At 36.9% G+C, this 72,089-nt stretch overlaps 1 protein-coding gene across 2 annotated transcripts; it reads right to left on the bottom strand.

The window, feature by feature from the left end:
* Window positions 1-17,005: 17,005 nt before the first annotated feature.
* Window positions 17,006-63,959, bottom strand: LOC131066679 (uncharacterized). Of its 2 annotated transcripts, XM_058001506.2 has the most exons (7): window positions 63,204-63,952; window positions 61,947-62,956; window positions 58,444-59,601; window positions 58,165-58,347; window positions 57,872-58,026; window positions 56,039-56,149; window positions 17,006-17,531 (listed from the first exon to the last, which is right to left on the bottom strand). In XM_058001506.2, the coding sequence occupies exons 2-7, from the start codon at window positions 62,082-62,084 to the stop codon at window positions 17,465-17,467; spliced, it is 1,812 nt and encodes a 603-aa protein (XP_057857489.1). In that variant the 5' UTR covers window positions 62,085-62,956; window positions 63,204-63,952; the 3' UTR covers window positions 17,006-17,464. The 2 variants fall into 2 exon arrangements, with proteins under 2 accessions (XP_057857489.1, XP_057857490.1); XM_058001507.2 differs by having other exon boundaries at window positions 58,444-59,586; window positions 61,947-63,959.
* Between the last annotated feature and the right edge of the window lie 8,130 nt (window positions 63,960-72,089).

Genomic DNA, 72,089 nt, shown 5'->3' with positions numbered 1-72,089 from the left:
ATTTTCATTGTGAGGCTGGATTGGAGGAGTAGACTCTAGCAGCATTGCTCACCAAGGTTTTTCCCATCTTGGTTTTTCCTCGTATATATTGGTGTTATGTGATGTCCCTTGTGTGATTGCATTTGTGTTGGTCTCTCCACTAACCGGTAAGTCTGCATAGAGTTAGATCTATTAACCGATATGCTCACATAGGATAGCTATAGGGAAAAGATTGAGAACCACTGATTCACCCCCTCCCCCTCTCAATGGTGCATTGTGTCTAACAAAAATATTTATGATTAGAGTGATTTACACTCAATTTTTCATTTATTGAACCACATGGTTTGTGTAAGAGAGAGTGTGTGAGAGTGTTAATATAGTCTATTTTATTAGTATACTTTCTCATGTTTACATTAAAAATTTTCTTATAAAATCACATATATAATTTAAACATCACAATGCAAATTGATATACCTTAAATGAATTTAATATTTCAATTAATTTTAAAGAGCCAAACTTGAAAGGAAAATCACATTATTTTTAATGTAAACTAACCAAATCTATTTTATTCATATTCCTTCTCAATTTTAAATTAAAATTTGTTCTTATGGAATCTCACATATCTAATTTGGAAATTGCAATACAAATTGATTTACCTTGAACGAATTTAATATTTTAATTGGTTTTAAAGAACCAAACTAAAAACAAAACATGGTATGTAAACTAACCAAATCCATTTTATTCATATTTCTTAATGAATAACTACAAACCTTAAATATATTTATAAAACTACCTTTTTAATCATAAAGTAAATTAATTATAAGATAAAATTTTGTATATTTCTTTAAAAAATATCATGATGATCACTAAATTTATGCTTTCTATATATTTATGAAAAGATGAGTTGTGAAAGTGTTCAATTTTTGTGTCAAGAAGTTGATTGTAAATTGTTATATTGAAATTTTAGTTGTATCACATTAGATGTGAAAAATGTTCCAATAATAAAATGTATCATGTTACTTCAAATGGTTTTTGGTCAATTTTTTTTAAAGTCATTATTTAAAACTAATCGTCCTATTGCCTTGCTTGCTCAAAGTGGAAAATAATAAAATGGGGCTCAAAAGCAAGTGGAGTTATAGGCCTTGCTTGCATAAATGGGGGAAATAAGAAACACAAGTGAGATAACTTGTAATCTAAAATATTCTTAATTTAATTTCATGAATTATTAGAGGACAATAACAATCTTTCATATTTTTCAAAATAAATCCTTATAAACTTCCTTCAGATACTAATTTCTTAATTGTGAATTACTATGCCTCCCATTTACATGTTTCAATCTATTGGGAAAAAAATACATCTACACTATATTGGTAGAGTTTTTGTGCATAAAATTGCCTAAAAGTAAACAATTGTTATATTGAAGGTCAAAGGAGATTTGATCTCTAAAATACCAAACAGGTCGAATATTTAATCTCTACTCATCAAATTGGTGATAATTTTGGTTGCATTTTTTCCCTATCTGGATAGATGTCAAAATTCATTTATCATAGAATTATACTACTTTCATAAGTACAATTATAAAAATGTAAACAAGTAAACTAGATTTATCTTCACATCCATGCATTACAAAAGGTTGTGTAGGTACATTGAAAATGAGCATAATTTGGGGGTCATGCTATTATGGAGCAAGAAAGAAATAATATTGTATTGGTAATGTCTAGTAGAGTATATTTAATTAGGAGAAATAAGAAAACAAGGAGGTGTAGAAAGTGTTTAGTTAGGTGTTAAGAACATGTGATAATCATCCCACCCATATCATCATAATTATTGTCGCCTCAGACTTTCCATATGCTAGGAAACACATAATATAATCCCTATTTACAATTGGAATAGTGAAAATTACATACCCATGCCCTCTTCCCATTTGTTTTGAGCTCAATTTGACTAATTCATTTTTTATGCAATAATGTAAGCTCCATGCTACTTGTTTTTTATTTTGATATCGAGTATTGTATTTACTTGTGATATTTTGTATTTCCATTTAGATGTTCAACTAATTTTTTTTTATGTAAGAGACTCCCCTTACACACCGAAACACATACTTTATTACACTAGATGAAGGGTTACTCCACTTAACATTTACATGTTGCATAACAAAGAAAATAATGCAAAGATTGCAAGAATAGAAATAACTAATGTTTTTTTGCTTCAATAGATGAAATACAATACTCAATAATTACAAATCATTAGACATTTTGGCTTTACAAGACCTATAAGCTGGAACTACTACTTGACTCTCAAATAAAGGAGATTTTTTGTCAACTTTGAATGATCACTCAACTCTGAGTGATCCACTCCATTCTAGACAATCCACTCAATTTTTGATGATTAAACAACTAGCCCAAGCCCCAATTTATAGTTCTCTTATTCCTCCTAGAAATCCCACACCCCCTCTTGATGAACAACAGACCATCATCAAGAAAAACAACACAGCCAATAAATGTCTCTTGAACTCTCCCAAATGGGCACCTAAAGTGGTCTCTTCAATTTTCCAAAGTAGGTGTCTAAGGAGGTTTCTTTTCCCATTCTTTCTTGCAACCACCAAGACGTGCATGTATGACCCTTCCCCTTCCTCAAGTCAATACCCAGATGAATAATTTATCCATTTTGCCTTATAATTAATGCTAAAATATGTCTCATCGTGAAAATTACAATTACCATTTTCTATAGCCACAAATAAAATAATTTCAACCCCTTATGTCCCTTAGAAAATTTCTTAGTTGCATAGAGACCTGTAGTAACTTGCATTTAATTTCATTTTCTTAACCTTAACACCCTAGATGTTCCTGTGTTAGACACTTGATGTAGGAAACTTTTGTGAGCTTGATCTCACAAATTGGAGTTAGATGGTACAATCATCCTTTCAAGTTGTAAACAACCTTCTACAGATCCCATCACTAAAGCAAGTACCTCCAATTGGTTCTTCTTTCTCCTATTGCAACACTTAGTTGAAACAAGCATCCTCCTCTAACAACTTTTCTCTTTACTCCTCTTCCTTAATGTGGAATCAGCTCCACCATAACTTGACCTCATCCAAATGTTTCCCCACTCAACTTCTTCTCATTTCACTACTCAACATGCCACTTCTCTTCTTTGTGGGTTTTAACCCACCCAAGTCTAGCTCCCTTCGCCAAATATATTTTGCAATCTCCTCTGCCCTTACCACCTCAACATGCACCTCTCTAGCATCCTCTTTCTTTACAACCAACCTCTCTATGCACAGCTACTCCTCACTCTCCATCATCCTTGTGCCCTCCAAAGGATATTTCATAACTTCTGCTACATCTTTCTCTACTCCAACACCACCTACAACTACAACCTCATTATTTTCTTCTTTCATGTCTTCCCAAAGACATGCTCCTTTATCTTTAATCGATGCAATCCATTTTGCTTCTATTGTTGCAATCGCATGCCTTGTTGCGGCTCTTTCTTCACCTTTCTCTTCTATTGTCATCATTTTTAAGCCTTCGCAAAGACTTGCCTCCACTGCAATCTCCTCATTTTTGTCTTCCAAGAAGGTATGGATTCTATTGATATCCTCATCTTCATTGATTTACACATCAAACAAGCGACCCTCAAAGTCAATCATATTCATCTCTACTACAACCTCATTGATCTCATTTTTCATGCCTTCTGATAGACATGTCTCTGCGACAAACTCTTCTTCATCTGCATCAAATAATAGACCTAGCAAGTCCTCAACCATAGCCTCTTTTTTTGTGCCACATGCAAGGCACTCTATTGCATCTTCCTTCTTTCCTACAATCAAAACATCATTGAAAGGAAAATTATCCACACCACTTTTCTTCTCTAGGATCTTTTCAATCTCTACTTCTATATCTTTTCTTTTTTATGCATCTCTATCATCTTATCTCTTAATCTTCTCTCTCTTCTCACAAGCACAAGAATCCTCAAAATTCATCTAATGACCAATGTAATTTTCTTCTTCCTCTTTTCCATCTTCAACTTCTCAAATTTTCAACATTCTCAAGTCCTAGTGTAAAGTTCCTCACGTTTGGTGCTCTAAATACTCTCTGGAAAACCTGCTCCACAACTTCTCTATGTATCTCCTCTTGCTATTTTCTCATACATACACTCTATCATAGATCTTGGTGCAAGACTACCTCACATTCAATGCTCATTCTACACACTCAGAAACATTGCTATACAACAACTCAAACACTCCACCAACAAATCCTAGTATAAGACTATCTTGCATTTGGCATTTTGTCTCCACGCTCAAGAACATTGATTTATAACAACTTATGCAATCCACAAATCCTAATGTAAGATTGTCTCATTTTTTATTCTCTATCTGGACACTCAAATTATTTTCTTTGATACCATGATGTAGGGAATTTCATTACACACCCAAACACATGCTCTATTACACTAGATGAAGGGTTACTCCAACCAACATTTACACATCACATAATAAAGAAAATAATGCAAAGATTCACTCAACTTCAAATAATTATATAATGAAATAAAGAAGAATTCTCAACTTCAAACGATCACTCAACTATAAATTATTCACTCCACTTTGGATGATTAAGCAACTATGCCAAACCCTAATTTAGCCTCTTGGAAATCCCATGCCCCTACTTGATGAGCAACACGTGGACATAAAGAAAAAAAACACATAGCCAATAGATGTCTCTTGAACTTCTCTTTCCAAAATGGGCATTTAAGGTGTATTTTTCCATTCCTCTTTGCAACCACTAAGACATGTATGCATGACTCTTCCCCTTCCTCGAGTGGACACCAAGAACGATAATTTTTCCATTTTGCCTTATAATTAATGCTAAAATGTAGCCCCTCATGGAAATATACAATCACCATTTGACATAGGCCACAAATCTTAAATAATTTCAACCCCTATGTCCTCTTGGACACTTTTCTAGGTACATGGAGACCTATAGTATCTTGTTGTCACATCCTTACATTCAACATCTAAATACCGGATGAAAGGTTGTTGGCAATGTCATTAAGGGCATGGTGTCCATATGTGGGAAGGAACACAAGCCTCAAAATAATTAATTTTGACTAATCCATGTTTAGTGGGGCATGTCAAGTAAAGGTATGGTCGTCCATCAAAGCATATAGAATAATAAAAACATGTTAGGAAAAAGGGGATGGTGCCAATATGGGAACCACGTGAAGGTATGGGACTACACAACTTTTGTCAACATTCCTCTATCTTGTTCCACAATGAGAGCTCTCGAAAAGGTTATGGATTGTGATCCAAACCTAAAGAGAAGGGAGAATGTAAAATAGGAAAAAGAGGATGAAACAGGAGGAGGAAGTAGCTTAAAGGCAAGAAGTACATAGAGAAATGGGAGAATGGAGGTGCTTCCCTTGGACATTGGGAAAAGCATAAATAAGAGAGGAATTTCAAAAAAAATGTGGTAGTTGTAGCCGCTCTAGTAGATCTATATGCAAAATGTGGGAGCATAGTTAAAAGCACATGAATTGTTTGACAGAATGTCTAAAAGAAATGTGATCTCATGGAATGTAATGATTGTAGGATATGCACAAGATTATATTTGTTGAAAATTCTTTAGAAACTTTCAGGCAAACACAATTGGCAATGTAAAGACAAATTCCATAGTCGTTGTCGATTTTGCCCAGGCTTGCACCATAATGGGAGCTCATGGATGGACTATAGACATCCATCAAAATAGAATAGAGGGTGAGCCTTTAAACAAGTGATAGACTCCCATTAAGCTCAAAGGAAAGAGAAAGAGAGCTCGAGGCATAGGGAAGTCAAAGGGAGGTAATTCTGGAGCAAGTGATAAACTCTCGTTAATCTTAAAGGAAAGAGAAAGAGAGCTCGAATCATAGGGAAGTCAAAGGGAGGTGATTTAGGAGAAATTGAAGCCAAGGAAAACAAAAGGTGATGCAGAAAATATCATCAAAGAGTTCGAAGAGGCGCTTCCCAAAGAGAGAAAGCATGAAGGAGAAGAAGAAATGGATGAAAAATGATTATTTTCACAAATTGATTTGTTGAAAGTCTTAGAAACTTTCAAGCAAAACCAATTGATGGGTGTGAAGCCATAATGGACAGTTCTATAGTTTATCATCCCTACTTGTGCCACCAGTTAGCTTGGAACAGGGTATGGACATCCATCAAAGTAGAAGGTAGAGGGATTTTGATGACACAAGAGAGCAGATTTTGAGTAGCAGTTACAAGGACATGGGAAAGAGGAAATTGTGGAAGTATGCAGTGGTATTGGAAGAAGAAACATAGTGATAGAGGCACAAGAAGAAACATTAGATTTCAGCAATTGAGTCGGGAATAATTTAAACTTCATCTCAAAACCTAAGTATAAACATCTTTCAAATACTAGTGGGTTTCAAAGGAGAAGAAGAAATGGATGAGAAATGATTACTAAAGGAATGTTATTGCAATTTATTTAAGGATTCTTGGTATTTATGGGAACAAATATGGTACGAAAAGCAAATGATAACTAAAGTAATGTTATTGCGTAATTTTGTCATGTATTCTTAGACTTGTCAATTGCTAAGGTTTATTTGGTAATTGATTTTAATTTTGTCATGTAAGTTATATTTATGTTCTCATGCGGGATGCAAGATGTTGAATAATAGAACTATTTTCTATGGCCTCCACCTAGTTGTAAAATATGAAGAATGCTAAGGAACTTGTGATTCTCTTTTTAATCACTATCAATTACTAATGCTATTTATTTTGATAATGACAAACCAACTTGAAAGCAATGGTATTGGATCTATCAATAGATAGAAGTGTACTATGTGATTCTCCCTCACTTAAGCAATTATAAAATACAATCACTTCGACATAGGAGTACACAACCTATGAACTAATGAGTATAAAATAATATTATTTGATTCCATTTAGGATGAAAGGAAACCAAGAAATAGCATTATAATCCTCACAAAAGTAATCTCATATATGCTCTCTTTAAATTTTAGATACTTATAGATTTTTTTTAAAAAAAAATTAACTAAGGATCTTGGCCTTGGTGAATATGCATCCACAACCACACTCATGCATATCATTACTTTAATAAATTATTTGTTGATAACCATATTTCATAATATTGGGCACTTAGTATATTGGGTCTTAATCAACTCAAAATATTATAGCCAATAGTGGCTTAAGATGTTTGTGTAAAATAATTATCTTATTGGTCCATGCCTAAGAAAGTGTGTTGAACCTTACCCTCTATAATGAAATTAGATTGTCATATTATGAAGAGATCCTAGTTGACTTGGCCTTAATAGAAATACTATTTAAAGGATTATGATGCCCTTATCTTATAAATAATATCAATTCCAAATAGCTATTATTTATCTTTCCTAAGGTTGATATCAATGTATCCTTTAATTTAGTAAAACTATGAGTTTTTTAATACTTTTAATATTGGAAATACTAAATGTAGAGTTGTATTGAGAAGATATCAAATGCATGTTATGATGCGAGTATTTGGGAATAGGTTTGTCTTTCCTTGCATAGTGTCAAATGCTATTAACAATTGAGAATCAGTAAAGGGAATACTATAGTGTAACAAGGAAACTTGACTTTTATTTGAAAAGAATGGTTATGAAATGGATATTAATATAAGTTGAGATAAATGTATATATGATCCTCTATCTCATTGACCTCATTATAAGATGATACAATGATTGTCTATGTGTTGGGATTAATAAATGTAGCATCACATCCCTTGTGAAGAACTCTAAATGATAGAGTACTCCGACATTAGGATATATGTGATTGGAAAATCATTCAAATTGGGAAATTAGTAGACATAATAATATTGGTGTCAATAAGCATGGGAAATTGGGCATGTTTCCTTAAGTATATTATATCCTTGATTACTATAGTGTGTTAGAATTTGGACAAAGGTAAGTTATACTTAACCCTCAATTGGAAGTCTTTTATGTCACAAGTGGGTAATTAGGTTCATAGAGTTTAATATGTATGCATTAATAAAATACAACTTTTTAATGTTGTTGTAGTATGATAGAATAACAATCATTTACATTGGCCTAAATAATATGTTACCCTTTAGAAATATGCTTAGGGTGAAAGGAAATCGTCCAACTCTTCATTTTACCTAATGGGTTCACCTGAACCAATATAGTTTTTCTATTAGTCTACCAAATCCCATTGTATACATGTCTTCACATTCTAAACCTAAATAGGGACCTATGTTATTGATACAGCCATAACTGGTAAAACCCTCAAAGGGAATCAATTGGCTTATGTAGCAAGAGTAACACAATGAAAGCAACAAGAGAACATAGCAAGATTACAGAAACAAATCATATTATTGTCTTAGAACTTCCGACGACCAACCGGTTATCATCAGACAATCATCATAGAACATCTGGTAGTTAACTGGTTACATGTAGGCTTCAAGCTAGATACAATTCAACTGAGACTCTAAGAATCAACCAGATCACAAAATGCGAATCTCAATTCTACTTCCTCTCCCCCTACAAATGATTACATAATGACATATTTATACCCACCAGAACATATCCAGGTCGGTCATAAAAGATTACATTTACTAATGCAGGAAAATCAAACGTGTAACTAGGTCGGCCCTAAGAATTAAAGAAATCTTTCCAGAAAATAACAACCAAGAAGTGTGGTTCAGCAGGAAGGTCGGCCACACGCCAAAGAACATCGGACAAAACCCAAAATAGATCCAAACACCAAGAACAGGTCTGGTAATGAAGGAAAATCAACCAGTAAGCACAAGAACTATCCCTAAACCCAGATCAGTCAACTGGGAGCTATAACTGAGTGGAAAAGAGTCCAAATGATAGAATTAAGCACATGAACCAGCCTAGAAACCAAAAATAGGATCTGGAATGAAAAGCAATCAACTATCGGTACCAACTGGTGAGAACATAGAAAATTGCACACTGAACTAAGAAATTATGAAAGGATATGACCCTTGTGTAATTGTGCATGTTTGCACACTACTTGATGACAATTAGTTATTAGACTAAGTTTAATAAATAGCCTTGGTTTAAAGATATATCAAAGATATCATATGAGAGTACAGAATTAACTCCCTCTAACCTTCAAGCGTGAACTGCAAAGCCTCTAATTATCTTTTTTTTTTAATTTATATGTGATTATGATTATATTATCTAGTTCAATATTGTGGATTATTGATTATACATCTTTGATATCTAGATCATGTTAGTTGTAGATGATTTTTAGTTAGATTTAGTTATTTCCATACTATTTTATGGATTATATCATGTTGGTTTCTTATATCTTATACTTTAATGATCCTTGTATTGAGAAAATATCCCTAGTGTTGTAACTAAGTGTGTAGTCACAAGTTTCCTCGATGATGATTAATTTGGAGATAATTAACTTTGGTAAATGTGTTTTTGATTAAACAAGAAACAAACTAGGGTGTTGAATCTAATACAACCAAAAGCCCAAAGGGCGGAGTTACATTACACAACTTATTAACAAACTACCTATAGCATACAAACATCACTACAAAAAATATCACATCAAGAGTGGGTTGAACTTTCACCCACAACTCAAGGATGAGTTTGGGAAGAGAAGGAAGAAAGACCTTTCCTTCATCGACTAACAATAGTCCAAGAAATACTATCATCTACAAACCCATACAAGGGGAAGTAAGGGGAGAAACCCCATGGAGGGCTTGTCAGCACAAAGAGCCAATAGGCTGATGAAGCAAAAGGCAAACATCCTCCACCATAGGTTGGAGCTAAACAGGAGCAACTGGAAAAGAAGGTTACAAGCACTAGGCAAGAGGCTCCCCAACAAGGTCCATTGGGTATGAGAAGGCCACACCAACACCAGCAGCAAGAGGCTTGTCTTTATCCTGGGAGGATGTTGGCATTATGTGAACCGGTATGTGGACCTAATGACATTGTATGTTGTCATTGATGTCAATATGTTGAAGAGGTATGAACTAGCATGTGAACCGGCATTTGTGCCAAAGTGAAGCGGTGTGCTTGTTCAAGGTGAACCAGCATATGGAAGCGTTGTATGACTATCGGTTGGTAGTCTCAACTTCAGGGTTTCCGGTTGAAGTGCTTCAAACTTGTATGGCTCAACCGGTGACATTGTGTGATGAGTTAGCATTGTAATGAAGAACAGATCATGTTGCCACATCAGCCTTGTGCGCGTGAAGGATCTTGCATAAAGGAGATTGTTCCTATCTACCTCGGGAATGTGCGAAGTTTGTAAGCGATGAAAACGCATGATGGATTAGCAACCGCCATGAAATCGGTGGATAATGAACGATGGAGAATGTTTTGAGATTTATTCAAGATTTGTTGATTTAATACAGTATGATCAACGATCAGGATTGAATTGTTTGAATTCCTTAACCTAACAGGTCTAGGGTTTAGGGTTTAGGGTTTATGCTACCGACCTGTCTGTTGTCCTATAAGGTCGATGTTGTGATTCTTTCAGAGGTTGTTGGCAAAAGTTGTGTGTGTGTATCCAAGAGAAGGGATACGAGATTCTTGTCAGACCAGAGGAGAGAAGTGATACCTGCAGAGTGTAAGTGCAGAAGGTGAAGAGGAGCTTAAGTGGATCTGCATTGGCATTGAGTGTTGTTACCAGATCATTGTAATACCTGTTGATCTCTAACCACTTCAACACTTGGAAAATCCCATAACAAGGTAGCCTTAATCGGCTTGTTGTAAATCCCTTAACAGGGTAACTCAAAGTTATTGAGATCTGGAAAGCTAGAGAGCTCTGGAAATCCTTTAGCTATTGAGTTCTTGAAATCCTCTAACAAGGTACCCTTAACAGGGTTTAACCCTTAACCAGGTGATCTCTAACAGGATCAGTTCCTAGCAGAACCTTTTGTAATGTCTTTAACCGGACAAGGCTTCTAACACAGCGGACTTCCAAAGAGTTCAACAACAAGCTTGTGGGTATTCATCCCCGCCGTAGTTTTTCCCAGTTGGGTTTCCACGTGAAAAATATGTGTGTCATGTGTGATGCTTTGTTATTGCCTGTTAAGCATATGATGGTTTTGTGTTTTATGCCTGTCAATAAAACATGTTGAACTAGCTATTGTGAAGATATGATGATAGATTACATGTTCATGCATAAGGGTGAAATGGTAGTGTAGTTTTGAGTTGAGTGGAAAACTCAGTGAGTAACTGGTTTATGATCGTTTTAGTTATTCTGAGTTTTACCGATTGCACTCTGTTTCAAACCGATGTCACTGTTTGCCAGTCATTTGGAGTAATTGTTGCTGAACCGGTTTAGGTCTGTATTTTGTTTGTACTGATTCACCCCCCCCCCCCCCCCTCTCTCAGTACCGGTTTGGTACTATTCGTTCATCATTGAGTTATCAGAGGAGTCATCAAAAGAACTAGAAGCTTGGAAATCAAGTGATCACCATTAGCATCCTTCCACCAAGTAGCAGCGCCTTTATGACACAAGAGAGAACAATTTGTGGTCAAGTGATTAGTAGAGAAGCAACAACAACGTCAAAAAAAGAGGCCCTCATTATCCAACGACTAAGTCCATGGCCTATCCCTAACCATTCAAAACCACATCCCCATGAAGAGGTTTGGAGATGTCAATATCTACCAAAATGTGAGCAAAAGTAGAATATCCCATGAAGGAAGTGGAAACATCAACCTTCAGGAAGTGACCGATAGAGTTCTCAATGTCCTCGTAACAAGAAACCTCCCAAAATTGGAGGGGAATATTAAGAAGTCAAAACTACACCAAACGCACATTGAGTGATACGATAAGAGGGTTAAAGGAAGTTGTACTAGGTTTGATTGAGAGTGTACTCCCTAAGCTAGTACTTATTCAACATAAAGCTTCTATCTTCAAAAGAAGCAATTAAGGAACCTTTACTGCAAGGGGAGAGATCAATCTTACCAAACACTAAGGGCTTCCAAGAATCCAACACCCAACTATGAAGATCCAAAAGAAAAGGCCAAAAACCGAAGAACCTACACACCAAACCACACTATTGGTAAAAGTACTCATTTTCTATCACATATTGGTCGCACACCAAAAGGGAGGTTTTGGCGCAAACAAGAGGGTGAAGTTTCCCTATAGGAAGATAAACAACAACAGAATCAGCAACACAAGCAAATCTTCAACCGCCAACAATAGTAACAAGTCTTAGAGGGGAGACAAAATCACTTGCAACCCCAATGTCAGAAAAAGGGGGCAATGAAGCACCCAGAGGGGCAAATACCCTATGGGATTTCTCTTCCCAAATTTTTACAATAAGCCAAATAAAAAATACTAAACGAAAAAATTAAAAAACACCTTTCGTGGATACCCTATGTGTCATTGCCTCCTTGTGGTTGCTTAACTCTTCTCAATCATTGCCTCTCACAACTTGCACAATGGAAACACAACTTTTTTTGACACAATGAAATATGTTAACAAGGTGATAATGTTAAAGATAGTAATGATGAATGGGACCCTATTGTGGACATTTTGAACCTCCCTAATGTATAAGGTAAATCAAATGACTAGGACCTACCTCTTTCCTATTTGCTCTCGCTCTCGCTACTTAGTGACTTGTTTTTATTGTTATGTTATCTATTTCAAATTGCATTCCTATGCGAATTTGACAGGTGTGACTATTTACACCCACATTTTTTGTAAATATGTCCATTTTTTATAAATACATTATTTATCAAAAAAATAGAAGTGAGAATTCAAAAGAATATAGTTTAATAATAAAATACTTTTCATTTAAATGCATTCCCTAACATAGTTTCACGATGATTATTATATCACAATAGAATAATAAGTGTGGGTCCTAATTAGATAGTTTTTTTTTTAAATAGAACATTGTGATATACCATAAATAATAATATGAAGGTGACATTATTATATGCAATATATAATAAAAGATATGTGTATTAAGACATAATATAATATTGTATTCAAAATAATAATTACATATTATTAGTATATATATCTTAAATATACTTTCCAAAAAATATTAAGAGATAATTTTGAGATTTTTTTTTTAATTCACTCTAGAGATAATTTAGTTTATGATGTAACATTTGCATATCACTAATATAGATATAGATATCATAAGTGTATCTTTTAATACATACAATCTTGAATTATTTTATTTTATTTATTTGAGCGATTTTATAATTTAAATTTTTCAAATATGTATAGATTTTGTTTTAGTCACGTGTAATTAAAATTAATATATGACATTAAAATTATATTTTGAAATATACTCATCTCACCTTTTATTTTATAGTATAAAAGTAAGATTTGCATTAATTAAGAAATATAATGTATATAAGTAGTAAAATAATTGCCATGTAAATACATTTTAAATGGAAACATTCTCTAATTATCTAATATAGTGTATTAGGGGAATGGACCCAATTGTTGCCCATGTTCGAATAACCATTTCCGAATACATGTTAATTAAAAGTCCACAAAAGAAATTCCTATGTACCAATAGTTGCTCACTTGTATACCTAATAGTTTTGTTTTGTTTTTGAAGTATTTAATTTGAGTTCTCAAATTTAGTGGTACCCATAGTGCACAATGACTAGGGCATTTGTGTTAGGTATAGGTCCAAACATTTACTAGAGGACTATGTATTGGAATAGTTGTGCAAATTTATTGGTACCCATAGTGCACAGTTACTAAGGCATTTGTTTTAGGTATTGGTCAAAACATTTATTAGAGGACTATGTATTGGATTGGTGGTGCAAATTTGTGATGATCAAAGTGAACGATTAACAAAGAAAGAGAGAATATGCATCGAACATCCCCCAAAATGTATAATAAATCCTCATGTGTTTGTCAAAACTACCCGGTGGCTACTTACATGAATAGTAAAATCCATTATCCTTTGTGCTAAGCTAATGTGGAAAATATATAGAAATTCATATCGACTATGGTGCAGAATCATGAGGAAGAAATACATTGATTCAGAGGAACCAAAAAGAATTCTCACAATGGCCAATACAAAGGCATTTCTATGAGAAAGTAGAAACATCATTATAGAAAATTTGACTTTGAAGATTGGAAATGGTAGGAAGGTAAAATTTTGGAGAGACTCGTTGAATGGAGAAATGGTCATTGAAGATGTATTTGAAGATAATGATTGGATAGAAGAATTGGAAAACAGGGTTGGTATGTATCAGACTACATAATATCATCAGGGGATGGGCACTCACGGACAAGATGGCATCAAGATGAAGATAATTGGATCATTGAAGAGAATAGGGATAAACTACACGAAATGCTTATTTGATGTAGTTTAATAATATCACTTTGATGACTTGTAAATATGTTATTATTTACATACAAATATACATTTATATATGTGTTGACAAGACAAAATTATATATTATCATGTGATTTACTTCTAGAAAATATATTAAAAAAACAAGCAAAAGCTCTAAACTATCTTCTTCTTAATCATTTCAATAAATATTGTGGTAGGTGGATTCCCTTAGATCAATAGAGTAGATCAAATTGAGATATATTCTAAAGACAATATTATTTACATGTTAATGACAAATAATAAAAGAATGGTGTAGGATTCTGTCTTGTTACATCAGATTACCAATTGAGATGATTTGACTAACACATATTTTAGCTTCTCTTGAATATAATGCTCTCTTTGGGTTTGCTTGTGCCCTTTACTCACACTCTTAGGACTTGGAGGAGCGGTTATCTTTAAGAATGCCACTCTCGTGTGGCATTAAATACATTAATATCCTATCATCTTATTAGTGCCTCCATTGTCGCAAGGCATACATTGTATTCAATGGTTGATCACGTATTCATATTCCTTCTTTTTCTTATGCGGTGTCAATATTTAACTTCTTCATTTGTCCATCATCTTGTGGCATCACACAAGCATGTGAACGTATTTGGGCCCATTTTGTAATGTGGGCATAATAGATGCTCCTAGATATCGTGGTGTTGCAATTGGATTTTAGATGACTTGAGCTGATCAATAGTATACCTAATTTTGCTCGAAAAATTCGGCTGAACTTAAAAATCTCTTGGGTATCGACGAAATATTGGAACAAGGAGTCTCTTGACATGGTTTCAGAAAAAAATACGAAGAAACCTACATAGAATAACATTTGACTGTAAAAGCCATGTAAATTTGATCTAATGTCTTGAGACACTCCAAATTGTAGTGGTAATTGTATGAAAGGTGTGTAACATTGATCCTATCCCTCATGGTTGGAAAGTAGATATGAAGAGAGACAACCTCAATTGCTTATTTTTATTAGTAAAACTGAACGTGGGTATTTTCAGACATGAAGACAATAATTTCACTTTGTTCAAACCTATTATCATTCAAGAAAGAAAAATAATCTATATAGAATGTGCCTACAATTAAACTACTACTTGATAAAAATAGATAAGTTCTTCAAATTGCTTCTTTCTATTAGTGAAATTGAATGTAGTTATTTTCAGACATCATGATGACAATAATTTTTTCCTTGTTCAGCCTTGTTACCATTAGAAAAAAAATGTCTATGTAAAATGCTCCTACAATGTAACTTGTGTTTTACAAAAATAACTCGCCATTTGAGTAGGTTGAATGTAAGGTAAGTTCTTCAAATCCATCAAAGTCGGTAACATCGGACTTATCCCTATTAGACAATCTACCATCTTAATTGCAAACTACCTCACTAGTTTTGGTGTTGACCTAACTCATTTGCTTGGAATGTATTCTTATTGTACCACTTGTGGGGCATGTATTCTCACTTCATAACATAAAAATTTTGTATGCTTATGATGGTCTTTACCTTAATTTTCATTGTGAAGGTCTTCCTTTCATTGATCCATCAAACTTTGTACTTGCTTATCAAGCTGCCATGGCACATCAATTTTAACCATTAATTTTTCTATAGCTGTGGAACAAAAGGTTGAGGCATCAAAATTGCAGGTTTATGTATAAGAGCAGACAAAAATCAGAATTCTATAGGGTGTATAAGCATTGTTGCACAAATATTAAAAGACAATGGGCGCTAAGGAAGAACCACCAACCCTCATCAAGCATTGCAAAAACTACTTTTCTACCAAATCTTAAGGAAACTCCTGAGAACCCATGGCAAGCATGCATTGTAGATTCATCTAGCCACTCGTTATGTGTTTCTAGCAACAAGATTCTGTAAGTAGTTTATAGTAGCTTGTGAATTGTATGTGTAATCGATACTCTCCCTGCCAAACTGCAATGGATGAAAAGAAAGATGTGATACTCTTGCAGTTCAAAACTAGGGTACACCTTCAACCGAGATTTAAAGACCGAGATTGAAGAGTCACAAAGTCATTCACCATGAGCTGGCAGCTATCAATGAAACCAGGGAGTGGAGATTCAGCAAGGATTCAATAAGTTTCACGTTTGCAGCATTGATGTTTTCCATTATGACGGTTGTGAATTGGATCTAAAAGTTATTTTTTATGTTGAGTAGCTACTTATTAATCAGCTATCTCTAGATGTTATGGATTCTTTTTCCACTTTCTGGTCACAAGTATTTAAGTGTAAGGGCAATCCTTGCATAATGAAGTTCATGTATCTCTAAATGGCATTTTCCATGAATTACTATAATTTATTGTTATTTAATAAAACTTAACAAAAACTCAGAAGTTAAAGATACAAGGAATTGAGACTAAATGCAGCATTCAAATCCTCCACATATAACAAGTTAGATAGCATTATCTTTTCCTTAAGACGAGGGCACACACACAAAGTTGGCATTCAAATAGCTGCAATCCACATTCACGTCAAAATATTCTATACTCGTAAAGTCGTAATGATACAAAAATAAGTACATTTATATATACCATGAGATACTGCAAGCCAGAGCCTACTCATTTTTTTCTTGCTTTGTTCTCTGTTGTTGGCGAGTTCTTGCATGTCTTGCATTAGAATAATGTGAAAATTGTCACAATGACTTCCATCAATGACAAAGAACGATGTCTAACATAATTATTTTGCAATTATAAATAACTCAAAAATATAAATGTTTTCAAATGCAGGCCCACAACAACAGGTATATTTCTTCACAGGAATGTGAGGCAGCAAATGATAATTTCACTCAACTAAAGAGCAATAGAGTTCAAAGATTTCGCATTGTGAATATAAACAATATGCAAAGGCTAAAGACTACACCTGCCTCACAACCCCAGGTTACTTAAATTCTAAAATAGTACTAGGGATCTCAAAAGATTTTCACTGCAGGCTCTGAACATAATTTAGTGCAACCTGGCAAAAATAGATGCAATTATATAACCAATAAATACTGCTACCTTCTTCACAGAACAAATACCAGCAAAGTAATAGATATTCTGATTATCCGACTCATTCTGATTGCATAATATCAACAAGGGTGGATATTGATCAGCTTAATGAATGCAAATTAGCCTTCTGTTAGACCTTTATGGATCTCTACTGAGATTTGTCAAGCCAACATCACAAACATTACCACGACAAAGTGGACATACCCTGCACAAGCAAGAAAACTTCATCAGTTCCATTTCATCTGAGGGAATGTGGTATTTTATACTGCATTTATATATGTATGATATCTTGATCATTTAGTCTGTTGATATTTTGTATTTCCTACACAATCATTTTTATCTATAAAGCTCAGCAACAAGTGAGGAGCCAGCAAATGAGTTGACAAAGGCTGTGTGAGCAATTTCTCAAAGTCAGCACTTGAAAATCAAATGCCTGCGTGGTATTTTAAAGGTCATAAATATAATTGTTAAGGGGCAAATGAAGCAGCCTTTATGAAAACTTAAAACCTGCATAAAGACTCAAGAGCATAACAACTATAAAAAAAGGCCTAGGGAATGGAACATGTGCTGCAATGTTTGCCCTAGAAATAATCCAAGTCCAATGTGGCAAGAAAAGATACCTATGCAGCACGTTAATAATCAGCAATTGGTCAAGAAAGCAACGTAGCACTACCATGTAAAGCAAATAAAGCTTTTGATGGAGATGAATGATAATGCCAGCAATCATGGTGTGAAGCTGGAAAGAACAGAGTTGAAGATCTAAGATAAGCCTCCACCTATGATAGCTGCCAGCTTGGAGAGGTTTTTAACACCAATGTGGGATATAATCCATAATTCTTGCAAAGCAATAAAAACAAGAAGCACATGTGGCATTATAGCCGGCATGGCATGTGTGGCACAGCACATGCAGTCAATTTAAACCTTGCGCAGGTGTGTATAAATATTTAGCTGACACCTAGGTTACTAGTCCTGACATTGGTTTGGGTTTGGGTTCGGGTTCGGGGGTTCAGTTCATGGGTTCGATCAAAAAATATTTGGGGATTGGGTTCGTTTTGGATTCATCAATACTATAACATATAAAAAGAAAACATATATACATATTTTAATATACAATAATACTTACGAGTCTTATACAAAATTAATAGTTCATATATAATATCATAATATAATAATAAAATTATAACAATCATAGTCAATACCATAACAAACCTTATTTTTCCTCTGTAAATATTATATACCAATTCCAAATTTCCTATGAGATGTGATATATAGATGCATTAAAACTAGCATACATATCTTTTAAAACTCCTCAGTCCGCATAAAATGTCTAAGATATGTGAGAAATTGATTAAATAATTATTATTTTTTTTAAATTATATTACTTTAATTTATATTTGTAAAATATTAAGTATGACCCTAACCTTTATAAAATAATATAATTAAAAATTACATTTCCAATTAAAATTTATCATTTTTATTAAAAAAAATTCTAATATAAACTCCAAATTTTAAATTTAATTAAAATTCACTTTTAAAACATTTAAAAAATTAAAATTAAAATTAAAAAGTAAACCTAAATTCTAAACTAAATCATAAAACAAAAAACCTTAAAAAAGAAACAATCATCATAAATTGTAATAGATCAAACTGGATTAATTCCTACCTCTCGTGCCTCTCTTGGTCAAGCTTAAAATTCTTCTGCCCATTGGTCAAGCAGATTCTACATCCCTGCCTTCATCCATCTCTATCGATTCAACCCCCCAACATTGCAATATACCAATTGTTTTGTTTGTCTTCCCACGTTTAGCATCGGATTGTCAAGGCTTAACGATTTACAGAAGAAAAACAAGGGTTTGTTGTGGCAGAAGAAGAAAATATGTAATTAAAAAATAAATAAATAAATAAATTGTGACAAGTTCGCCTGGGTTCGTCCCAAGCGAACCCACTGTGATTTTGAAGAACCCTAGATGGATCCTCGACGAATCAAACCCATGCCAGATCGGACACGAACCTATAGATTCAAAGGGTCGAACCGGTAATATAGGCTGGCGCACTTAATGCCATCATGAAGCCTTGAGTATTCAACAATAGTAACAACAATATTAAGCTAGCTGGGAGCTACAGCCAATAAAATCATGGCACAACATTTGTAAAATTCAGTATGGAACATGAGATAATCTAATGGCCACCTGCCATATCAAAAGAACTCCCAGTAATAATAAAGCTAGTGAAAACTGGGTTCTATTTCTCATCAGTCAACCATTGTTGACTGTATAGACTTTTCCTCATCAACATTTTGAATCACATTCTATGATCTATCATTAAGATGTAAGTGATTAGAGAAAGGCTAAAGAAAAGAAAATGATTAAACTCTTAATCTTTTAAAAAGAAATTAAATATCAAGATGGGCCTGATTTATCATGCAAGTTTGAGATTTTATTTTTACAGGAGCTCCTGTATAGTAGAGATGAAATTATTTTCACTAATTAAATTGTTAATCTTACAGGTGAGCCCATAAAATATATGAAATGAAAACCTCAGCCTTTTCCTACGTATTATTTTATTCTCTGCTTTGTTCAATAAAGCTAAAATCAAATCAAAAAAGGCGAGCCAAATGGTAAAATCAAAAGGAGCTGCTGATATAAATCATATGTTTGCCCTAATATTAAAGCTGATGAGTGGGAAAGGAAGAGAATGACAAACAGCAGGCGAAATTTAGCCAAATGGAGGAATGAACTCAGGGTTTCAGCAGGAAATAAAGGATCCAGAATTAAGAAAGCCATTTCAAGCAGTTATTCGTGGCCAACAGCAGCATTTATAGAGCAATTATGGGATCTACGCAGCCTCTCTATTTTGGGGGTTAGGAGATTACAGATTCTACAGACCCATGTTTTTTGTTTTGTTTTAAGGATAAGTGCTATCTATTAATGGGAATAGCGCCCTATATTAAACTTTATGAATTTTTACATAGGTAAGCTTGTAATGAGCCAACAACCTATTCTTTCATGCATAATTGTTGCCCAATAAAACGATTCTACAGACCCATGTTGCTCAAGCCCTTTTCTGTTTTATTTTGCAAGTTTAGGAGACTCTAATATGTATGGCAGATGCTCATATGAGCCCTGCAAATTATTATGATCTCAATAGTTATCATTTTTAGTTAACATTCATGTTTCCAGTTTATTTAGCATTTCATGAATCTGTGACTGTGTTGAATTAAACGATCAATACAGACAAGTCATGATCTTTCTGTTCCTCTTCTTGTTTTTCATGAGACCAGCCTTTGCTACACTGTGGTTGCAATTTCTTATAAAGTGAAAATCATTCATCCAGAGATTAGCTTTTGTTTTAGCATTTCCTTTCGGGCTTTTCTTCCCCTTTTCTCCTATGAAAGAAATCCAAAGAGCTAACCGTAAATCATACAAGTAGATGGCCTCCCAATCCCATAGGTCATGTCATGAGTCGCACCCCAGACTTACAGACTTCTATGCCTGATATCCACACAAGCGTTGATTTGTCTTGAGAACAAACCTAGATATTAACAAGAACCATATATCTAACAGAGTAAGTGTACCTATGTTTATTTGTATGTCTTAATTATTTATTATTTGCTCAATTTTCGAAAAGGCCCAGACATCTATACATAGGAAAATTGTTTAATTCTAATATCAAATACAAATAAAGTTGAACTAAGAGAGACAGGGACTTAATACTTCTCAACATTAACATAGAATTCAACTCACCATCTCTAATGAAGAAACAACAAATCTTAAAGAATGCCCAAAGTGTTTGGGGAATATAGGAGCTAATGACTAGCGTGTGCTCTTTTTTCTAGGCTCTCAATAATTTTTATCTTTTTCTACATTTTTTTAATTTTATTTTATAAATCTGATTTTTTCCCTATTTTTTCAAAAAATCTTATTGTTTTGGTTTGTCGATTTTTTCCCCAAAAGATTTTTGCTGCTATGAAGTGGAATACCAATTGGGACTAGCAACCAACTTGAAGAAGCATTTTCAACGTTGAGTCTGTTTACTCCTCCTACAAGGTTACTTTAATTATATGGTAAATGGCAGAGTTCTTTGTACTTTGGCATGCATTCTGGATAGGCTGGCCCTATAGAAAATCCATGAATACATCAAGGTTTTCTTAGTGAGTATTCTTTTCTACTTCCAGTGGAAACAATTACTTCGAATCTTCGCCCATCCTCTGACATGGAACATTCACTTGTTGTGGAACAACCAAAGTATGATCAAGTTGTCCTGACTACAAGGAACTTCAATTAGAAAATTCTTATGCCATTGAAGAAAGAAACTTTTTGAAAAGATCATCCATGCTAGACAAAGTACATAACTCTGAGTTAGCACCCTATTATCAATAGCTAAAAGTTTTGCACTTCTTTGATTCATTAAGGGCCCCTGAAGATCTCAAAAAAAAAGTACTACCTGTTGTGACGTTTTCACACCTCGCCCCATTCCAAATGGGGACCCCCTACTTTTTAGGCCCTCTCGGTCTTTTGTTTTGGTTTTTTGGGTCTTTTCGCAACAGTCTCGTCAGTCTCTTTGCTTTGCAGGTGTTTGGGGGATTGAATTGATTAAGTTTGCTTTTCATTTGAGTGAATTTGATGAAGTCTAAGGCCTGTTTTGTCAATTTTAGGGTTTTTGCCTTTCCTAGATTTTAGAGGTTTTTGTTAAGGTTTTGGAAAAACTAAACATATCGCTGGAATCAGGACCCTTCAAGGAACCTCCCAGTAAAATTTGAGCGAAAACGGAGCAACTTTCTATTTTAGAAAGTTCCTATTTTTTAGGGATTTTACTGAGCTCCGGAATGTCGTCATTTTGCCAAAAATCAAACTTACTATTTTTAGTAATTTATCTTTTTAGTAAGTGCTTTCCTGACCTATTTTGTCCAAACCCTAACATTTTGAAACACTTAATATTTGGGAAAATCTATTTTGGCAGGTTCATCCCTGAAGACGCTAAAGACTGAAGGTTCCTGAAGATCATTTCTAAATCTGAAAGAGTCGGAAGGCAGACAAGTTGGATCAAAAAATGGTTAAGTTTGGAACTCCTTATTCCATAAGAGGAAAGCATGCAAAATCATCCAAGTCTGGAAATTCACATCAATCCACCAATGTCATCCTGATCCGAAAATGGCCTGAAATTTGACTAAGTCTGAAAATTTGAAAGATCTTCCAAAATTCAGAAATTGCGTTATGATTCCTAGGGACCTGAAACCACTCTCAAACATCCTGACAATATATATGAAATATAACTTAAAAGTTATATTTCATATATATACTGTGTGCGGAAAAAGCGGGTCAATGAAACTTAAAATGTGAAAATGTGGTCTCAAAGAGGCTTGTTCACACACACCCACAGGACTTCTTGGTGCAAGTTATGGAGTCATGAAGAATGACTCAACTTTCCAAGGTTGGTTCCATGGTTCTCTATCTCACTAGGTCCCTCAAACCAATGCCTTTGCTCTCAGATCACTGAGCAAAGTGGCTTAGGGATGGCAAATGCAAGAACGAGGGATGCTTATGATTGATTTAGTTATGAAAATACGTCCTATCTATGCATGATTCTACAAATGCAATAAACTAGATTATAAGATGACAAGATTAGTAGCAATAATATCCTAACATGATATACTAGTTTATGAGTTAAGCTAATGATAAAGGAAATAGTCTAAAATGCTTATTAGATTAATTCCTATTACAAAGAGAAGCTAGATGTATTAATAAAATTGAGCATAAATGAAATACTTAAAGTTTGCATGGATCCTAAAATGGAGGAATGGGAGCTTTATTTATAGTGAAAATAGGGCAATGGATGGTCAGAATTGAAAGAGTTAATCAAGAGTCAAGTTTGAAAGTTGTCAATCCATGTTTTCAATTTTCACCAATGAAATGGTGACAATTGTCAACATAAAGTTGGCTGAGAGGAGAGGTAAGAAGCATTAAATGCTTGAGAAGACCTCATGGTTACCTTAGGAGGTAAGGGTTAAGGTTAGGTTAGGGTTATCCAATGGATAAAGCTTTTACCCAAAGGATAAACTCTTGTGCAAAGGTTTAAAGGGATAACCATGGTCAAAGCAATGAATGCTTGATGAGACCCCTGGGTTAGATGAGGGTTAAGTTAGTCAAAAAGTCTCCAACCATGCCACTAAGGATTAGTTAACCATTAATGGTTTGAAGACTTTGGGGACAAATTTGTAAGAGTCTTCCAAATTTGGGGGTATTCAACAAGTTAGCTTGTTGAATGGATAAAGACTTTACTCCAAATTTGAGAAGTGACCTCCTCAAATTTAGGGAAAAGGGATAATGGATGGGTTTAGATTAATTGATTAGGATTAGATGGATTCTAGAAGAAATTAGAAATAGGGTTGAGGATGCAAGTGGGAGATGTAGGATTTTGCAAGTGGATGAGGAATAATAGGATTAATTAAAATAAATTGCTTTATTTCAATTTGGTTGCAAGTTGGGAAATTAAATAAATTAGATTTATTCAATTTGGGGTAAACTATTAATTAAGAAGGGTTTTAATTAAATAAAATGATTTATTCAATTAAATGATGTAAAAGGTTCTAGTGAATTTAATAAAATAAATTGAATAATTTACTTAATTAAATAGAAGAATTTGGGTGATTTAATTAAATTAGATTTAACTAAATAGAGGAATGAACATAAAATATTCACTTAGGAATATGGTCATTTTTATACGTCTACATATACATGTCCTGTATTGGTAGAAAACATCAAATTCCTCCTCCACAGTGAAATTCCGCCCAAACACTCAACAAGGTGCCAAAATGGAGGGGTCATGGAGGATTCAGCATTTGATGAAATTCCTCCTCCACAGTGAAATTCCGCCCAAACACTCAGCAGGCCGCCAAAATGGAGGGGTCATGGAGGATTTAGCATTTGATGAAATTCCTCCTCCACAATGAAATTCTGCCCAGGCATGGTGAAGGCGCCAAAACAAGGAAGTGATGGAAGATTCCAAACAAAGTGTGAATTCCTCTGCACATGGAAATAGTGCCCTAGACTAATGGAAAGCGTCAAATTGAGGGGTGCTTGGAGGCATGGAAAATGATCAAATTCCAAGACATGGTGAATTCCATGCTTAAGCTTGAAAATTGAAAATTTGTCTAAGGCATGAAAGTCAAAGGGTCGAGGAGGAATGAAAAGCAAAAAAATCCCCCCGAGAAATTTTTTGAAATTTCCATTTTTAGACACCAAATCTTATTAGAATCCAGAAAGTTTTGCAAATTTGGACTCATGAGATAATTCTCTATCTCCTGGAACCGGGTCCTAAATTTTAGGAAAATTCCTAAAAATAGGAAATGTGGCAAATTGGTGAAAAAGCTCCCTGCGGACATGATGAATTCAAAGAGCACAAAAATTCCATCCTCAAGGAACAAATTTCCAAAATTTCTTCTCTAATTCCAAAATGTGCCCAAGGTTGGAAGCAAGACGTAAAATCAAGGTTCAGGAAGAAAGGTTCAAAATTCAAAAGAATTCCTTCCTCGAGAGATAAATGCGCACAAGGTGAAGAATTCCAGGAAAGTTGAAAAGTTGACTAAGTGTTGGAAATTCCTTCCTTCACAACAGAATTCTTGGAAAAGGTGAAAATTTGGCTAAGTGCTGGAAATTCCTTCCTTCGGGACAAAATTCCAAGCAAGGAAGAAATCACACCCAAGGATGAATTGAAGATAAAATTTCTAAAGCAAGGAAAGAATTAGGGATGAACTGAACAAGAAATTTCCCCTGGGAAAAATTTTGAAAAATCCATTCTCGGGCATCAAATCACATCCAAATTTCAAAATTCTTTCAGATTTGGACTCATGAGAGAATTCTCTCCCTCTTGGACTTGAAACCCTAATTTATGGAAAATTCCTAAAAAATAGGAGATGGCGAAAATTGATGGAAAATCTCCTCCAGAGCAAGGAAAGTTGAGGAGACCTCAACAAAATTCTTCCTGAATCAAATTTTCTCTCCAACAATTCTAGATGTGCAGGAGCGAATATACGACGGCAGGGTCCACTTGCATGGCAAGGATCTATTGAACGCATGCCAAAATATTTGACCAAATGGCAACCCAATCATTGCATGAAGAATTAATGGAGCATCATTCGCATGCAGCCGTCACATTTATGGCATTATGGCAGATTCCCTTCGCATGCAACCGTCACGTTCAGGAGATGATGGTGCATTTATGGCATCATGGGCGATTTTTGCATGAGGGTACATTCATTGCATAATGGGCACTTTTTGAATGTAATGGTTAATTAATGCTTTATGGGTGCCATTTTTGGCAGGATTGTAATTAATTGTATATAGGCTTTATGGGGTATTTATTGTTGATTCCCACCTTGTTGCATCATGTGTGGGGAATCTTTTAGGGTAAACCCTAATTAGGGTTTGCGTGTAATCATGGCCTAAGGTCTATATAAAGGGGTGACCCCCTCATTTGTAAAAGGAGGGAGCCTTGTATGAAATTGTTGCGATAAGTTTTGAGATAATAACAGTGAAACATTGTTCTCTGATGGTGTCCACTTAAGTTATTTTTTCAAAACTTGCATGGTTTCACCTTCCTCACTTAGAGTAGAATTTTATTTTCTCAATTGTTATATAAAGTGTTTTGATTTCAATTGAGAATGTAATGGTGTCTGATGAATTTCCATGGTTCATACTTTTTGCATCTTGTTGATTGTAAGTCGCAATGTAAAGTTAGCCTGAACCCCCAAATTTGTGCTAAGTTCGATTGTGAATAATCTTTTGGATTCCGCCGTGTTGGGTATTCAGATGCACTTTTCTCAATGTGAAAATCCTCCAACATCCTTAGAAGATTGCACCGGTTCTTGCGGAGTTGTAGTTGATCTTGGCGAAACAAAGCTTGGTTTGTTTGGAATTTGTCCACCAAAGCATTAATTGTTGATATCATGGCCCTTAGGAATAGATTTAGATCCTTCTAAACCCTTTCCCCTTTATTTTGAGTTCGTTTTAGTTCGTTCAAAGCAAAAGCATCGCAGAATTGCCATATCTGATGATGGAGTTCCAACCATGGTAAAGAAGTGAAAGAACGATCCAAACGTAAGGCCCCTTGGATTACCAGCAATCACATCAACCAACTGAGTCACATCCATAGCATAAAGGAACCTTGGAGTCGATTGTTTGAACTTCTTGCAATCTTAGCATGCAATCGCACTTTGATCAAGAGAGAGTGAAGTGACTGTTAGGCAACTTTATTTTGTGTTTGACGTAGTCATAAAAAACACGTCAACACTACCCAATATGTTTATGTTAGTAAAATTTTCAGGTTGAAGCCTCTGAGTACGTGTTGTACTAATTAATGCTATAAGGGATCTCATTCATGTTGTATGTGTCGACACAACATTGAAATGAGATTAGAACAAACTTTACATGAAAACAAGAAAAATCTTATAGTGGATTGAATGAGAAAATATTGGAGTGAAAAAAAAGACAATAAAATAGTAATAAAGTATTTTTAACTAGTGTAGAAAAGGGGTAAATTAAATTGAACACTAACATGCCAAATTTATTGATTGTACAACCAATTGGAGACCCGACCATATAGTAAGGAGGAAAGGAAGTATTGGGAAAAATGCACCATACAACCTATTTTACGACCCACCCATAGTACAATCCTTTACTTTTATTAAACACTTCATATGACCCTCCATCATTCTATTTGTTTTATGATTAGCAAATTCTACTGCATGGCACTTTCTTGCCTCCATATTGTATGACATTTTTTTATAGGACAGCCTTCTTTCACTAATCTCACTATACAGCCTTCTATTTTGTTGTATTATTTTCTCATAGCCTTGTCATATGACCATCTACTACTCTTGTACGATGTGTTGTTCCTATTGTACAATCGTCTGCTACTTTTGTCCAACATTTGTTGTTGCTCTTGTCATATAACCACATACTACTATTGTTGTTGTTGTCATACGACATAATACAACCTTCCCACATGCAAATCACATTCCCCTGAGAGATGTCTTCTCCGATCAATGTTAACAGTGTTGATGTATATATCTGCAGGAGTCTCCTTGGGGACCGATTCCGCCAAATATGCAATTGGCCTTCAACCTTGCATATTTCATGTTGCCCGATAATTATCTAAGATGTGTGAATTCTTAATTGTGTGCAAAATAAATATAATAAATATATTTATTAAGGGGCCGACTTTTGGGAAAGTCCACCACCCTTAATGGAAGGATACTTTGCTTTGTATGGATTCAATCTAAGGGAGCCGATCTTTCATGGAGAGTCACCTTGCACAGGTATAAAGGGAGATCGATTGATTTCTCCTTGGCATTTGAATCATACACCAAGCAGACCGAATAAGATACACAACAGATCGGACTTCTAAGGTAGATCCTCTTCATCAGCAATTTGTATATCCTCTTCAGCAGTTCATGGATTATCTTGTGATCATCAAACAGCACATTCAGATCAAACTGTGTGTTATCAAGTGTTTGCTTCTAGCTTCAAGGAGTGAAGCAAATCTATTGTAAAGACAACTTGTTTTCTGATAAATATAATAAGAGACTTTTTGTTGCTGGGTTTTTCACCTTCAAGTTGGAAGGTTTTCCTAGGGTATATACTGTGCAAACTTGTGTAAATCTGATCATAAAAATAACATGGTATCAGAGCCACAGTGAAGATCGTGATCAGATTTCCTTATAACAACGAAGTTCTCTTTCATCTCTCACCTTCAAGGAGTGTTGGTGTTGGAAATTAGCCACACCCGGACCGACGATGGACTGGTCCAAGAGGGGCCAATAGCTCAATGGTAGAGCACTCCAGCAGTGTATGGAAGGTCCTAGGTTCGACTCCTAGCTGGTCCATGTCTCAACATGGTATCAGAGCCAGGTGCATGCTAGAAGCCCCAAGCACATGAGAGGTGTGGCTTAAGGGGGGGTGTTGGTGTTGGAAATAAGCCACACCCGGACCGACGATGGACTGGTCCAAGAGGGGGGGCCAGTAGCTCACTTGTAGAGCACTCCAGCAGTTTATGGAAGGTCCTAGGTTCGAGTCCTAGCTGGTCCACGTCTCAACAAGGAGCAATATCAAAGCCTTGAAAATGGTGAACGGTCTCAAGATCGAAGATAGACTTGAAGGTGCTTCAAACTTCACTTTATGGAAGTTTAAAGTTCTTATTGCACTTGAAGAAAATGATCTTCTTCAATTTGTGGAAAAAGAAGATTTGCCTGAGCCAGAAGATCAAGAACAGAAACTTCAATTCAAGAAGAATGTCATAAAAGCGAAGAAGATCTTGATTGACTCCATGAATGATCACTTAGTGCCTCTCATTTCCAAAATGACAACTGCAAGAGACATGTTCAAAACCTTGGAAGGTCTATATGAGATCAACAACACAAGTAGGGCTCTTGCATTAAGGCAACAACTTCGTCAAGTCAAGATGGTGAAAGGAGAAACAGTCATATCATTCTTCATGAAGATTTCAGAGCTAAGGGACCAACTAAGCGCCATTGGAGATCAAGTTGTGGATAAAGATCTTGTCATGTTAGCATTGAATGGCCTTCCTCATTCTTGGGAGCCTTTTATTCAAAGTATAAGTGGGAGATCCAAATTGCCTAAGTTTGATCATCTTCGTGCTGATTGCATCCAAGAAGAATCTAGGTTGGCTGCAAAAGAATTGTCAAAGGCTCTCAAAATGAAGACACTCATGTTCTTGCCACTCAATCTACTAAGAAGAAAAGAAGAAATTGGAGAAAACGCAACTTCAAGAGGAATAGAGATCAAAGATCACATTCTGCACCTAATTCAAAGAAGAAGAAGAAAGTCCCTCCCACATTCAGTGCTTTAGATATGACAAGTTTGGTCACTATGCAAGAGATTGTTTGACAAGGCCTAAGCAACAAATGGCAAACATTAATGAAGTCTCAACTCAAAAGGAAGCAGAAGACAACTCTAATGGATTCCTCTTCATATCTGCCTTATCAAGTAATGTTCCCATGGATAGTGACACCTGGTTGATTGATAGTGGAGCTTCTTGACACATCACAAGCTATTGAGAACATCTTTCGGATTTGGTGGAAAGGGAGTCTAACCTTCAAGTGATCATTGGAGATGATGCACGCTATTCAGTGAAAGGATTTGGTGTCACATCTCTCAACCTAGAATCTGGGATTCCCCTTCATCTAAGTGATGTTTTATTCGTGCTAGGAATCAAGAGGAATCTTGTATCTATTTCAGTCTTGGAGGACAAAGTTTATCAAGTAGCATTTTCAGAAGGGAGAGTTCTTGCATGGCCAAAGAACTCCAGCATCAAGACTGCACGTGTGATCGGGAATTGGCATGAGAGTTTGTACAAGCTTTCCATTCATCCAATTCAAGCTCTTCTACATGACTCTTCCAGTTCCAGCGAACAATGGCATAGAAGACTTGGTCATCTACATTACAAGGCTCTTCCATCATTGGAGAAGATGGTTAAAACTTAAAGGAATTCCTAAACTTAGTCATGTACATGATGGTACTTGTAGAGGTTGTGCTATGGGTAAAAATACTAAGAGTCCATCTCATAGCAATAAAAGTAGGTCAAAAGAAATATTAGATCTTGTACATTATGATTTATGTGGTCCAATGTCAATGGCATCCCTAAGTGGATTTTTATACTATGTAATTTTCATAGATGATTACTCTAGGAAGACTTGGATTTATTTCTTAAGATCAAAAGAGTCCGATGAAGTCCTAGGTAGATTTAAAGAGTTTAAGGCTCAAGTAGAAAACTTGTTTGGAAAGAGAATTAAAGTTTTAAGGTCTAATAATGGAGGTGAATACACCTCTGGTAGCTTTCGTGATTTCTGTATTGAGGCAGGAATCAAGAGAGAGTTTTGTGTCCCTTACAACCCACAGCAAAATGGGGTTGCAGAAAGAAAGAACAGATCCATTGTTGAAGCTGCAAAATCCATGATCCATGATCAAGACCTTCAAACATTTCTTTGGGCTAAAGCATCTAGGACAACAATATATGTTCAAAATAGAAGTCCTCATCGGATATTGCAAAATATGACTCCAGAAGAAGCCTTTACAGGTGTGAAGCCAGAAGTCATTCACTTGAGAATTTTGGTTGTCTAGTGTATGTTCATGTACCTAAAGATAAAAGAACTAAGTTGGATCCTTCTGGCAAGAAAGGGATATTTGTGGACTACAGTGAAACTTCTAAAGCCTACAGAATCTACATTCCAAGTCAGAAGCATATAGAGGTTAGCAGAGATGTCACCTTTGAAGAAGATGTTGCATTCAGAAAATCTAAAGGTTCATGCATGGAGATAGATGATGAAGATCAAAAGACTCCTCAAGACATGGACATTGATCATACTCCTGAGATTTAGAGGGAGTCTACTGAACCAGTAGAGACTGTTGATCCAATTGAACCCTTGGATGCTACTGACGGGCCTAGAGATATTATTGTGCATCGAAAGAAACCTCTTTGGGCAAGGAACACTATGCAGGAGGTAGAAAAGTTCGCGGCTCCTAGAGGCACATTCAAAGAAAGTAGAAGACCATAGAGATTCTCTAGCTATGTTGCATTGATGTGTAACCTTATTGAAATTGAACCTTCCAGTGTTGAGGAAGCCTCAAATCAGCAAGTATGGAAAGATGCTATGGATGAAGAATATCAATCCATTATTAAAAATAATGTTTGGGATATTGTACGTAGACCTGAAGAAAAGTCAATTATATCTTCCAAGTGGCTATTCAAGATTAAGCATGCAGCTGATGGAAGCATTGAGAAGTACAAGGCTAGATTTGTGGAACGTGGTTTCTCTCAGAAAGAAGGAATAGACTATGAAGAAAAATTTGCTCCAATTGCTCGCTATACTTCCATCAGGACCATCATTGCCATTGCAGCAACTAAGGGATGGAAGCTACATCAGATGGACGCGAAGACAACTTTTCTCAATGGTGTAATTGAAGAAGAGGTCTACATTGAGAAACCTGAAGGCTTCGTGATTCATGGGAAAGAGTCCCATGTATGCAAATTAAAAAAAGCATTATATGGTCTTAAGCAGGCTCCTCGTGCATGGTAAGAAAGGATTGACAAATACTTGGTGAGTTTGGGTTCCTGCAAGAATGATGCTGATCCGAATCTTTACTTCAAGATAGTCAATAGTCAATGGTGAAGATTTAATCTTGGTTCTATATGTTGATAACTTATTTCTTACTGGGGAAGAACATCTCATCTTTAGATGCAAGGAGTTGACTTCAGAATTTGAGATGAAGGACCTAGGACTCATGCATTTCTTTCTAGGTTTGGAAGTGTGGCAGAGGCCTAATAAAATTATCCTGAGTCGAGGAAAATACACCATTGACATCTTGAAGAGATTTGGGATGTTCTACACCAATAGAAACTAACTTGAAGAAATTGAGTAAATTTGCAGCTAGTTCAGATCTTGTGGATCCTACTATGTACAGACAGTTGATTGGATCTTTGATGTATCTAGTTAACACTAGACCGGATATCTGCTATGCAGTGAGTACACTTAGTCAGTTCATGTGTGAACCAAGGCAGATACATCTAGTTGCAGCCAAGCATATCTTGAGATACTTGTGTGGCACAGTTGGATATGGCTTGAAATATTCTTCCAGTGTGGACTTGAATCTACAAGGCTATTATGATTTTGATTGGGTAGGGAGTGGTACTGATTGGAAGAGCACCTCTCGTTGTTGCTTCAGTTTGGGATCTGCTATGATTTCTTGGTTTAGCCGAAAGCAGTCTTCAGTGGCACTAGGCACAGCTGAGGAAGAATATATTGCAACATGTGTAGCAACTTCAAAAGCAGTGTGGCTTCGAAAGCTCCTTGAAGGATTGTTTGGACAATCATTGAAGCCAACTATTATTCATTGTGACAATCAAAGTTGTGTGAAGCTATCTATCAACCCAGTGTTCCATGACGGAACAAAACATGTTGAGATCCAATACCATTACATCAGAGATATGGTACAGAGGAAAGTTGTTCAGTTAAGATATATTTGCATTGATGAATAGACGGCTGACATTCTCACCAAACCCCTTGCCAAAGTGAAGTTTGTGCATTTTCGAGACAAGCTTGGAGTTGTGGAGAATGAAACACTTGCTGAGAGGGAGTCTCAACATCAGTGATTTCATGAGATGGACCTTAATGCAATCTTCTCTGTGAGAGAGAAGTTTGAGATGAAAGCCCTTGTTAATGCATTCTTCTCTGTGAGAGATAAGTTTGAAGTGAAAGCCCTTGTTCCACCCTCTGGGAGTAGCCATGGTGGATGTCATGTTGAGAGACTCCATGACTTATCACTTGTGTTTATTCACCCTCTGGGAGTAGCCATGGTGAACGTCATGATGAGATGACATCACGTTGAGTGACTCCGTGATGGACACTTGTGTACATATTCATTTCCATACATGGGAGTAGCCATGATGGTTGTCATCACGATGAGTGCCTCCGTGATGCACTATGTTTCACCCTCTGGGAGTAGCCATGGTGAGTGTTATTCCATGACACAGATATCAGCAAGGATTCCTCCCTAGCTAAGAGGGAGTGTTGATGTATATATCTGCGAGAATCTCCTTGGGGACCGATTCCGCCAAATATGCAATTGGCCTTCGGCCTTGCATATTTCATGTTGCCCGATAATTATCTAAGATGTGCGATTTCTTAATTGTTGGATTTTGCCAAGATCAAGGGCACAATGAAAAGCATAAAAGAGACAATAGAATGACAAGAACAAACTGTATTCTCATCAATATAAAAATGATCAACTGGATTAACCAATACAATGAATAGAGGCCTGCTTATATAGGCAAGGCCATATGGATGTATGGGCACACAAATATGACATGTGGCTCAATGAGAAACAAGGGTAGGTAGGAAATAGGTGTGGGTAGGTAGGAGAAATAATATAATATTCCACATGAGGTGGATCACCCACGGAAGGTGGAATTATCACTCCACAATAAGTGGATATGATAGTGTAATAACAAGATCAACACCATAAAAGGTGGAATTTCTCCTACACACACTATCCCAATGTGACACAAACACCCAAGTGTCTCATATCCAAACTACTATGAAATGCATTATCCTAAGTTAACTTAAGTAAGTGTAATAGTATCCATAATGAATATTTATTTACACCAACACCCCCCCTTAAGTGCAACTTAGGGGAATGAAGACTCAAGTCAACAATGCAAGACGGGTCCCGGCTACTAGGCCATGATAGGTACCCATGTACAACATGCAAATGCAAGCAGAACAATGCAATGCAATCTCTCACAAACGGAGAAAGGGAGAAAACCCAGTGGGAAAAAACTCCCCCCCAAAAGAGAGATGAATGTACAAAAGAATCTCAAAGAAGAAGGACAAAACCTCAAAGAGGAAAAAGTCCCCCCCATAAGAGAGGAAGGAGAAGTCAGCTGACCCCCCCTAATGACACATCCCGCACCCCCAAGAGAGCTCGCAACTGCTGGAACTTACTCTCAGTGAAAGGTTTGGTGAATATGTCAGCAACCTGCTCTGCTGTAGGACAATACTGCAAATCAATGACCTGCTCCTGGATGAGCTCTCGGATATAGTGCATATGAATCTCGATATGTTTGGTCCGCTGGTGCTGGACCGGGTTCTTCGAGATGGCAATGGCACTCTGATTGTCACAATGGAGAACTGTCGGTCGTGGAGTGGTGAAACCAAACTCTGTGAGAATCTGCTGGAGCCAAATGGTCTCAGTCGCTGCGTTAACAGCGCCTCGATACTCAGCCTCAGTTGAAGAGAGAGCAATAGCATGTTGCTTCTTGCTCTGCCAACAAATGGGGCCGGAACCAAGGTGAAAACTGTAACCAGAAGTAGACTTACGATCAACGAGATCGCCAGCCCAATCGGAGTCTGTGTAACCAACCAAGCGAAGTCCTGTGCCTGCTGCATAGTGAATCCCATAGTGATGTGTACCCTAGATGTAATGTAGAATGCGTTTGGCGGCTTTCCAATGAAGCTCATGTGGTTCCTGCATGAAGCGGGAAACCATCCCAACTGCAAATGAAATATCAGGGCGTGTATGAGTCAAGTAGATGAGACTACCCACAAGCTGACGATACAAAGTGGCATCAACTAGTGGAGAAGAACACTGAGCCTCAAGCTTGACTCCTGAAAGAAAGGGAGTCGGGGCAGGCTTACAATCAGCCATATGAAAGCGTGCAAGTAGATCAAGAGCATACTTGGGCTGCGATAAAGTAATCCCGGAAGGTGACTGTAAAATCTCTATCCCGAGAAAGTAGTGCAAAAGACCCAAGTCAGTCATAGAAAATCTGTCATGCAAAGTAGATTTGACCCTGCTAATGATGGATGAAGTACTCCCTGTAATGATCAAGTCATCAACATAGAGCACAAGTATCAAGTGAGAGTCATCCTGTCGCAAAATGTAAACATTCGGATCGGAATGACACCTGGTGAAACCTGCGGAGAGAAGAAAGGAATCCATCTTGGCATACCAAGCCCTGGGGGCCTGCTTAAGGCCATAGAGAGATTTCCTTAGTCGGCAAACCAAGGAAGTATCCTGGATGAAACCCTGTGGCTGCTCCATATAAATCTCCTCATCAAGGTCACCATGAAGAAAATCACTCTTCACATCCATCTGATGTACAGCCCAACCATGAGCTGCAGCAATAGCAAGTGTCAAACGAATGGAGTTCATCTTGGCTACGGGTGCAAAGGTCTCAGTATAGTCAACACCTGCAACCTGCGAGAAACCTTTTGCAACAAGCCGAGCCTTATACTTATCCACACTACCATCCGCTGCAAACTTGATCCGATAGATCCACTTACATCAAACCATCTTTCTCCCCTTAGGGAGATGGACTAGATCCCATGTGTTGTTCCTCATCAAGGAACTATACTCTTCCTCCATAGCTTGGTCCCACTCAGGAACCCCTGATGCTTCCCTAAATGTCTGTGGATCGGAAGCGGTAGCAATGAATGCATGTGGAAGATCCTGATGTTGTGATCGAGTTCTCCGTGTATCCGAAGGATCCCCAACAAGAGAACCCGCGGACTCAAGTGTCTGTCGAGCCCAACGAGGTCGAGGTGGAGAACGAGGCTCCTCAACTGCAAGTGGACCCTGCGGAGGTGTAACCCTGCGAGTCGGAGTGGAGGGAGTCTCATCATCCGAATCACTAACATCACTATCCACAAAGGAGGAAGGTGGAGGAGGTAGAGAGGCTAAGCTAGGAGAGCTTTCCTCAAAGTGAACACTCCTCTCAATGAATACCTCATGTGTCTCTGGATCCATCAATCTGTATGCCTTAACATCCTCAGGATATCCAACAAATATGCAAGGTCGACTCTGAGGTTCCAATGCCTTGCGTTTTTGTGGAGGTATGCGAGCCCATGCTTGACACCCAAAGACTCTTAAATGTCTCACAATCGGTTTCCTACCAGCCCAAGCTTCAAAAGGAGTAATACCTTGTAAAACTTTGTGAGGAACCCGATTCTGGATGTGTGTGGCACAACTGATAGCCTCTGCCCAAAAGGCGGGATCAAGAGAACGTGCATGTATCATACAGCTAGCCATTTCTTTGAGAGTTCTATTCTTGCGTTCTGCAACCTCGTTCTGCTGTGGAGTGTATGCAACAGAATGCTGAAGATCAATCCCCTCAAATGTACAAAAATCCTCAAGTCTTTTGTTCACATATTCCCTTCCATTATCTGTGCAAAGAATCTTGACCACTTTCCCTGATTGCTTCTCCACAGGAGTCTTGAAGTCCTGAAATCTGTCAAATACTTCACTCTTATGAATGAGAAAGTAGACCCAAGTGAAGCGGGAGTAGTCATCAATGAAGGTAAGAACATAGCGGGCCTTACTGAATGAAGGTGCTGGAAATGGACCTGCTACATCACTGTGAACAAGTTGAAGAACTTCCAAAGCTCTCCAAGTTTTCTCTATATCAAACTTCTCTTCGGGATGCTTGCCCATGGAACAACCTGAACATACACCCTCTGAAAAACTGATTCGAGGAAGACCTGTGACTATGTCTTTAGTGCTTAGCTGCTGAAGATAGCGGTAGTTGAGGTGACCAAACCGCTCATGCCATAGCTTACTTTCTGAATTTGAATGAGTAAGCAAGGCCCTAGAAGGTGAACTTGGCACAAAGTGAGAGAATGAATAAAGTCTAGAGTTGTCATTGACTTGTCCCACTGCTACCAAGGCATCATCATCAAGTTCCTTTACCACAACTGAATCTGGGGTAAACTCAACCTTTTTCCCATTCCCATAGTGAGTGATTTGGTAGATGGAGAGAAGGTTGGTAGACAAGTTAGGAACATAGAGAACATTCTCAAATGTTCCATCATCCATGTCAACTAAACCTTTCCCTTCAACCTCTACTTGTGTGTCATCACCTATGTAAATGTGAGGTACCTTAGATGGCTCCAATGAAGAAAACTGCTCCTTTGTAGAACCCATGTGATATGAGGCACCTGAGTCAAGTATCCATTGCTGTGAAGAACCTGTTGTAGCCACAAATGCTTGCCCTTTTCCCTTAGACTGTGAGGAAGAGGAAGGAGTTGAATCCTTCTTTGTGTAGGCGGATGGCAAGTTGATGTTGTTTTTCTTGAGAAGATTGGTTAACTCATCAACTTGCTTTGCGTGGCATCGATGCTCATCATGACCATACTTTTTGCAATATGCACAAGTTGGTTTATCCTTCTGAGGTGGTGTCCCCTTCTTGGAAGAGGATTGAAAAATGCCTTGTGATGGAGGGGATGATTGTCCCTTTTCCTGGTGTGGTTGAGACTTAGATTGCTTCTTCTTCTTGTTGGAATCTTTGCCTTGTCTTCCTTGATTTCCTTGATTTGCTACCAAAGCCTTGGACTTTGAAGACTTGAGAAACCCCATGTTCAACAACTTAGTTTGTTCTAATATCAACATTTCTGTGAAAGCATCAAATGAAGGCATAACATAAGAACTCCCCACTGTCAAACAATGAGTTTGGAAGCTAGACACAAATGCTGCATATTCTGGTGCAAGCTTATCCAACAAATTGAATATCAATTGAGCATCCTTTTTGTCAATTCCACAATCCTTTAGCTTTGCTCTTAGCTCATTTGCTTTGGTTACATAATCTTGGATTGTATCAAAATTCTTGGGATCTAAGTTGGTGAGCTCATTATCAATCTGATAGCCTCTGATTTCATCAACTTGTCCATACAATTTCTGAAACATATCCCAAGCCTCCTTGATTGTTGTACACTTCTCAATGTGGAAAATGAGGTCATCTGATACATACTTGCGTAAGGTTCCAAGAGCCATGCAATTCTTTGTGAGCCATTCTAATTGAGCATTTGGATCAGCCTTAGGATCAGGTGGTGCTGTTATTGTTCCATCTATGTAGTGTGAGAGACCCTTTTCCATTAGTTTACTCCATACTTTAATTTTCCATGATGCATAATTATGTGGAGTTAATGGTGGAAACTTATTAGGACTCGTTGTAACAAGAATGGAAAGAGCACAAAGAGAGACACAATCACACAAGACACCCCCCCAAATTCACTCAATCAAAGAACCCCCCCCAAATGTGATGATTTTGGCACTTTATAAGTAGTGCGTATACAATGGGCCACTTGCAAAAAATGGCAAAGTGGACTTCTGATTTACAATTTTACAACTGCCTTAGTAAGGCCAAAAGAGTCTCAAACTATTAATGCAAGAGATCTAACTAAGATCCAAGCAATTTACAAGTACCTAATAGGCCAAATAAGACCAATATCTGAAAGTACAATTTTCACTCAAAATCTCTGAAATCTGATCATAGATCCTGAAAGTAGACGAAAAAATAAGCACTTCCAAAAAAAACGGCACCTGAAAAGGAGGTCGTATGAGCTCAAACGAGGCCTTTGAAGTTGCAGAATTGAGGATTGGACAGGTACAGCTGAGAGAATCCGAAAAGTTCGAAAAACCTGTGCACCAAAATCAGAAAATAACCACACCACTGCGAAGATCACGAAATTTTAGCCCATTTCAAAAAAAATTGCACCAAAAAAGGAGCAAAAATGAGCAAGATATGGCCTTCCAAAGTTGGACTGCAAAACTGAAAAGCCCAATGGAGAGGGGTCAAAAAAATTTCAAAAAATGCTGATGTGGCGCTGACGTCAGCAAGTCACTGTGTTAAATTTGACGGCCGTATGACCGTCGCAAAACTTCACCTCCTGCTGACTAGGCGTCCGTACTGTACGGACGGATGACGTGGAATGTTGACTGTGTATTCCGTACCGTACGGAATTTGCTGACTGTGCAGATCACGTGGTGTACGGAAGTCTGCGTGTCACTGTACGGAATATCTGACTGTGCAGTACGGTTTGTACCGCGGGCCAGTGGCCGCCTGCCACATGGCGGGCGCGGTCCTCCGGTCTGTGTCCGCGTGGCGGATGTGCTGGCACCTGCAAGTGGGCCACAGAGGTACCGGCGAGGGTTTTCGTGGGCGGCGACGCCGGAGGCCGCAGCGGGTGCCAAAGACGGGAGGAGCAGGGAGGCGCCGAAGAGGAGGAGCGGCGCTCGGGGAGCTGCGGGCGGCGGAGCAGGGACCGGCGGGCGGAGGAGGCGCTGACCGCTGCGGACGGACGTGGCGTCGTGGACGAGGCGCAGGGTACGCTGCGAGCAGCAGGAGGTGACTGCGCTGTCAGGTACGGTCTCTACACACGAACAGACCTGCAACCTGCGGGTCACCGGGGGGGGTCTGTGGACCCCCCAAAAAATCCCTTTTTTTTTTTATTTTTTTTGATGATTTCGAATTTTATTTTTATTTTTTCGAATTTTTTTTTTGAAAAATATTTTTCAGAAAAAAGAACAAATTTTTTTCTGAAAAAATAATAATAAATCCAAAAATCCGTACTATATAGCAAAATTGGGGAAAAAAAAAATTCTCACCACAATAGGTCGACTTTATAGTCGAAATTTATGGAAATGGCCTCCCGGATTCAACGGTGATGTCCAAATCGTTGTATGATGCCTCCAAAAAATGAAGATCCCCAAATCCGAAAATAGAAGCCTTTCACGATGTCTCCAAAAACTGATCAACGAAGCCCCAATAGCTCTAATACCATGTTGGATTTTGCCAAAATCAAGGGCACAATGAAAAGCATAAAAGAGACAATAGAATGACAAGAACAAACTGTATTCTCATCAATATAAAAATGATCAACTGGATTAACCAATACAATGAATAGAGGCCTGCTTATATAGGCAAGGCCATATGGATGTATGGGCACACAAATATGACATGTGGCTCAATGAGAAACAAGGGTAGGTAGGAAATAGGTGTGGGTAGGTAGGAAAAATAATATAATATTCCACATGAGGCGGATCACCCACCGAAGGTGGAATTATCACTCCACAATAAGTGGATATGATAGTGTAATAACAAGATCAACACCATAAAAGGTGGAATTTCTCCTACACACACTATCCCAATGTGACACAAACACCCAAGTGTCTCATATCCAAACTACTATGAAATGCATTATCCTAAGTTAACTTAAGTAAGTGTAATAATATCCATAATGAATATTTATTTACACCAACATTAATTGTGTGCAAAATAAATATAATAAATATATTTATTAAGGGGGCCGACTTTTGGGAAAGTCCGCCACCCTTAATGGAAGTATACTTTGCTTTGTATGGATTCAATCTAAGGGAGCCGACTCTTCATGGAGAGTCACCTTGCATGGGTATAAAGGGAGATTGATTGACTTCTCCTTGGCATTTAAATCATACACCAAGCAGACCGAATAAGATACACAGCAGATCGGACTTCTAAGGCAGATCGTATATCTTCATCAGCAATTTGTATATCCTCTTCAGCAGTTCGTGGATTATCTTATGATCATCAAACAGCACATTCAGATAAGACTGCGTGTTATCAAGTGTTTGCTTCTAGCTTCAAGGAGTGAAGCGAATCTATTGTAAAGACAACTTGTTTTCTGATAAATATAATAAGAGACCATTTGTTGCTGGGTTTTTCACCTTCAAGTTGGAAGGTTTTCCTAGGGTATATGCTGTGCAAACTTGTGTAAATTGTCTTATATCTGCATTGTTCTAAATCTGATCATAAAAATAACAAACAATATAGCTTATGCAAGAAAAGCCTATTGAAAGTGGTTTAAATAACTACATGTACAACCTTTATAAGAATTTATGGGTCCATTCATTATATTCAAATTGCATTTCAACATCACAATCTATAATTGAAGACAAGTTGGCTAAGATTGGAGAACTCCAAAAGATTAACAGACTAGAAGGTGTTGGTGTTGGAAATAAACCACACCCGGACCAACGATGGACTGGTCCAAGAGAGGCCAGTAGCTCAGTGGTAGAGCACTCCAGCAACGTATGGAAGGTCCTAGGTTCGACTCCTAGCTAGTCCATGTCTCAACACGGTATCAGAGCCAGGTCCAGGCTAGGAGCCCCAAGCACACAAGAGGTGTGGCTTAAGGGGGGATGTTGGTGTTCGAAATAAGCCACACCCAGACCGACGATGGACTGGTCCAAGAGGGGCCAGCAGCTCAATGGTAGAGCACTCCAGCAGCATATGGAAGGTCCTAGGTTCGAGTCCTAGCTGGTCCATGTTTCAACATGGTATCAAAGCCAGGTCCATGCTAGGAGCCCCAAGCACACAAGACGTGTGGCTTAAGGGGGGGTGTTAGTGTTGGAAATAAGCCACACCCGGGCCGATGATGGACTGGTCCAAGAGGGGCCAGTAGCTCAGTGGTAGAGCACTCCAGCAACGTATGGAAGATCCTAGGTTCGAGTCCTCGTTGGTCCATGTCTCAACATGGTATCAGAGCGGGTTCCTTCTATAGAGCCTAACCGCTTGAAGGTAGATCCTGTGCTCTCAAGGGAAATTCATTCAAAAACAATTGCAGATTTAAGATCTCTTCCAGATCGAAAGTCGACTACAGAGGATAATGCAGTGATTACACTCCCTGACCTCCGCCCTTCACAATGGCGTCGGTCAGGCATCTAAACAAATCAGGTGGCAATCAAGGGATTGAGTCTCCCCTGGCCTCAAGAACAAGCATGATGGCCCAAAATCCTTTGCGTCTGAAGTTCAATGGGGAAACACAAACAGCAACCTATGCAAAAAGTTGCCTGTTGCCCAGTCACAAGATTTAGCCCAAGATTTCAAAGCTCGGCATTGTCAGCGTTGAAAGATGTCGGCTTGTGACTCGAACTCGGGCTGCTGTGGTTGGTGAGGTTTCTGTGCTCGATACAAATTCTTTGAAGAAGAAGAAAGGGCTAGAGACAGAGCCTGCAGCCCTATGGAATCATTACTTGGATTGGCTTTATCAGCACAAGGAGCTCAGATTGTATATCGATGTCAGCCGAATAGGGTTTACGAATGAATTTGTGGAGGCGATGGAACCCAAGTTTCAAAGTGCTTTTAAGGCCTTGGAAGAGCTTGAGGTTGGTTCGATTGCCAATCCGGACGAGGGCCGCAGGGTCAAGCATTATTGGCTTAGTAAGTCTAGTATTGCTCCCAATCCTAAATTGCGTAGCAGATTGATAGAACGCTTGACACTATTTGCAAGTTTGTTGACGATGTAATCAACATCAAGGACGGCCTCTCTGCTCAAAGCATCGCCCGATTCTTGTTGCCAACTTCCCAGTGTGAATTCACTTTGAATTTGGTTTTGGAAGAGTTGCAGAAGGATCCGTGGGCGGCGCAGACGAATGCAAGAGCTGCACATTGTACTGGCATTGCTCTCAGCATGGCTGAGGGGCTGGTTGGGGCTTGTGTGCCTGGCACTGCTGCCAGAATTATGCTTTTCTTTGGCGGTCCCTCTACCCAAGGTTCAGGCACTGACAAATCTTTATTCAAGGAAGGAAGATTGCTTGCTTTTCTTCGTAGAGGAAGAATCAACATTCAGAGGGAGTCTGACATATCGTCAGAAGTAACCTTGGACGAAGAGGTCAGAAGGTTGATATTTGCTTCAGAGGCAGCTTGTTTTTCAGCTTCAAAGGGAGCATAACATTTCAGCTTTAGAGGTAGCCACGTCATCATGAAGATTTGGTTAATGCATTTTTCTCTGTGGTGGAGAAATTTGAGGTGAAAGCCCTTTTTAATGAGTTCTTCTTTGAAAGAGACAAGTTCGAGGTACAATCCCTTGTTAATGAGTTCTTCTTTGTGAGAGAGAATTTCAAGGTGCAATCCCTTGTTAATGAGTTCTTCTCTAAGAGAGAAAAGTTCGAGGTGAAATCCCTTGTTAATGAGTTCTTCTTTGTGAGAGAGAAGTTTGAGGTGCAATCCCTTGTTAATGAGTTCTTCTCTAAGAGAGAGAAGTTCGAGGTGAAATCTCTTGTTAATGAGTTCTTCTCTGTGAGGAGAAGTTCGAGGTGCAATCCCTTGTTAATATATTCTTCTCTGGGAGAAGTTTGAGGTGAAAGATCTCGATCCACCCTCTGCGAGTAGGTATGGTGGATCCACCCTCTGCGAATAGGCATGGTGGAGATGCATTCTTCTCTGTGAGAGAAGTTTGAGGTTCCAGCCCTTGTTCCAACCTCTGCGAGTAGGTATGGTGGATCCACCCTCTGCGAGTAGGTATGGTGGATGTCATGTGAGAGACTCCATGACTTAGCATTTGTGTGTATTCACCCTCTGAGAGTAGCCATTGTGGTCAAACATCACAATTAGGTGATATGCTATCACAATGAGGTGATAAGCTTCTTTCATTCACATGAGTGTAGTCATTATGTTAGTGATCACGATGAGGTGATGTGACTTGTAGAGATTAAGAAGGATTCCTCCCTAGCTAAGAGGGAGTGTTGATGATATAGGGTTGGTAGAAATCCTATAGGCCAACTCAGCAAGATCAAATGTGTGAATGGCCTATTGGCCTTACACATTTGATGAATCTATCAACTTATATTAATCCTTTAATATCTTTATTAAGTCACATATGCATTATCAGGTTTAATGATTAAACATACATCATCGAGTTTGACTTATCGGATTTGTTTCAAAGGGGCCGACTTTTGGTTAAAGTCCGCCACCCCTCATATGAAGGCATGCGATGCTTCATGAAGGTCGTGCCTCCTTGATGAGAGTCGACTCTTGGATATCTCCTTTCGGTGGATATATATGGACGTGGTCTTCCCTCTTTGGAACAGAGATAAGACAGCAAGTTCGATCATAATCAGGCAGATCGAATTCATGTACAAGCAGATCAATTGATGGTGAGAAATTTATGTAGCGTGCTTGGGGGTGACGATAAGAGCTTATCGTCTATGGTTGGGAAGGCAACAAATCTGATGTTTGCCTATGGTTAACGAGCAATACCTTAAAATCAACATAAGGCACATGTCTTATTCCACGTATAGGTTTTTCTCAATAATTTGCTAGTGGTAATTTAAAAATTTCCCAATTGTCAATTGCTCAGTTTTTTCAAGTGGCCATGGGAAAAGAAGAAAGGTAATTTCATATAATAAATGCAACAGGCAATCTCCCTTCTTTGTCATATAAACTGAAGATTTTGAAAGCAACATTAGATAAAACATTTGAAAAAGGTGGTAATACACAAGGACAATCACCTACAACATGAACAAAGGGAAAAAGGAAACAACAAGAATCCAAGACCAATGGCACCAATGTCATAGAAGCTCACCTGGGCGAGTCTTACTACTACAGAATGTCGTTTGTGGTGGGCTAGAAATCCAAAGATCGTCTTTGAAAAGCTGCATTGGCTTTAGCATAGGTGGACAAGATGATTCAAGTTCCATACTTTAATTTTAGACATTTTGAACCTTATTTGCTGAGCATGGTGTCAAATATGATATAAAAAATAGGAGTCAATAGTAGTACATTACATGAATATAGGAGTCACTATTACATACACTCTCACAAATTTCTCCCAACTGTTTAGAGTTCCATGCATGTGGTTTTCAATACTAAAGTCCACCAATAGTGTTAGACATGCACAAAAAGAAAAGGTTGTTCAAATGTTAAGCAGAGATCATTTAACAAATAAAGAAATAGAAAATACATGAAGGCGTATAAGGGATTGATAAAGGATTACTTTGCTACCAATGAACGGTGATGAATCTTAGTCCTTATTAAAAGCATATTGATGGGAGCGACACAAACCTCAAATGTTGTAATAAGGCTGACTAAATATATGATCAACATTAGCAAGGGGGGAATCTACAACTAGGTAGAACTACTCTCCATCAAAATCCAAGAATTCCTCTCCTTGACACATAAGGGATTCCATATGCAACAACATGCTATAGCATTTTTTTTGGATGCAATTAACACATAAGTACTATCTTTAGCAGATATAGATTATGACTCCACTTGACCATCTATATTCAAGTGGAGATCTTTGTGTATTTCGATAGTGGATGGGAAAGAGACAAGTAAAGATTAGTCATACCTCTAGAAAACAGAAAAAAATACAAGCCAAGTCATCTTCGAAGAAGAAGAAGAGCCCATAAAAAAAGGGGACAATTAAGGTGATGAGAAAGCCAAAATAGGGGAAACAACTATACTTCTTTCTCCCCCTACAACACCAGTTGAGTTATCCAAGGAAGCATCCCAACATATTGATGAGTGGCTAACTTATTGAAGGCTCCTTTTAATGTTGTAGAGTACCCTCCAATGAGCCCTACGCCTGATTCAAAGGAGCCTCTTTGAAAACTCCTAACATTTTCAGCCAAAAAAGGTCCCACAAAACAACATGATCATATGGATAATGTATTTCCAGTACAATCTCAACTAAATAGCCCACATCCCATGAAGATGATGTGATTTCCTCATTTCCATTCAGATCTCAAAAGCCCAATCGAGTTGATCCACTTTGCACTATCCAACAATGCATTCAAGATTTGGAACCTATGGCACAAATAATGTGCGTAGTAGGAGAAATTGCATGGATAATAGATAGTGTCATTCTCCCCTAACTTTAAAACAGGCCCATAATATTCAACAGTTTGTTCAAGGAGAGAGTAATAATGAATTCATTAAACATTTTTACTTCTCATGGGTGGTCAACTACAAAATTATCAGAGATGATAGATAACCTTATCTTGGCGGTTCTACCTGGAAATAACTCAAATCCTTATACTAAATTGAATATAGATCTTGGTACCTTTATCATATGCTGCAAACTGACATGGCAGCCCGACATTACTCTCAAAGATGAAATTGATGAATCGGTATGCACTTCACAAAACTTATGGATGGGCCTTGAAGATCAAAGGCTCAAATTTCAAGCCCAACTTACTATGTTGGAGAGAAATAAATCAACCGAAAAGGACCGAGAGGTTACAGAGCTACAAGTTGCAAAAGGTAAGGCCAAATCTCAACTACTGAAAGCAGTGCAAACAATCAAAGGTTGTAGGAAGTGAAAACTACTTGCCATTCACCAACTAAAGCAAAGAGCAGACGAAGTCTATAAGTTATGCACGATCGTTTCCACCAGTCAACTTCCTCTTCTTCCATTTCTAATCTTTTAGTACCTCCAGGCATGTCTCCTTCCCGTGCCCCTTAGTAATGTCATTCATTTTGTTTCCTAGTTGTCTAGAAGACAACTTTTCTCGGGAGGAGACTGATGTTTAGCATATTTTAGTCTTAATTATGTTTTACTCAAGGTTTATTCTTAACGAATATGTTAATGCTAGCTGCCAATGGATGTGGTTACTTGGCAACCATGGGGGGGGCTTATATAGATCTCTTGTAGTCAAGGAAGAAATCACATGTTTTGAATTGCTCCCTGAACTATAGTCTTGTATTAGAGCGTACATGAAATGAATAAAAGCAATTGATGATGTTATTTTGCAACTCTTGGTATGAATCGTTTGTGTTAAATCCATTTACTTTGCAATAGACGGTTGTTTAACAATTGAGTAGCAAACATACTTAAGCTACAAAGGGCATATTGTGCTTTTTGCAAATTATGTTTCTTTGGAACAAATTGTTATTGAAATTACATACATCACCATCTATAGGGCATTCTAGTTTCTTAGAAACATATGAAAGAGAAAAAAAGAACAAACTTTTGGGTTGGCATCAAGCATGACAAACAATTTGTTATGTGATACATGTCAACATTATAAAGGAAAAATTATTAGGAGTTTGGGCACTCTATAGTCATCACCCATCCTAGGACCCAAACAAAGCATGGACAAACATTTCCATGGATTTAATTGAGGAGTTGCCCAAGTTGAGTGGCAAATCAATGATTTTTGGGATGGTTGATTATCTCTCTAAGTATGCTCATTTTCATTCATTGGCCAATCCTTGTGAAGCGTCTACCATTGCAAAATCCTTCATTGACAAAATCATCCATCTATATGGCATGCCCACTTCCATTGTCTATGACCATGATCCCACCTTCACTAGTAACTTTGAGCAAGAGCCATTTAAGCTACAAGGACCGCAATTGAAAATGAGCTTGGCATATCACCTACAAATTGATGGTCAAAGTAAAATAGTCAACACTTGGAGACCTATTTATGTTACTATGATTCAAAGCAACAAAGTCACTAGGTTAAGTAGCTATTGTTATGAAGTTTTCACACATCACCCCATTGCAAATGGGGACCCTCAATTTTTCGCTTTCTAGGTTAGTTGTCTTAGCTTAGCCGTTGGTTGTTGTCGAGTCTTTGCTATTGGCCTTTTATTTGTAGTTGCTCAGGAGCTGATCAAGTCTCTCTTTAGGATAAAGTGAGGTACGACACTTTCTTTGCCCTCCAAAGAATTCGACCTACCTTCCATCATTACCAGTGGATGCCCAAGCCTGATCGCTTCCCTTCCACATCTTCATCATTCATCCCTCTCCACCTCACCTTCCTAACATTTCATCCATAAACCTCTCCTTCCATCTCACCCCACTACCTACCTTTCTATCTTCATCTACACTTTCTTCCACCCATCCCCATATCCTAACCCACTTCACCTACATAACCTCCATCCTATCCCTTAACCTTTTTACCTCCCATCCCTTACTACCTCATATTTCCCAACTTCCATCCTACATTCTAACCCCCCTACCCCTATCCTATCCTAACTCCTTCCATAACCCCTTATAGCTCCCACATCATCCTATCCTATATTCCCCAACACCCACTCCTCCTTATATCCTAAATTCCCTTTTTCTTTCCTAAACCCCATCCCATTCTAGCCTACACCCCTTTTACCCTTCCACTACCCCTTATACCTCCCACTCCACTTTACTCCCCAACATATCCCAGCTCCTTTTCATTACCCCTTATACCTCCCACATCCTTATTACCCTACCCCACCGTAGCACACTCTACCTCACATCTCCCACATCCATACCCCTTAATGTCTCCCTTTCCCCCAACATCCTCTTCTTCCCTTCCTCACGTGGCACTTTCCCTACCATTCTTCACTTCCACATCCCACTTCACCTCACATTCTTCTCCCTCTCTACCGTATCATTGTTTGGGCCCACAAACTTTAAAAGATGGAAATTTTATAAGTCTTCACATGCATTGCCACATCATTGCTGGGGCCCCACCAAACTCTAAGGTGAAGGAAAAAGTTTTGAAGGCATATTTTTGAAAAAAAAAAAACATCCACCTCACCATTTCCTTGCAAGGTGTGGAGTTAATGATAAGGTTGTCCCTTAAACAAAACATTTCGGCTTTAAATTCAAATAAAGTAAATCAAAGCAAATCCAAAATCAGATTATAAAAGAGCAGACTGTTCCAGTTACAGCAGCAAGGAAAGGTCCAAACAATTATTTCACATAAGGTGCAGGTTCAAGTTTCTTCTGTCAATCTTGAGTGATGACAGACAGAGATGGGTGCATACTTATTACAAAGAAGAATCAGATTTAGAACAAGACGTTGAAGGAGATCAAGTTTCCAGCAAATTGATAGCAGAATAAAGGTAATTCAAGGGTGAATTTGTTCAGGGAGGCCTACCTGGCATAAGGCAATTCAAATCATTCCAAAGCAGAAGGATAGCTAAGTACGAAGCTGAACATACAAATTAGAATTCAAAGGCAAGTATTGAATAAGGGAGAGGCCAATCAAGGAGGAGTTTCTTCCAGGAAACGATAGGGCATTCATGCCCAGATTTGAGCACTTTGTTTCATCATTTTTTGACTGTTGCAAGATTTCTATAATTTCCAAGGTATGAGAGAACAATCAAGATGCTATGAGAAACAACTAAATTACATACAAATCTGAGTGGATTTCATTATCAACATCATCAGTTCCAGATTTTCAAACATCATGGAAAGGGTTAGAGAAACAATTGTTATGAATTGTTTATATGACGAAATTTGTTTTACAACCTCCTTTTGAAAAGTGATTTCATAAAAAGTTATTTTAAATGCAAGATTATGAACTAACGTTTTCATTGTCACAATTTTGTTCTTGCATTCACAATCATGATTCATAAGTGTTTCTCAACAATGCAATGAAAACTAGCTCAACCGCTTGGAGATCTTCACAGGGCAAGTGATCAAAATCTGATCAAAGATAAAATACAAATGAACACAAAAACGCCGATCAGGCTTCCTTGTGCAAACCAAATAGTGATGACCAACTAAGTTGTCAAGTGCAAATGACATGCTAGAGGCCGGTTTGATTAATTGGAAAAGAGAAACTTAAGTTTGATCAATCAGATCAACTTCTACAAATCAAGCCATTAAAACCGATTGGTCTTGATAAGGTGAGATAATCGAAATTTGATCAACTAAACTTGTCAATGCAAATGGACATGAAACCGCTGCTTAGCAAGCTGTCAACAAAGCAATCAAATTTTGATCAGGTCCGATCAACTCATACAAAGGAAGATCAAAATGGCGATGGTGCTAATGAGAGTTAGCATGCCGGAATTGATATTAGTGCAATTCAAGGGTAAAATACCGCACAAGTGTGGTAGTACAAATGAACAAGAACATACTGATCAAGTTTGTAAGTACAATTGAAGATCCAAATGTCGATCAAGATCTTGAAGTACAAATGAGAAGGTGCAAATGCTGATCAAGATCTTGAAGTACAAATGAGAAGGTAAATGCCGATCAAGGTTTCAAGTCCAAACGAGGGAGAAAATGCCGCCAAAGTTGCTAAGTGCAAATAAACATTAAAATGCCAATCAAGATCTTGAAGTACAAATGAAGATAAAAATCCCGTTTCTATAAGGTTTGAGATTGATGAAATAAAGTTGAGGTGAATGAAACTTGAAATCAATTTGGTACAAAGGAACCTCAAAATTCCGCCCTATCAAGTTTTAATTTGATAGGAAAAAGGAGGTATAAACAAAATGCAAAATGAGTGAGGTACAAATGAAGCTTGAAATAGCGCCCATACGAGTTTAGATTTGATGAAGTGATAATGGTACGAATGAAATATAAGACGATTTTGGTACAAATGAAAGTTAAATGACTGATTGAGTTAAGGAATTTCACAAAGGCAAAGTCATGATGCAATTGAAATCCTGAAGTGCAAATGAACAAGGAAATACCGATTTGCTTATGCAAATAAAGCTCATAAAGATGAAAATGATCTGGTGCAAATGAGAGGGTAAATGCCGACTAGGCTATACAAATGAAAGCCTAAATACCGACATCCTAATGTCAAGTCAGCTAGCAATTTAAATGATGTAAAGCGCTCAGCAAAAGGGTGAAATAAAACATTTTATTTGAGAAGAAAGTCGGCATATAAAATGAAGTACAACCCTTAGCATCCAACTTCTATATAAAGGAGATGATCCATTACATTTTGAACATCATTCAAGCAATTAGAATTCTGATCAATGCATCAAGGCACGACGAAATAGACCTAAAGAGTGATCTATCAGCACTAGAATCATCATTTGATCATATAAAATCAGAGCACATAAGGATAGGTAAAGATAATATGTACTTTATGATGTTCGATATCTTCTTGTTTGTCTTGCAAGTAAAAGCAAAGGGGCAAGTCTGATCGTAGGAAAGACTAAGGAAGAAATCAAGGATTCCACAACATGAAGTCAAGAACGACACCAAGGAATGACAAGATTAAGATCAACCATCATCATCACATTGAGCAAACTGAATAATGTTGAGTATCAAGAGATATTACTCAATACTCATTCATGATGATGAATCAAATCTACAAGTGCAAATTGAGGTGTCTCCTAGTCATCACTCAACCAATCAAGAGGCTCCACGTTAGCATGTCCAAATGCAATGTTGAGTATCAAGAGATATTACTCAATACTCATTCATAATGATGAATCAAATCTACAAGTGCAAATTGAGGTGTCTCCTAGTCATCACTCAACCAATCAAGAGGCTCCACGTTAGCATGTCCAAATGCAATGCACCTGATTCATCCTATGGAGACACAAACTTTGAGATACCTAACCCCATTTTCTATTGGTTCACATTCAATATTGAACCTAAATGTAATTTTTTCATTGGCCAGAATGGAGTTTGTTTTAACAAACACTAATTAGGGTTTCTATCATGTAATCTCAGCCATTGATTGTGAATCAATCTGAGCTATTCATTGTAAAGAGCTATCTATATAAGGCTCAGTTTTTCTAATTTGTAAAGAGTTAATAGAATGATAGCAAGACAGCAAGAGTAGAAGAATAGATAGAAGATAGTTAGCAGTTAGAATAGAAATTAGATTAGGTGAAGGCAAAGATTGTTACCAAAATCTTGTTATAAAGAGCATAAAATTTCATTGAAGCTATGGTGAATTAATGTGTCATTTCAACAAGTTGCATGGTCTCTAATTCTCAATTCAATTTGCTTTCATGTTGTTTAGATGAATGAAGGAACCTTGTGTATGATCAATGGTGAAATTCATATATCCATACCACTAGCAATTTGTTGATTGTAAGTTTGCCTTGTGTGGTCAACTGGAATCTTTGAATAAGCTTAACTTCAATTGCTATTCACAGTTTGGTATGCATCACCTTGATGGTATCCTTGATGTTGATAGTGATTTGAACAACATTTTTGCTTTCCTTAGAAGATCGCACTAAGCTTTGTGGAGTTGGTGCTTTGCATGTCAAAGGAAGGCTTAGTCGAGTTTCACCAAAGATTGTCCATCGTTCTTACATTCTTAGGATTAGATTAACTTCTCAAACCCTATCTCTTTTGCCATTTTATTTTCCAAGCAAGTAGTTAAAATCTAAGTTCTAACGACATCCAAATATTCAACGTAAGTCCCCTTGGATTACCAGCAATCACATCAACCAATTGAGCTTATCCACGAGTCAAGACCTGACAGTAGAAACCTTGGAGTTGTCTCATTTGATCGCGAAGCATGGCATTTGAGAGACTTTATTCAAGAGAGGATAAGATACCTTGGTATTTTATTCTGTGTTTGATTGTGCTAAAAAGCACATCAACAGCTACCTCCTGTCAAATGGTGGTATAATAATTATTACCATTTGACAACCAAGATGCACGAAATGAAGTTGTTTAGACCAACCACTACCATCTCCCACATCGTACCTTCTAGGTAATTCCAAGGCTCAAACCATCTATTCAAATCTCAGTTGCCAAGAAGATCTACTCTAAACTCTCAAGGACAACTTGATCTTGGCTCATAACCGTATGAAACAAGCTAATCAACACAATTTTGTGTGCACATTCCTCAAGAGAACATGGTATTTTTGTGCCTCCAACCATATAAACAAACACTCTTAAAGCTCAACGGTAGTCAAAAGTTAGCACAAAAATTCTCTGAAACTTTTTTAAGTGATAAAACGGGGTTGCATTGTCACATAAAACTGAACCTATCTATGTCTCCCAAGCTACACATCCTATTTTCCATGTGCGTTATTTAAAGGTCCTTGGACAACATGTTCATATTCAATCAACAATGCCAAAATTGGACAGCAAAGGTTCCATCATCCTCCAACTTGAAGCTATTTTGGACAAGAATTCACATGACCTTCGTAGCCCCATCATTACAAATGTTTTGTATTATGGAAAGGCTTGCAATTGAAAGATGAGACTTGAGAACCAACTACAATTTCCACAACTCAAGCCTTGAAGACAATGTTTTTTGGAGGAGAAGCTTTATGTCCTAACCTTCTATTATTATTATGAGCATTGAAATAATCATATTTTAGTTAATTAGTTAATATTGCATTATGAGGATTTATCCCACATGCATCACATGAAGTTATAATAATGTAGTGATTAAAAACGTGAAATTTCCACAATCAATGATATTAGTATAGTAAAACTTCTGTATTTTGACTGTGTAGCATTTTTTATCATCTATATTTTGGATGATACTTCATGATCCATCAGTAGGATGAGTTAGAGCTTGAGAAGAAAATGATTTGAAGCGTAGATGATAAAAAATGCTACATAGTCAAAATCCAAAAGTTTTACTATACTAATAGTGTAATGAGTTTATCAAGTATGGATTTATCCCACACATGTTGTAGCACATGAGTCACTTCTTGTGATGCTTATATACTGGTGTTATAAAGAGGAGAGGAGCATCTTGCAACATATTTTGTATCAAAGTTTCTACTTTTAAGGAGGTTGAACCCTTGAAGAGACCCACAATACATTGTATTTGATTCCTGGATATAAACATATTTGCAGCTTTTATCTATGTTCATTGAGCATCTTGTTCTTTTCACATGATATTTCGGTTTGATCATCTCTTGCAAATAAAATCATAACAAACTACCAAATAACTGATGCTGATTTTTAACAAATGTGAGCTAAAATTTTAATAACAACATCCATAGGGTATAGATGAGGGATTACATTCTGCTATCTTGACTTTCTCCAAAAGATTTTTGGCATATCTGGTTTGAAAGATAATTATCCCAGAATAAGTTGCCAAAACTCTACATCTAAGCAGTAGTGTAAGAGGTCCCACTCTGTCATGTCAAAATTTGAGCATAAATCTGATTTTACTTGCTGAATAGCAGCGGCCCCACTACTGGTGATAGCTAAATCATTAATATAGACAAAGAGACTAGAAATGTCACCAACATCGCATTTGACATAGAAATTTTATACATCTTCTAAATTCAAAATCTTGTAAGCACAGATTGATTCTAAAGTTCCTAGCTTGTGGAACTTGTCTAAGTCTATAAAGAGAATTGACCAACCTACAAGCACTACATGTTTCAAGCCTAGCACCTAGAAACCTTCTAGCTATACCATATAGACCTCCCCATTCAATAATACACTCTTCACATCCATTTAATACACTTTCCATCCAAGAATGGGTTGCAATAGAGATTACTAACCAGAAAGTGATAATTTTTGCAGTCATCGTCAATCCCTTCTTCCTATGAATGGCCTTTGGAAACAACACAAACCTTATATTTATCTAAAGTAGCATCTGCCTTACATTTCACCTGATAAACATGTTGGCATCCAATGGGCTACTTTCTTCAAGGCAGCTCAGATATGATTCTTCGTCGAGGTGTCATGCCAAACCTTCATGGTTGCTTCCCACTCTGGTACACCTTCTGCTTCAATAATGTTTGTTGACTCATCACTAGGAATAAGATCAATTAGAGAGCAAAATGTACTTGCTCCTTGAAACCAACAATCTGTTTTCTCCAACCCTTTGAATCATGCATTATCATCTTTCCAGGCATCCTGAAACACAATCTAATACCACATAAGTCTTCTCTAGGGTTAAGGTTGACACATTGGAGAAGAACTGCTTTAAGTATCACATTGATCTAAACCAGGCAACTGAGACTGATATGGGGTTGCGGATCTAGTATCATTAACCTGCTGTGTACACCAATAGAACTCAATAATCCTAGTGTCATTGAATCAAGATCTAACAGGAAAACAACACTAGTACTAGTACCAATCATATCAATGGATGTTGTAGACCATTCAATGCTACCTAAAGAAACTAGAAGAGAATGGCTCAGTTTCCTTTATTTGAACATTCCTGATAACTAAGACTCTGTTAATATTAACATTAATGACTCTGCTAATACTATCATTGGAAGCTGGAACTTATAAATTGAACACTCTTAGTGTTCTCTATTCTGTCAATGATGTAAACATCAACCTGGTACATTATGGGTTTGTTCAGACTTGGTTTGTTGATAAGCTAGTAACGTGTCTTTGGAGTATTGTTGTAATCTAGTAACTGAGACTAGTAACTGCTTTAAGTATCACCTTGATCTAAACCAGGCAACTGAGACTGATATGGGGTTGGGGATCTAGTATCATTAACCTGCTGTGTACACCAATAGAACTCAATAATCCTAGTGTCATTGAATCAAGATCTAACAAGAAAACAACACTGGTACTAGTACCAAGCATACCAATGGATGTTGTAGACCATTCAATGCTACCTAAAGAAACTAGAAGAGAATGGCTCAGTTTCCTTTATTTGAACATTCTTGATAACTATGAGTTAAAAGTATGTTGGCTTATTTGATAATCATGCCTACTACAGAAAATGTACAGGCGCACTTTTCAAATTTTACTATAAAATTTAACATCATCATGCAAGGGATGTACACTGAAAATTATACTTCAGTTGAAAGTTATTAACTGTCAATTGCAAAATACCCAACATACTCCAAAAATAACAATAATATATTTACTGCTCTGAAGGAATTATCCAATACTGAGAATGCATAAACAGCTTCCCATGTTTTGACTGTCCAAGTTTGAATAGTGTACTCTTAAGTCTAACAGATCAAAGGAAGGTGACATAACACTGTAAACTATGATAGATTGAATTTTAGAACCCAACTTTAAAATCCAATAAAGACAGCCTGGATCAAAAACCCTTGACCAACAAATATCTAATAATAAGTACGCACGTTTGTGATAAAAATACTAAACACAAAGTAGGGTTCATTATGGTTGCAGAGCCATCGCAATTTAGTTGGATGCTAGCAGCTCAAACTTGAGTAAATGTTTTGATTTTCAAGTCCATTAGTCATTTTTGCCATGTCTCAATTTGACGGATGGGAATTTATTTTAAAGGTCTAGAGGTGGAGCTATGATAATATCCTTTTGCACCACAGCATAAAAATTATATAAGAGCGTATGGATAACAGCTCAAATAGCAGAAAGACAAAATAGGAGGTAAAAGCTTCAAGATATAAATTCAAAGATGTCAAAACATATGGAAAATAATTACTGCTTTAATTTATTAAGTCTTAGTCTAGATGGCAATCGATCATATACTAACAATTGAAGTACTGCATATCTCAAGGATAATAACCAATAAGATATATAGAATATGTCAGCAGAAGATATCATTAAACATGCCTTTTGAAGTTGTGGAATAGCATGTCATTTGGAGGCTGATTTCCATGTGTATACCTAATTTGTGGGATCATTCCACTGGGAGGGATTTATTTTATGAGACTTGTGAATAATCAGCATGAATTGGGTTGGAGTGATGGTGCGCACAACCATTGCCTAGAGAATAGTGGCTTTTAAAGCTGGTCTTTCATCCACAAATTTCAGCTCTAATAGATGCATTTAAAAAAGATGTTAATTATCTTGGTTTGGTGCTAAGGGGGGCATGTTGGCCCTAGTTACCTGATTTAAAAAAGGAAGTCTACATGGACACCAATTAAATATTAGGTAGATGATGTATCACTACCACAGTTGTATTGTTCTCTGTCATTATCATTCATATGTTCATGAAGATTAAACCCAAAAAAATAAAGTATAAGACTCAAGCATACCTATGTATCTCTTTCAGCCATTTATCAATACAGATTAGATGAAATTCATGATGGCATGGCAGCACCCTCATGTGGTCTCCTTCTTCATAATCCATAAGACATATGTAGCACCTAAAATAATAAACAACAAAGAATAAAATCAGGAGAACTCACTAATAATACATAAACCGTGTATTCAATAAATGTGAGTATACAAAAAGATCAAACACTTACTAATAATACATAAACCATGTATTCAATAAATGTGAGTATACAAAGATCGTCTGCTCTTCGTCCTTGTTTATGCTTAGAGATAATATATATATATATATGGAGAGAGAGAGAGAGATCCTTTTCTCCCTTTGAAGTCAGATGCAGGTTTGTTCTGCGCTTTCTTTGTCAGTATTACTTTGGCTAGGTTTCTTAAATTAGTCTATGGCTGTCATGGCCCTAGACTGGGATATGCTTTGTTTACTTAGATTCGGCAGATCTTACTAGCTAAATCTTTCTTTGGGTCTTTTTTACCTCAATTTGCTCTGTTTTCTGTTGATAAGAATTGGTCAGGTTGGCTCGAGAGTAATATGATCTTTTATGAGCAATCTTTTGGTGCGTTTTCACATTGGAAAGCTATGGATAATGTTTCTATTTAGATAAAACAGGGGAATTCAACAAGTCTGGTTACAGTTGCATTTACTTTCTGATTCAGACTTGTCAAACAATATGCAGGAGGAATGCGTAGTTTGTTTTGGTAATTTGGTTTTGCAGGATTCAGGTGGAGGTATTCGACATGTTTTATTCAGAACTGCCCCATCCCATCATTATCAAAATATTGCACTGTTGCAGTTAAATTTTGCAACCATCATCGCTGGAATTAGTATGATGTGTTTGATAGGAATTATCAAATGTATTGTTCTGGAATGGCAATTGGTCACTTATTGTATTTTATCTGATGATTTCCAGGAAATTTATTCCTTGGGCAAGACCGGAGGTTTTCTTCGCCCGATTCTTTCCTACTGGTGCCCACACTGAATCGGGTTGTAAACTTTATATAATTTCATCCAATTAATATAATTATTCGGCCAAAGGCCCATTATCTATCAAAAAAAAAATATGAGTATACAAAGATCATCATCAAACACTACCCAAGCGTCTAGCATTTCCAATGGCCACATAACTCTTCAAATGGCTCAAAACCAGACATATTGAACCAAACAAATCCCTTAGGTTAGCATATTGACTGACTCCATATGTTCATGAATACTTGGTAGTGCTACAGTGATAGAAAGGGACCTCTTGAAAGGACTTTTACATCACAACAAGGGACTAGTCAGCTGACCCTGACTTTAGTCACTAAACATCCAAACAAGGGATTAAATGAAGGAGAAACCATTTTAAGTTGACAAAAGAAAACTCTTCTCTTTATTTAATTATTTTATTGATTGCAGGGCACTTATCAAATAAATCCTACACTAAAGATAGTACAGCCGGCTACGAGAGGAGAACAACCATGGGGGAAGAAAAATATCGACCATAAAGGAGATCCAGAGAATTGCATTTGGACTCGTGAGTTATCTGTCCCAACACAAATTGACAGATATCAAATAATCAAGTGTTCAGCAAAAGGATTGACAGTCACCTAGTAGTATAGATCGACCAAAACTAGCAGGATCTTGAGAAAATTTAACTTTAAGTCAAAGACTCAAAAATAATCTCCAGCTAAGAATTTCAAAATAGCCATATATTTCATCAAAATACCTATTTCTATTTTTCTATAATAATTACCTAATATTGCTAAAATATTGGATTATAGATACCTTCACAATCACATAAAGTTTTGTTTGCAAGATAACTTACTGTGCAGGTTCCTCATTCGTAACAATTTCGTGTTCTTTGTATATCCGTACTGGCATGGATTCAACAACATAATCTGGAGCTGGGAATGGTCCAAGAGAAACAGCAGAGGCTCGTGAAGATAAAGCCATTGACTGACTATGGATTTCATCCAGAACCTGACTCATAATAAAGATCAATTATTCAGTGAGGCATTGAGTCTTATGTCAATAAATTATCTCAACCTAAAGATCCACACAGTGGAAAGTCTTAAACTGCTTCTTCTGTCATCCATTAAAAAGTAAGTATTTCCATACCTCAAATAAAGCTTCTGCCAGCATCATAATTCTTGAGAGGCTTGTCCTGGTATTTGACTCATCAGTCCGTCCAACAATTTGACAAGTGCAGCGTGCTGTATGATGTTGACCACCCAAAATACATGATCTCTCGTGTCCAGCTAAATTTCCAAAATTATTGCTAAGGTTTTGCAATGCCCGGACCTATATAGCAATGAGACAACATAACAAAGAACAATTATATCATCAAAAATAAACTACTGCAATGGAAAAGAAACAGATACAGCTACTATTACATACCTGTGATCTAGCCCGCCGCCTTCTATCTTCTAGAAGTAAACTTCTCTGTTCTGCAAAGTTCCGACTGTCAACAATTGCATCTTGATTTATTTGATAAATCTCATCACTGCGCCTTCGATTATCACTAAGAGATCTAAGTGTACGAAAAAACTGATCCTGTCCAGTAGCTACTTGGGTTCCAACTTGTCGATGTGAGGAACTCCTCCTTAACGACTCCCACAGCCTTCTTCCATTATGGCGTCTTATTTCTCTATCCACTGAATCTCTATCTAGCATGGTAAACAAGCCTTCAGCTGATTCTTGCCTAAGTGTTCTATCCCGCATATGACCACCGCTATTAGTTCTTCTGATACTCACATTCCTGTCAATATGGTCTGCTGTCCCATATCTGCCCTGAATTCGTCTTGTTTCCCTAGAGTCCAATCTCATTGATGAAGAACGCCTTAACATTACAACATTCTGGTCGCTATTGTTCGACATCGCTTGCCCTGAACTCATGTAATCATTTTGTGCCATAGTGGAAGATTCAGAAAATGTGTCTCTCCAATCTGTGGCATTTATAAAAAGGCCAGCAGATTGGCATTGCCTTGTTTGAACTGAATGAATTCTATGATGTCTAGATCTAGTTTCAGATGCAGTACAGAACCCATTCTCCTGCATTTGCTGTGTAGTTGTGTCATTTTGTAAATGACCCACACTAAACCCTTGATTTACTTCAACACTAGTGCGTTGCTGTCTTAGTCTCCTTGCAAAGACAGAGTATTCTTCTAATGACCCTGAACGTGGAGTCCTCCTTGATTGGAAGGTAGAATGATCTGCATTATTGCTGGGAATATTTAAGCAGTAGTTATTCTGATAGTATTTAGTAAACTTACTTCTTGTTGAAATCTCATTATCAATGCTAGTTGAAGTTCTCAATTCAGGAGCTATGCTATCTCGAACTGTGCTACTACTGGCACTAGATATTGGTTTACAATGTCTTCCTCGTCTTCTTCCATTGTAATCTGCTGAAGAAATAGACTCATATAAGTCACGAGATCCAGAAGCTTTCACATTTTCAGTGTTTGATTGCTTCCCAGAATTAGTCTCTTGTTGACCATGAGCTCTAGTTGCAGGTCCTACGGGCCTTCTGCATTTCCTATCCTGCATAATAGAGTTCTGACATGTAGAACAAAATAAACAAATAAATAACATAAATTGCAATATGCAAACTAAAAGAAGAAACTGAATTTTTGGTCCATCTCTTAAGACTTTGCCTACAAAAGCATTTTGCCAAAGAAAAAAAGATTGTTTCATAATTGGAAAAACCCTGTAGAGACAAACCCAGTGAGAATTACTCATCATAAGATCAAAAAGAGCTACAACGATGTGTATTAACTATTAATTAAATAAAAAAGGTATTAGCCTGCACGAGTGGCGGAGTTGGCTCGGGCTATGGGTTTTCTCCCCATTGGTCTCGGGTTCAACTCCAAGGCTCAGGTTTGCCCAATGCACGTGGCTTGCAGGAGGCTGCGTACATCCCTAGAGGACTAGTCTCACCTCAGCTTGCCCCTTCTTGGTCCCAACTTGGCAGTAAGCAAGCCCAAGGTAAGGCAGGTTGGGCGCTGGGCTGGGTCGCGGGGATACCTCTAAAGTTGAAAAAAAAAGGTATTAAAAGAGGGGATTATTAGCTTCAGTATAGTCAGGAAAAATTATGTGGCCTATGGAAAATTGCTGAATTGTCATAAATTTTAGTACATGCAGGTTGGAAAGAAGCCTAATATAAATAGAACGTTTCAACTTCAACCTAAGAAAAATCTAATATTGCATTTTGTTTTTGGCTTTCGTAACAGAAATAAATATTGCAACGCCAAAATAATAAACCCTATCTATTTCACTACTAAGAGTCACTCATTGGTTGAGATTAAGTAAATATAGCCTTATTCACATAAGAAAGCCTGTTTCTAGAAAATCATTGGCTCCATATGGCATTAGCGCATCCCTTTTCAACCATTTTTATTATGTTCATTGTTAGTACTTGCAAATGAGTATTTTTTAAAAACCTGTTCAATATACTAGCACATTTTGGTAAAGACTTGGTGTAAGATACATGTTTTCAGAAAATCATCAATTCCTTCAAATCACATTCTTCCCATTCTTTTTCAGGTTCGTAGATATGTATTTCTATTTAGCATCTATACATTGGCATTTTAATAAGCCCATGTCATACTACTAGGTACCCAAAAAATAATAGAGACTTGGTGTTAGTTTTGGTAGTCATTGCCATTTCTTCAACCAAACTAACTACTTGTTGAAAGAACCTCATTTCTATAATCATCTCCACGAATGAGTAATTTTCTACACCCGCCTTTACATCAGGAATGGAATACTCAATTTTATCACAGAAAAAAAAAGATTAAATGTGTTGACCAATCAATTTTTTTAGTACTAGCTGAAGTCCTGTAAACATTAGCATAAACACATAGAAACAAATCTCGTACAAAGACAACATACTCTAGATCTCCGAGACCAAAAACTGAAATGCTGTTGCACTCAATTATGCTCTGAAAAAATATGAAACCATCTTCTATCAGATGTTCTGCACAACATATTAACACATTCAAAATTATTAGGTCAAATACTCAGAAACTTGAGGTACCTCTGCAACAGTTTAGATTATCTGCGACCTGATGAAATTCATACAAAATTTCCATATGTCCAGCAAACCGAACAACTCAGGGAAGGTGGTTTTATGATTTCAGTCCCATTGATATGCTTAATTCTACACTAATTATACAGATTCAGTGCATCTGCCATGCTTTTTGGCCAACTGTTTCACAGAGGTCTAAATTTAAATTCTGAGTTGTGCACACATTGTAGGCCCTGCCAGGATTGATAGATTTGAATGGGATGCAGAATCTGGGGCTGGAACTCTATTGGTGTATGGAGTTCGTCAAAATTTATTATTCTGCTCCTTAAATCCTTTGATGGACTAGCTACAAAAGTCCCTGTAATTTTAACTCACAGATATGAAATAAGACTCCCCATTTAACCATTATCGATTACACAAGTAGTACATCAAACATGAATCAATGCCCTCAAAACTTAATTTGCACCAAATCTATGTGGCTAATTCTGAAATAATGCAGAAGCAGAACTTTCTTTAACTATTATTCAATTAGATTTCTTAAGATAAAAACGATTTACAACCAACCCCATTTATAATCTTGACAAAAGAACTTTCTTTAACTATTATTCAATTAGGTTTCTTAAGAGAAAAATAATTTATAGCCAACCCCATTTATAATCTTCACAAAAGACATCCCCGTTGCAACAGATGAAATTATATCAGGAATATTAGTTATTGGTGAGAAACTCATATAGTCTAAGCTGGATTTACATGGTGCTCCATGATGGTACATGTAAGAATTTAAAAATCAATAAACAAAACTAAAGATCCTACAGACCATTTTGAATAAATAAATGCTAAATAAAACCCAATTTGAGTGTTCACTGAAACTCACCGATGAATTGTCAGCTAATTCTGGGAATGGACCAAAACATGTGGACTGAAACAAATGCCGTCTTCCACCTCTTTGCCGTGGATTCCCTTCTTTAGATATTGACGATACAGCTGCATTCCTACTATTGCCAGATCCCATTGTCAAATTCCCACAAAATATTGCTTCGGCAATAAAGGAACCTTAATGCCTTCAACCTAGTAATCAGTCCTTACAAATACTGCATTGACCTAGTTTCCCAACAAATGTAAACTCAGATACTTAATGCTTTTGAAACTGCCCGGTGAGCTACAAATGAAACGCAGATTATTATTAAATCTGTGCTTCCTGGCAGAAGTATAGGACTACAATGAAAAATATAAATTGGCCAATTTGAGAAACTTAATCCCTGAGCATCCTAATGGCTCCTTTTTTTAGCTTTGTGTTTTTCTAAAGCTTTATACAGCAAATGTAACTCCGTATAACCTGGATCATAACTGTATCAACCCCAGTGAATTACTTGGGTTTAATGAAGTTTCTGCATCAGCCCAACTCAAAAACTGGTCTGCTAAATTTTTTGCCTTAACAGCTCAAGAGAACGACAACAATATAATGCAACTTCTGCATTGACCCAAACGAATAACGAAGTTGCTATAAAATTCCTGCATTGTTCCAAGTGAACAATGTATGCATGACAAGATGTCTCCATGTTGAGAAATCTGGAAGAAAGCTCCCTACTTTAACAGCTGCATTAGACCGAGACCAGATGAATATCTGAGCCACAATGAGATTTTCTTGCATGGGAAAATGCAAATTGAAATTTTTGCTTTGTAACATGGGTTATCCTAATCTCTGAATGAACACAGAAGAACTGCAGACCCATGACAAAAAAATTCACCCTGTTGAGATAATACCCATGTCAGAAATGGCACAGATTATGAATCCGAGTCAACCTACTCTTGAAGCATTTGCTCAGGGAAAACCCAAATCCGGCTTCCATAGTTTTGAGCAGCAAACTGACCCTTGAAGCGACGCTACAAAAAAGCAATGGGGAAAATTTAAGTCTTAGTTTAAAATGCCCGTACCCATTTAACAAATAAAGAGCAATGCAGGAGAATACGAGAGCCGTTACTCAGCCTCACATACTCTCTGTCAACATCACAGGCAACCATAATCAATCATTTGACTGAAATCTGCAGAAGTCCCGGGAAAGGCAACGCAGCATTCATTGCATGAGCAATCAATAAAACATTTCCACATTCATGTACATACACAACTTACCATGTCATGGTGATTTCCAAATGCTCTACAGCAGCCTGATAAGTTCACAATGCATCAGTCCATCAAACAGATCCTCGACAATTCATAAATAATTTTCTATATTTTTTTCCAATAAAGAGGGATTATAAACAATCTGATGGGATTTGAGGGATCATAAACAATTGAGAAACCTAGTTTAATATGTAATGGTCTTGTTTGTTTATGCTTCTGGCTTGTTCCCTCAAACAAGCCAATAATTACATGCAGAGTTGATGATGCAATAAATGGGTGTGCTGATGCAGTGCTGTATTTACAGTGCAGCCATCACATGAGGGTGTCTGAGACATGCATTAGCAAATGCCTACACAGGACAAATAGAGAGTAGATTTGCTATGAGTTGAATGTGATGTGGACATGCAGGGAGACAGATAAGACAGGATAAAATGTGGGGTTGTTGGGTGGGCAAATTTTATGTTAGAAATCATGAAAGGTCATGGCACATGGTAGGGGAGAGTAAGTTGGACTTTGAATGCCACTCACATGGTGGGACTTTGCAGGTAAGGCTCTCTCCATCTATCCAACATTCCGAATGCACGTACTTGGGGGTTTTGAAAAAGTTGAGGACAAGTAAGCAGCACGATATGGGGGGTGCAAACTGCAAAATCTCTCCATAGTAATAGATGTTGATACTTTAGTCGAGCAGATATTATGTCAAACTCAAGATACGTCAGATGTAAATCAATAGATTGCAATTTAGAAAGCATCCAATGACAACATTAAGACTGAGGAAAACCCATGATAGGCCACTCTTACTTGCATCCGTTCGACGTCTGGCGATTTCAACCAATCTCGAGAATGCCCATACACCCTTTCTAATGCTTTCATGGGTGACATTTGCTAGTAAAGTTACCACCTTTTATTGGATGGGAATACCTAAAGTCTAGCAATACCATTCAAAAGTTTTGAATATGTCTATAATATTAGTATAGCTATATTTAAAAAAAATATTGTAAAACATGCTCATAGATATTAAATTTTAAAACTTAAAAATTTGTTTTTTAAATAATTAATAAAAAAAATTGAAAAATGCTTTTGTACTACCTTTTTTGTTTTAAATGTTTTAAAATCTTTGAAAAAATGGAATGCATTTGTAAGACTTGTTGTTTGTTAATCTTACATGAATAAGAAAGGTCATTGACATTGTAAAGTTATGCCTATCGACATAACTATCAATGTAATAAAGATTTATGTCCTTATCAATAAGTATTATAAATATATAAATGTATATATGAGCAAACAATCAATAATATGCATGTGAATTTTATACTGAAATTACCAGATGTCAAAGAAATGATTAAATGCAAAGAATACGTATTTAAAGATAGTGAAACTAATATGAGGCATGCAGATAGCATGTTGAGAGCCAAATATACGAAGGCATATTGTCAGTTGATTGATTGATGTGATTGGAGTATGTGTGTTTAAGTTCACCATCGAGTGTTTAATGGTGCCACATGGCCCAGAAATGGAAATGACAATGAGAGCGACTACATGCGCGGTATTAAATAAGTACCATGTACTATGCAACAAAAAGAGAAATATTTTGCATGTTGGGGTGTGTCCTCTTATGATACATGCTCCTAACTAATCTAATGGTTCAACTAAAGATAGCAGTTTCTACATGTACACAAAATCAAGTCCCAATTGAAAATAGATTCCATAGGTCCCTAGTGTTTATGATGGTGCATGCTCCTTAGTACTACTTGAAAAATGAATGTTGATAATATGCATGTAATGTGTGCTTGTGAGAGAAAGGAAAAACAGAAAAAATTGTGATGGAATGGTTGCAAGTGACCCAATTGGATCATCTACAATAGATGTGTGAAATGAGAGTGATTCTTCTGGTGATGGGGTAGTGTAATCAGATGGACTAGATGAGATGGGTGATACGAGTGGTGAGATGATTTTTTGTTGAAGGTGAAGCAAAAACTCATGTCTATTTTGGGGCTTCTTATACAACTTAATTTGATACCTATTCACCATCAAGGAGAAATGACTAGGTTAATTGTGGCAAGCTAAATAGCTCCATTTGGAAATATCGGTTGAATCTCATAGGGACCTAACCAACTTGTTGTTAGGACTAAGGTGTCATCTACCTCATAAATCCTATAACATGGTTTCAACATCCTTGAAACGTTCCCTAAGGCACTTAGGATGTATTGGGAAAATAATTTGTAATATTTAATTTTCGTCATTATTTGTAATACATTCATAAGGGGTGATGGGTTCCATTAGCAGTGGTAAACGTGGGTTGTGAACACAATTATTTAATATTATTTCCCCCACTTATGGATGTCTATAATAAGATATTTAATGAATTAAGGAAGTGGAAAAAGAGTGTCCTTTGTGATTCTCCAAGTGGGAGCATGTAAGAGGCAACAAGTGTCTCTTGGTATTTAGTCATTTTTTACATTTTTAATGTAATGTTTATCTTGCAAGAATGGGTGCCTAAGTTAGAGGGAAAGTATTGGAAGCTAAATCAGTGTCTTTTTTAGTTCTATGGAGGCATTCCAAGGGTTGTGGTCATGAGGAATGAAGAGACTCCTTTGGGAACCCTTACTGGTGATTTTGGAGCTCTTGTCATTCTATAAATTTAGCCTTTGGGTATAGATTTTATATGTAACAGTTGAATGTAGATTTCTTTGTAGAAACAAATGAAAAATGGGAGGCATAAGGAGGTTGTTCACACATACATAAGTTTTTCTATGGTGAAGGAAAAGAGGAAAATGGAATTGATTATATTGTAAGCATATTTACTATTGATAATGTAAGTTTGTCCTCTCTTTGTGGTGGAGTTTTTTTCCTGCAAGGGTTTCTCCATGTAAATCATGTGTTATGTGTTGATTTTATGTTGTTGATTTATGCCTTATTCTTTCTATCTTATGCTAATATTATTAATCATTATTTATTGTTGTTATAAGCTCACATAAGATAGGTTTATTAAGCATAGTTTATAGGCTAATTTTTGGCATCATTAAGAAGAAGGATCTAATCTTTGTTTTCCAAAATTTTAAGGAAACTTATTTTTAGATTTGCATTAGTTTCATATTTCATGTTGTAGTCATCCAAGCCTTGTATCTCATCGCTTGATTAATTTATTAGATAGAGATTAGTCTTCGCAATCTTTGGTAATGAACCTATTTATTTCCCAACACTTGTTTGAAGCTTCTCTTATGGTCCCTATATATGGAATCAAATAACATACCTAATCACCTTCTTTGAATTCTTTTGTCTTCATAAGATGATCATACTACTTGCTTCTTTGCTTTTGTATGATTTTAGCATGTTGAAGTGCCTTCATTCTTATTTCATCCAATGCATTCAACTAGTGTAGATGATCTTATTGTACTTGATTGAGGTCCATATCCAATTCTACTACTATACAAAGTGTCTTGTATTCTAATTCTATTTGTAAGACCACATTTTTGTCATAAACTTGTTCATAGGGTGTGAACCTTGTTGTAGTTCTCCATGTTGTCCTATATGCCCAAATTGCTTTAGGCAGTTTGGCAGCCCAATCCCTTCTTTGAGGTTGAAAAATATTTGTTAGTAGTGCTCCTAACTCAATTGCATATGCTTGATGAACTGATAGATTCTATATCAAGTAACCTACTTTCCTAGAGAGGTATTTGTTGATATATTTTGCTACCTAACTCTATGTTCTAATGCCCACGCAGGTAACAATCTAAATAGACAGTTGAGATAGGTATGATGACATTCTATACCTACTCTTTGCTTATTTTACAATGCGCAACTACCTTCCATTGATAGACAATGAATCAAATCAAAGCTTTATTTTAACCAAAAAGCAATGGAAATGTGTAACTTTTAACCAGAAAGTTTTAAAGGATCACTAATGCTTCAAATTTTCAAAATAACAAAGAAAACTAAATCTTTCAATAGATTCTCACTCTCATCTCAAAGGATGATGGGGATTAGAAGAGAAGATGTAACATCTTCATAATTAAAACAACCACTACTATCAACATCCATATAAAGGTAGATATTTCACAACAATGGATTAATGAATAGATTTCAATCACTTAGATACACAACAACAAAAATACCAAAATAGCTACACATTCAACATAAGAAGAATGATATCCATACACCAAAGCACAAAGTCTCTAATCTTGGGAAACCATTTGAATAATTTACATTGAAGAATATCCAAGTAAATCAAAACAAGTTTAAAACAGAATATCTACTTCTAACAACACAAAGTTTGCCAAAAGATCCTATACGCATATTGGCTTCTAACATTTATAGCCAAATTTAGCATAACCATTTAAAACCATAACGGCTTCAAAAAAATAGTTGATTTAAAAAAAGTCTTCAAAACAAGATTTAAAATAAATGGCTCTGCGGAGACAATGGTTTAAGATGCATAACAAATTAAAGCATAAAGAAAATTAATCTAAGAGAGTAACGCTAGCTTCTTCCACCATGTCTCTTGTAGATAGCCCCTCTTCTCTCTCCACATTTGCTAGTGATTCATGGGCTTCTTGATCCACTTGATCTGTCTGCCCAACTTGTGTCTTCATCTTCTTCTTTTAGGCCCTGAATCTCAAGATGATTGGGGACAACATGTCAGCATTTAGAGTACCAGTGATGTTAACTGATTCTCCACCATTTGATATTTTGATCTGACTCTACTATTCTTCCTAGTATATCCTTGACACTATCTTTGGCAGTACTAAGAAAAAGCATTTCATCTTTTGTTGTTCCAAGGATACAACCCCTACATTTGCCACTAAAAATTCTTCATCAATTCTTTTTCTGAAATCCCTCTTCACAGTGTTCATTTCCTGTAATTCCTCCCCACCCTCTCTTAAAATGTTTATCCCCAATGTGAAGAAATCACTCCTCAAATCCTTAAGGTCTATTGAATGTTGGGTGATAGCTTTAATAATTTCACCTTCCAAATCTTCGAGCACATTCAACTTCCAATCCAATATTTTTTTTCCAGTTTGTAGAATTATTTTCTACAGGATTAACGATAATTTTCTCAATTATCAAGAGGTTGTGAGGCATCTTTGCGATTTCTTCTAACTCCTTAAAAATTGTTTCCAAGCAATTCCTATTTCCCTTTTCACACTCTTCAAATCAACAGGAATGATGTTCAATTTTTTTGTGAGCAAGGTGCATGCCCGTGAACTATTTTCAAGTAAAATTGTGCCATCTAGAACAACTTTCCTTGCCCATGCATCAAATACCATGAGAAATCACACTTTTCTAATGAAAATCTAGGTTTCCAACCTCTTCCTTTGTCAACATACCCTCCTCCATTGTCTAGCGAATCCACATCTTCTCATTCTAATATGGTATTACAACAAGATAATCTTTTGTTTGATCTTCTTTACACCGATTTAATCTCTCTTCTTTGGCCTAAAAGAAGGAAACATAGACAACATCTTGAAAATTCTTCATTTTGCAAGTATCATCAAATTCATGGCCATTCTACTAATGAGTGTCACGCTTTGAAAAAAATATACAACATTATATTGATTTAGGTATCATAAAAGTAACACATGACAATGAATGGTGTATTTCTCATAATCATTCCAAGTAACATTCAAGTTCCTATAATGTTGCTCCTCACTAAGTGACATTGTTAGCTTACCTATTGGGGGCTCATTGTCATTAATGGTGGTACAATTTTAGGTGCAATCATACTTAGTGAGAAAGATAATAATCTATTTATTCTTGTCTATATGCCTAGGGGGCAAGAATAATTTTCTATCTCTTTCCTCTTTCTTGAGATTCACTTTTTCCTTTATGGGTTGCATTTTTCATAACATGATATCCTTTCTTGCATAGAATTATCCTTCATGTGAGTACATGTGTATTCCTTGGTTAGGAAAGGTATTCTTTGTTTGAAATGGTATGCCTCTTATGAATAATCTCTCTTTGGAAGTTGTGTGATTATCCTCTTAATCCCTATGCTTAGAGGGCATTGATTTATCCTATCCTTTCTGGGGATCCACTTTTACTTTGTTGAGTGGTGTTTTCTTGTGATATGATGTCATTCTTTGTGTGAAGTTGTTGTTTTCTCAAGAATTATCTTTTATGCAAGAGGTGTGTATCCTTGACTAAAACTTCTTATGCACTCGGCAATGTATGTCTATTATAAACAAACCCCTCACATTGGGTCAAGAGTGTGTCATCCTTCATCAAGAATCCCTTTACCTAGCAATAGAAGGAAGGTAGATATTCTTGTTCTCCTTCCCTTCTTTTGGTAGAAGATGCTATGTTTGTTCAAGAAACACCTCTTGGAGGTAGATGTCTTTTGAACAAAGATCTCTTCTCCTCCAAGGATCCTCTTTAAACTTGTTGCAAGATATCTCTTTTTCAACTATCTTATCCTTGCTTGAAGAGTATTCCCTTTTTGGCTTAGATTTATGAACATTGTTGCTTAAATGGATATCATCTTGGTGTTGAAAGTTGGGTATCCTTGTTTCTATCTTCATTAATACATCAACATAGGGCTATGTTGACATCTTAAGGGGGGGCATACATATCGCCCTCTTTGTACTATATTGTACTATATTTTTGCATGTCTTAAACAGGGTGTTCATTCTCGAAACAAGAGAAAACAAACTCTTACATGAGATGCTTCATGCCCAAAACCAGACACACCCCTTGGAATTTTTTATTATATGTCTTACACAAGTCATTCCATGCTTGAAACGAGAGAAAACAAACTCTTATACGGGATGCTTAACACCTGAAACTAGACATCACTTGCACACACGCATGAGGATGAGGGAAACTAGAAAAACATAGATAGACTCTTCCTACTCTCCTCCCCAACATGGATCGCCTAGAAAAACACATCTATAATCTGTATCTATGTCCTCTTTCATTCTTCTCATGGATCAACTAGAAAAACACATCTAGAATGTGTATATATGCTTCTTGCTTTCCTCCCATGAGCTCATAGCTTTGTTATTTGTAGTCCATGGATGACACATGATTATGCTCTTTTATGTGATCACTTGTATTCTTGAGATGGTATTTTTTCAAGAATGATATTAGTGGTTGAGACATTTTGATATCGAGGTCTCTTCGGATAGTTGACTTGAGGTCTTTTTTTTTTTTTGGTTTTTAGCTTTTGCATGTTGTGTGTCCTTTGCCTTTTGCCTCTTTGTCTTTGTTTGTCTTTGTTTGCTTTTGGTTTTTTGTATTGTTTTGTGTGACCTTGCATACGATTGAGTGAGTACTTAGTTCCTTGAAATTAGTGATGTCTTATACTCCTTGTGATTATGCTCCTAATTGCTCCTCTCTTTCATCTTTTTTGTCTACTTTACCACAAGTATTTGCATAAGATCGTATTTCCATTAAAGTGGGGGCTAAATGTAGCATTGTAAATTGTCATAGACCAATTTACACCTCATGTTTGTCCCCCTACTTTACCATATTCCCTCCTCATCTCCTATCTAGGTCTGTTTTGTGCTAATTCTCCAGTTTTGATGCCATGTACACCCACTAATTGGTTTCTTGGAGGGGTGTTCTTCTCCATGGGGCTTAATGATGGTCCCTAGTCGAGAAGTACTAGAATGTTTGTGCCATTTTCCTCAAACCAGAGCGCCTTCACCCTAGTCTCTCTTAGTTGGGCCCTATTTTGAAATGGGGCAAGTGTCTTATATCTTGGTGGGAATTCAATTCTATGGCTCCACATGACCGTTGGAAGTCTGCCTAATCGGTAAATGAGATAGATACCCCTATATATAGACATTTGATCAGCCTAATTTCACCCCAACTCATTATCTCACAATAATCGAACAATCTTGCATCTATGAAGCATTCATTATCAAGCATTTTTAGAGATATTCAAGGCTACATATTCTTCATTCAACCATTGCAGAGAAAAATTACATCATACAACATATATGATTACATTTAAGAAGCAAAGCATCATCATCAACAATTTTAGATCTAAGGTATATCTTTCCATTATTTATTTCAATATTTGCATTATTCCATTCAAGGTTAATTCCTAAATCAGGGTTTGACTTAGGCAAACTCCTATTCCCAACCATTTCCCCCTCTCTATTGTGTGCAAAAACAAGAATAGAACTGTAACTTTAAGGATTGACATGATTCACAAAGATGAACAGGTTCCCCTTTGGACAGCGGAAAGTGCGGAGGACCAGAGTGACCAACGCTATGGTCCTGACAATTTAGGTCAACCTTCTAGGAACATATCTAAACACTTATATATTTCTTAGTTCTAGGTTCATGGCTCTGTTTGATGATTGTATGTCACTGTTTATGTATAATTGCTTCAATTTACACACATTTACCCTAATTTTAATATTTTCGCAATTTAACTTAGAAAGAGGGAATCAAATTCTTAATAATGAATCTAATCATAATTCTCAGCACTACCTTTGTTGAATTGTAGCGAGATCTATTGGATTTACCCCTCTATGATGTAATTGGTCCCTAAGCAAAAATTAGTGGTCTTCTCACTTCTTGTGGTGGAAACCTTAATTTTTCACCATCACATTTTTTGTGAACCCGACTCCTTGCACCCTTATTTCTGATCTATGTTCTCAAATTTGAGTGTTATGCATTTTCAAATTCAAATTTACATTTACAAGTTCAATTTTCAATTGAATCACATAAATTTAGAGGTTAAATTCACACAAACCCTAATTTATAATTCTAAAATTGAACTCGTGGGTTGCTTAATTTAGATTAATTATTTCATATCTGATTTGGGAATATTTTAATTTTCAATTTTGCACTCATAAATTATATTTTTAATCAAATTACATAAATTTAGAGGTTAAATTCATAAAAAAACCTAATTTATTTTGGTTATTTTTTGTGGGTTGCATA

The sequence above is a fragment of the Cryptomeria japonica genome, chromosome 3 (assembly GCF_030272615.1).
Source record: "Cryptomeria japonica chromosome 3, Sugi_1.0, whole genome shotgun sequence".
Classification (NCBI taxonomy): Eukaryota; Viridiplantae; Streptophyta; class Pinopsida; order Cupressales; family Cupressaceae; genus Cryptomeria; species Cryptomeria japonica.
This window is presented reverse-complemented; position numbering and strand designations above follow the sequence as displayed.

Bases quoted from the DNA above. Each gene is read 5' to 3' on its own strand.
- LOC131066679 (XM_058001506.2), bottom strand. From the start codon at position 62,084: ATGGGATCTGGCAATAGTAGGAATGCAGCTGTATCGTCAATATCTAAA. The intron at 58,027-58,164 runs GTATGGAAATAC...ATTATGAGTCAG, and splicing joins TGGCAGAAGCTTTATTTGAG to GTTCTGGATGAAATCCATAG. The intron at 56,150-57,871 runs GTAAGTTATCTT...TTATTATTTTAG, and splicing joins ACGAATGAGGAACCTGCACA to GTGCTACATATGTCTTATGG.